Source organism: Salvelinus fontinalis, chromosome 5 (genome assembly GCF_029448725.1).
Source record: "Salvelinus fontinalis isolate EN_2023a chromosome 5, ASM2944872v1, whole genome shotgun sequence".
Classification (NCBI taxonomy): Eukaryota; Metazoa; Chordata; class Actinopteri; order Salmoniformes; family Salmonidae; genus Salvelinus; species Salvelinus fontinalis.
In genome coordinates this window covers 54,377,956-54,450,044 of record NC_074669.1, presented here as the reverse complement: position 1 = coordinate 54,450,044, position 72,089 = coordinate 54,377,956, and the positions used below count along the sequence as shown (strand labels likewise).

The 72,089-nt window shown below is 44.1% G+C and overlaps 5 protein-coding genes across 5 annotated transcripts; all 5 read left to right on the top strand.

Annotated features, from left to right (window-relative positions):
- Positions 1 to 31,869: 31,869 nt before the first annotated feature.
- On the top strand, positions 31,870 to 36,880 carry LOC129856126 (mucin-5AC-like; the record flags this gene model as incomplete). The annotated part of the gene is made up of 5 exons (XM_055924232.1): positions 31,870 to 31,880; positions 33,214 to 33,644; positions 35,325 to 35,572; positions 36,197 to 36,578; positions 36,735 to 36,880. Coding segments are annotated over exons 1-5 (1,218 nt in total), but the record flags the coding sequence as incomplete, so codon positions are not given.
- Positions 36,881 to 37,351: 471 nt separating this feature from the next.
- Positions 37,352 to 39,512, top strand: LOC129856125 (mucin-5AC-like; the record flags this gene model as incomplete). The annotated part of the gene is made up of 4 exons (XM_055924231.1): positions 37,352 to 37,915; positions 38,409 to 38,416; positions 38,461 to 39,235; positions 39,495 to 39,512. Coding segments are annotated over 4 exons (1,365 nt in total), but the record flags the coding sequence as incomplete, so codon positions are not given.
- A 1,056-nt stretch (positions 39,513 to 40,568) lies between these two features.
- Positions 40,569 to 47,697, top strand: LOC129856124 (mucin-5AC-like). Its single transcript, XM_055924230.1, has 3 exons — positions 40,569 to 41,914; positions 44,192 to 46,184; positions 47,693 to 47,697. Exons 1-3 carry the CDS (start codon positions 40,964 to 40,966, stop codon positions 47,695 to 47,697), a joined length of 2,949 nt encoding a protein of 982 aa, XP_055780205.1. The 5' UTR covers positions 40,569 to 40,963.
- Positions 47,019 to 49,885, top strand: LOC129854801 (mucin-5AC-like). Its single transcript, XM_055921946.1, has 6 exons — positions 47,019 to 47,791; positions 48,004 to 48,068; positions 48,262 to 48,416; positions 48,832 to 49,226; positions 49,416 to 49,480; positions 49,640 to 49,885. The coding sequence occupies exons 1-6, from the start codon at positions 47,699 to 47,701 to the stop codon at positions 49,848 to 49,850; spliced, it is 984 nt and encodes a 327-aa protein (XP_055777921.1). The 5' UTR covers positions 47,019 to 47,698; the 3' UTR covers positions 49,851 to 49,885.
- A 3,630-nt stretch (positions 49,886 to 53,515) lies between these two features.
- LOC129854799 (nuclear pore complex protein Nup214-like) lies at positions 53,516 to 56,687 on the top strand. Its single transcript, XM_055921945.1, has 4 exons — positions 53,516 to 53,803; positions 54,781 to 54,839; positions 54,933 to 55,066; positions 55,196 to 56,687. The coding sequence occupies exons 1-4, from the start codon at positions 53,519 to 53,521 to the stop codon at positions 55,297 to 55,299; spliced, it is 582 nt and encodes a 193-aa protein (XP_055777920.1). The 5' UTR covers positions 53,516 to 53,518; the 3' UTR covers positions 55,300 to 56,687.
- Positions 56,688 to 72,089: the final 15,402 nt, after the last annotated feature.

Below are 72,089 nucleotides of genomic sequence, written 5' to 3'. Positions count from 1 at the left end.
AAAAGATGTAGATGCACTATTGTAAAGTGGCTGTTCCACTGGATGTCATTAGGTGAATGCACCAATTTGTAAGTCGCTCTGGATAAGAGCGTCTGCTAAATGACTTAAATGTAAATGTAATGTAAATGTCAGCAAAAGAGGACGGAGCTTTCAACAGGTTGAAGGCGCTGTTCACGGATGCGCCTGTGTTGGCACATCCGGATCCCTCTCTAGCATTCATAGTGGAGGTGGACGCGTCCGAGGCTGGGGTAGGTGCCGTGCTATCACAGCGCTCGGGTACGCCACCAAAACTCCACCCCTGTGCTTTCTTCTCGAAGAAGCTCAGCCCAGCGGAGCGTAACTATGATGTGGGGGACTGGGAGTTGTTAGCAGTGGTCAGTGCCCTGAAGGTGTCGAGACACTGGCTTGAGGGGAATAAGCACCCTTTTCTCATCTGGACCAATCACCAGAATCTGGAGTATATTCTGGCAGCTAGGAGACTGAATCCACGTCAAGCAAGGTGGGCCATGTTCTTTACCCGATTCCAGTTTACATTAAGGTAAAGACCGGGCTCCCAGAACGTAAAAGCGGATGCACTGTCCCGTTTTTACGACTCGGACGATCGGCCCACGAACCCACTCCCATCCTTCCTGCCTCTAGGCTTATAGCACCAGTGGTGTGGGAAGTGGACTCGGACATCGAGCGGGCGTTACGGGCGGAACCCGCTCCTCCTCAGTGTCCGGTGGGGCGGAAGTACGTGCCGCTTGGTGTTCGGGACAAATTGATTCGGTGGGCTCACGTTCTACCCTCCTCGGGTCACCCTGGGGTGAAGAGGACAGTGGGGAGCCTGCGGGGAAGGTATTGGTGGCCTACCTTGGCGAGAGACGTTAGGGTTTATGTTTCCTCCTGTTCGGTATGCGCCCAGAGTAAGGCTCCTAGGCATCTTCCTAGAGGGAAGTTACAACCCCTCCCCGTTCCACAACGGCCTTGGTCGCACCTGTCCGTAGATTTTCTGACCGATCTTCCCCCGTCCCAGGGAAACACTACGGTACTGGTGATTGTGGATCGGTTCTCGAAGTCCTGTTGTCTCCTCCCGTTGCCCGGTATTCCTACAGCCCTACAGACTGCGGAGGCATTATTCACCCACGTCTTCCGGCACTACGGGGTGCCGGAGGACATCGTTTCTGATCGGGGCCCCCAGTTCACGTCCCGAGTATGGAGGGCGTTCATGGAGCGTTTGGGGGTCTCGGTCAGCCTGACCGCCGGTTACCACCCTGAGAGTAACGGGCAGGTGGAGAGAGTGAACCAGGAGGTGGGTAGGTTTCTGCGGTCGTATTGCCAGGACCGGCCAGGGGAGTGGGCGAGATACATTCCCTGGGCCGAAATGGCCCAGAACTCACTACGCCACTCCTCTACTAACGTGTCCCCCTTTCAGTGTGTATTGGGGTACCAGCCGGTCCTGGCACCATGGCATCCGAGCCAGACCGAGGCTCCTGCGGTGGAGGAATGGGTGCAGCGTTCCAAGGAGACATGGAGGGCCGTCCAGGAATCTCTCCAACAAGCACGCTGACCGCCACCGCAGTGAGGCCCCCGTGTTTGTACCGGGGGACAGGGTCTGGCTCTCGACCCGAAACCTGCCCCTCCGCTTGCCCTGCCGGAAGCTGGGTCCGCAGTGTGTAGTGCCCTTCAAAGTCCTGAGGAGAATAAACGAGGTGTGTTATCGATTACAACTCCATTCCTATTATCGTATTAACCCCTCGTTTCATGTGTCTCTCCTCAGGCCGGTGGTAGCTGGTCCCCTGCAGGACGGTGAGGTGCCGGAGGTCACCCCCTCCCCCCTCTGGATATTGAGGGGTCCCCGGCGTACAAGATACGGGCCATTCTGGACTCGAGACGCCGGGTGAGGGGCCTGCAGTACCTCGTGGACTGGGAGGGGTACGGTCCAGAGGAGAAGTGCTGGGTACCGGTGGGGGACATTTTGGATCCGTCTATGCTGAGGGATTTCCATTGCCTCTATCCGGATCGCCCTGCACCTCGTCCTCCAGGTGTCGGCGCGCTGCGGGAGCCGCGCGTCAGAGGGGGGGTACTGTCACGACTTCGACCGAGGCAGGCTCTCCTTCCCATTCGGGTGGCGTTCGGCGGTCGTCGTCACCGGCCTATTGGCTGCCACTGATCCTTTTCTCCCCCTCCCTATGTGTTTATTGGGTGCACCTGTTTTGTATGAGGATGTAATTAGTTGGGCTTATTTAGTCAGCCGGCCCGCACGTTTCTTTGTGCGGGATTGTTTGTATGTAAGTGTGGTGTTGGTTTCGTGCTTCACGTTATTCTGGACTGTGTTCATTTTCCCCCGTGTCTGGGGTAGTTTATAGTGGACTCCCAGTGTGTTAGTAGGGTGGCCTAGTTTGTTACGTGTTCATTAAAGAACATTTGTATTTGCACTTGCTGCTCCTGCGCTTTTTCTTCACACTCCGACACCCAGGCCTTACAAACACAACTTTGATGAATACTTGCTCAAGTATTCAGTCAATCACTGGTTACGTCATCTCACATTTCATTTCAGATGCTGAATATAGATATAGATGTATATTGATAATAATATATGATTGATTATTGAGTTTATTAATTAGAATGTAGATACTTATTGACAATGCTGGTGTGATCAGACAAACTCAGAAGTCCCATGACAATAATTTAGAAGTTCCATGACAATAATTTGGAAGTTCCATGACAATAATTTAGAAGTCCCATGACAGTTTTCTCAATAATGGAAGAAACAATGATTATTTGACTCTATATTCATTCATCCTTTTCAATTAAATTATGAGGTGCATGCTCTATTGTCATTAGCAATTGTCGAACCCAGTAAGCAATTTAGCGACAGTAAGAAATATTTTCACAACTGCTCCCCTCTTACCCCAATTCAACGAACGAGCATAAACTAATATCATACTGTGCCATCAATAACTGGCAATAACAGTGATATTATTTACTGCATACACATATTTGTGTATTTGTGTACACAGAAATTACCTCAACTAACCTGTACCCCCGCACATTGACTCGGCACCGGCACCCCCTGTATATAGCCTTGTCATTGTTATTTTCTTGTGTTATTTTGAAAAATATTTTTTTACTTTAGTTTATTTGATAATTTTTTTCTTAATTCTTTCTTGAACTGTGCTGTTAAGGGCTTGTAAGTAAGCATTTCACGGTAAGGTCTACACAAGTTGAATTCGGCGCATGTGACAAATAAAGATTAATTTGATTAAATATGTATGTAGTCTATTACAGTATAGTATATGATGTAGATAATATAGTTCAGACAGAACATCTATTTACAGTTCCTAGATTGGGCATTTTCACTGATGTACACATCCTACTCCACATTTTCAAAGTGAAAGACATTGTCCCGATCCAGACAATTTAGTCTATTTCCTTCTCGGCACAAATGGCATAAATTTCCTTCTCAGAAGACTTGGCATATGGTTTCAGGTTACAGAAATTCCCACCGGGAGACGTCATAGTTTTGTGCTGTTATGTAAATGCAGTATCACCACCAATGATAGCTCGACCAACAGCATCAGTAGTTCCATGACGTTTACACCTTTTGAATATTTGGAACGCACAAGACTCCACTTTGCCAACAAACTGGTGTAAACAGCCCTAGTAATCTGACCGCTCATCTCAGTACATGAGCTCTTTTGAATGACACCCATGTGTTGCCCTGAAGTCACAAGGTGCACATTCCCCAACAAACCTCCCAAAGAGTGACCAAAAGACCAGATTAGGTAGGGCTGTCTGAAAGGGACAGAGAGGACCCAAGAACAAAAGCAATACCACATTTATGCTTACCACATAAATACCACATTTATGCTTACTTTTTCATGTATACTGTACATAGAGATGTATTGGTCATGGAAATGTGGTTAAAAGTAATGGAGAAGTCATATAAAAGTAATGAAATTCCATCTCTCAAAATGTGTATGAAACCTGATCTATATCCTGTCTTTACTTATATGTTTTAGAGAAATTAATGCCTCTGCATCCAGAGGTGGAGACCCTGAGGGAGGCTTGCTGCCAGAGAAACTTTCAACCATGGCATTATTTCAATGACCCCACAATACATACAGTTTCCGTACACTGCTGCGCAACAGGCCAGAGTGAAAAGGGATTTCCACACCATAGCTGAATTTCCCAATGTCGTTGGAGTAATTGACTGCACCCACATCGCAATAAAAACACCATCATAGAAGGAATTCAACATCGTCAACAGAAAAGGTTTCCATTCTGTCAATGTACAGGTCATCTGTGATTCACATTTGGCTTTGTTGAATGTAGTGGCCAAATGTTCCAGGTGGGACACACGATTCATTCATTGTACAGAACAATTCAGTTAGCCTTAACCTCCATGAAGGAGTTGTTGAGGATAGATGGATTATTGGCAGGGGCGAAAATCTGAGATCAACCTTGGAGGGGACAATTACATTACATTTTCTTAAGAGCAATTCCTGAGGGGGACACCAAAAGTAGTGCTGTAACACATAGCCTACGTTGTAATATGTTAAATGTATATTGAGGAACCATAATTCCTACAACTGAATAATTGATAGGTACAGTAGTTAACTGAAGGGTTTAACCAACTTGTTCAAATGTTTAAATCATTATAACACTACTAATAATAATAGTTATAGCAGTGCTCCTTACCAGTCCAGTATGTATGCAGGTATTCGTACTTACAACTAGCAATATAAGGAAAGGCCAGTAGGTAGCAATGGTACTGTACACTGTATGGGTGTAGTTTTCATAAATACAATGAACGTGGTGTGATCTCATCTAAAATAATCTCCATTGAGAACCATCACAAAGTTAGTCTCCGTATTGAATTGACCTTTTAATTTGACTTTTTCTGATACATTTATATAGTCATTAAATGTGCCACTGGCCTGAGTCTAAAACAATATCTTTACAAGAACAAAAAGCTTAAAATAAGTACAGTTCTAAAAGCAAAATAACTACTTCAATGAAAAACCCAAATAAATCAAACAAAATATCCTTCAGTCAGTGTCTCAACTCTTCAAACAGCAGCTATGGACAAGTATGTCGCACAAAGTATGCAATTTTAAATAAAATAACATGAAATAAATAATTTGTAAGTGTACTGTCATGTACTAAAAACTACTCTCCTCTAGGCTGCTTAGTACCCGCTCATACTGCCCTAGCACAGCTCTAATAGCAGTATTCCGCACAGTCCACCCTGTTGGACATAGGGGTTTCCGGGTGGGCAGATGTGTTTCTTTGGACGTGGCAATTGATTCAAACATGCTCTTAAACTTTCCTGACTGGCCATAGAGGACACCTAACTGATGGACCCAAGAAAGGGGATCCCGGATCAGTGGGGAGGCTGAGCAGCCAGCCTGTGTAATCAGATTTACACAGTGTGCTCCACAATGGACATATAGGGCTAATGGCTGCTGCCTTCTCACAATTGCCTGTGCACCTGTGTATTTTCCTGCCATGTTTGAGGCACCATCGTAACTCTGCCCACGTAAGCCAGACATGGGCAAATTGAGCCTCAACAACACTTCAGTTGCCACCTTCGCAATGCCCTCGCCTGTTGTCTCCGACACCCTGTATAGCCCAATGCCCTCGCCTGTTGTCTCCGACACCCTGTACAGCCCAATGCCCTCGCCTGTTGTCTCCGACACCCTGTACAGCCCAATGCCCTCGCCTGTTGTCTCCGACACCCTGCACAGCCCAATAAACTCCTCGTGAGGGACAAGGTCATGGTCAACATAACGCAGACAGACACTCCTGTTCAGCACCAGAGACATCTTGAGTACCATCAACAATTAATGAAAATTGTACAATCGGAAGAGACCTAATCTCAGCTGCAATGCCTCGAATGATTGTATTGGCCATGATGTTCAGAATTTCATTCTGTGCTTTGGGGCCTCTTGAAACGTCAGCACTCTGTTGGCAAGAGTTTGCGGTTCAAAAATTGTGGGTGTGGCTGATATGGTTTTGTGCCGTCACTGAGGTAACTGGACAATGCTGTGCCACTGTCCCCTATACTGGTGCTGCTGGCAACAAGGGTGACACCTGGTCCTGCCGTGGCTGTGACATTGTTCTCTGAAGTCTCTCTCCCTGGCTCTTTCCCTTTCACCACCCTCACAGACTCAGTCTGTCTCCTAGAAAAGAAATAAGGTGTTTGCCGTACTCCTAACTACCGGTACCCAAAACTACACAATTAATCACAACAGCAATACCATTGCCATAAACAAATCTTAGTTTAGTCATCAGTTTAAGTTGAGAGCGGGGGTATCCATGGCATTTTCCAATTATGTCCCTATTTTACAAGTAAAAAAAATTGAGAACCTTTCATAATGTTGCCAAACAAAGACTCAACAAACTTACCTGAGACTCCCTGTCTCTGCCAGCCTGTCCCTGCCTATCTGTCCCCAGCTCTGCTGTCTGTGTGCCATCTGTTGCCTGCTCTGCCTAATGACATCATTGTGAAACATTCCATTAGCATTTCACTTCTTTCTTATGAACATTTTATCAACTCGTCTTTGAGATATTAGGCTACTAGAGTTCTTACTTTGCGTTTTGGTGTACTGAAAAATACTCTGATGTCCGTCTTTTTACTTTTTTCTGCCATTTTTCTACCTGGCTGGCTGGCCGGTCTAGCTGCACACACACACATTTACACAACATATGCTACAACCTTTTCTAATTTTAATATAGTTTGTTTCATATTGGCTGGCTTCCATCAATAGCTCAATTTGTAAAGCTAGCGAGCACCAACTCCGTTTCTGTGGTGTTTGCTATAATCTTAAAAAAAAAAAAGGTGAAATAAAATAAATGTAAAAAAGTTCACTAGCGACAATTTAGCTTTTGCAACGAGACCATTAAATATATTTAAGACAATGGTATAAGAGAGTGTAGTTCTGTTCAGTTTGGACTTCAGTTTATCGCTAACCTTATCACAGGGACTTTGAAGCACTACAGCTGCATGCTAATCTTGGAATAAACTGACGATAGCAAAGATTCCATCTTTGACGACGCCACATTAATGGAATAGGTACTAGCTAGCTTGCTAGTTAATGTTTGCTTTAGTTTGCGCGCTAGTTAATGTTTGCTTTAGTTTGCGCGCTAGCTCTGCAAATTCAGCTAGTGTGTGAACCCTGCCAACATAAAAATGTAAACATTGCTATGGCGCGATTGACTGGATAACCTCACGTCAGTTACGTACATTGAGTGCCTTTCGGACAGTAGATACGAACCCTCTATTACCTTGCAAGCTAAAGAACTGGCAGTGGATCAAACCATTGTGAGGCAAAAGGCGGGGGGGTCGCAATCTTGTGAAACTTAAAAACGCGCTATTAAGTGTCTATAATCAGCACAAGTGCTTTCATTGCGTATTATTAATATTGTTGAAATTACATAGTTATGTTTACAGTGATATATTGGGGGGGACAAGTCATATTTTTCCCAGGATGGGGGGGTCGTGTCCCCCCCGTCCCCCCTGGGATTTCCGCCTATGATTATTGGTAAGGGACTTATGTTTTATTTGCAAGGTTTTATTTGCCATGTTAGACCTGTACTGGGAAACAATATCTGAAAGTTGTGTTCATAATTGCAGGAGACCGGGGCTACCCATTAAAAACCTGGCTGATGACTCCCCTCACAAACCCCTCAAACCAGCAAGAGGCAAGGTACAACCAAGCCCACGCACACACAAGAACAACAGTGGAGTCTACCATAGGCCTGCTGAAAGGGCATTGGCTGTGCTTGTCTGGAACAGGAGGCACACTGCAATACCAGCCCAGCAAGGTTTGCCTCTGATATGACATTCCTGTTTAAGTCCAGGACTTAAGTTTCAGGACTGCGTCAGTCGAAACCTGCGGCGCAGCTGAAGCGCTCGCCAAAGAGGACACCCTTCTTGTAGGCCTGTGGATGGCTGAGGGATCAGGCAAATCATCCACATCTGTGAAGATTTCATGTGTTGTTATTTTTGTTATATTCATTTTGTTACATTGATTATGTTATATATATATTTGTTACATTTATTGTCAAGAAAAAAATATCTAGATGTGGTCCATGTCTGAAAATGGTTGCGAAAATAAAGCTTGACAAACCATCAGTTGGTGTGTCTGGCATTCCTTCAGGTTCTGGGAGAGGGTCCTCAGTGTCACCATCACAAATGATTCCAGACTCTCCAATTATGCTGCCAATGCGCTGGTCCATAGCAGACAGCGAGGAGTCACTCTGCCCTCCTACTGTTGTACTTATATCCCTTTTGTGGGTCATATTTTTATGATGTTGCATGTTTTCAAATCAAACCATTTATTTTTAATTTCATTAACTGTTCTGCACTCAGATGAGGTAGAATTTACCACAGCTGTAACGGTAGTCCTCCTCCTCTTCAACCGAAAAGGAGGAGTATTGAGGGAACCAAGGCGCAGCGAAGTTTGAACACATAATGATTTATTAAATAAACAAAATAGACAAAGACGAAAACGAACTATACTGGATATAACTAACAAAATAACAAAACGATGTAGACAATCCTGAACGACGAACTTACATACAACGTGACGAACGAAATGAACAGGAACAGACTACATGAAATGAACAAACCGTATACAGTCCCGTATGGTGCAAACATTGACACGGACACAGGAGACAACCACCCACAAACAAACACTGTGAACCGCCTACCTAAATATGACTCTCAATTAGAGGAACGCCAAACACCTGCCTCCAATTGAGAGCCATACCAGGCAACCCTAAACCAACATAGAAACAGACAACATAGAATGCCCACCCAACCTCACGTCCTGACCAACTAACACACAAAACTAACATAAATAGGTCAGGAACGTGACAGTACCCCCCCCACAAGGTGCGAACTCCGGACGCACCAGCACAAAGTCTAGGGGAGGGTCTGGGTGGGCATCTAACCACGGTGGTGGCTCAGGCTCCGGGCGCGGTTCCCATCCCACCATAATCCATCCTAGCCCCCTCCCTTCAAGAATGTCCACCCTCTTACTTCCCCCACAAAATCCTCCTAATAACAAATCTAATAGTGACAATACCGGGACAGAGAGATAAACCAAGACAGAGGGATAGATAAGACTATAGATGTAGATAAAGATAGAGAGGGAGATCAGGATAGAGGGGCAACTCCGGACTGAAAGGCAGCTCCGGACAGAGAGACAGCTCTGGACTGATGGGCAGTTCTGGGTATCTAGCCTTTTCAGGCTGAAGGGCAGCTCATGGCTGACTGATGACTCACGACGCTCATGGCAGGCTGACGGCTCTCGACGCTCATGGCAGGCTGACGGCTCTCGACGCTCATGGCAGGCTGACGGCTCTCGACGCTCATGGCAGGCTGACGGCTCTCGACGCTCATGGCTCTCTGACGGCTCTGGCTGCTCATGGCTCTCTGACGGCTCTGGCTGCTCATGGCTCTCTGACGGCTCTGGCTGCTCATGGCTCTCTGACGGCTCTGGCTGCTCATGGCTCTCTGGCGGCTCTGGCTGCTCATGGCTCTCTGGCGGCTCTGGCTGCTCATGGCTCTCTGGCGGCTCTGGCAGATCCTGTCTGGTTGGCGGCTCTGGCAGATCCTGTCTGGTTGGCGGCTCTGGCAGATCCTGTCTGGTTGGCGGCTCTGGCAGATCCTGTCTGGTTGGCGGCTCTGGCAGATCCTGTCTGGTTGGCGGCTCTGGCAGATCCTGTCTGGTTGGCGGCTCTGGCAGATCCTGTCTGGTTGGCGGCTCTGGCAGATCCTGTCTGGCTGACGGCTCTAGCGGCTCCTGTCTGGCTGATGGCTCTAGCGGCTCCTGTCTGGCTGACGGCTCTGTAGGCTCATGGCAGACGGGCGGCTTTGCAGGCTCATGGCAGACGGGCGGCTTTGCAGGCTCCTGGCAGACGGATGGCTCAGATGGCGCTGGGGAGACGGATGGCTCAGATGGCGCTGGGGAGACGGATGGCTCAGATGGCGCTGGGGAGACGGATGGCTCAGATGGCGCTGGGGAGACGGATGGCTCTGGCCGGATATGGCGCACTGTAGACCTGGTGCGTGGTGCCGGAACTGGAGGCACCGTGCTAATGATAAGCACCTTCCTACTAGTGCGGGGAGCAGGGACAGGGCACACTGTATCCTCAAAGCCTACTCTACCCCTGATGCGTGGTACCGGCACTGGTGACGCCGGGCTGAAGACAAGCACATCAGGATTAGTAGGGGGAGAATATATAGTGTGTACAGGGCTCTGGAGACGCACTGGTAGCTTAGTGCGTGGGGCCGGAACTGGAGGCACCGGGCTAGATGCACGCACTACAGGGAGAGTGCGTGGAGGAGGAACAGGGCTCTGGAAATGCACTGGTAGCCTAGTGCGTAATGTAGGCACTGTAGGTACTAGGCTGGGGCGGGGAGGTGGCGCTGGAAATACCGGACCGTGCAGGCGTACTGGCTCTCTTGAGCATTGAGCCTGCCCAACCTTACCTGGTTGAATGCTCCCGGTCGCCCTGCCAGTGCGGCGAGGTGGAATAGCCCGCACTGGGCTATGCAGGCGAACCGGGGAAACCATGCGTAAGGCAGGTGCCATGTATGCCGGCCCGAGGAGACGCACTGGAGACCAGACGCGTTGAGCCGGCCTCATGACACCTGGCTCAATGCCCAATCTAGCCCTACCAGTGCGGGGAGGTGGAATAACCCGCACTGGGCTATGCACACGTACAGGAGACACCGTGCGCTCTACTGCGTAACACGGTGTCTGCCCGTACTCCCGCTCTCCACGGTTAGCCTGGGAAGTGGGCGCAGGTCTCCTACCTGCCCTTGGCCCACAACCCCTTAGCCCCCCCCCAAGAAATTTTAGGGAATTACTCACGGGCTTTTCGGGCTTCCGTGCAAGACGCGTCCCCTCATAACTCCGGTTCTTTACTCCAGTAGCCTCTGCTCTCCTCAGTGCCTCCACCTGTTCCCATGGGAGGCGATCCCTTCCAGCCAGGATCTCCTCCCATGTGTAGCAACCTTTACCGTCCAATACATCGTCCCAAGTCCATTCCTCCTTCTTGCGCTGTCCCTTACTCCGTTTACCCCGCTGCTTGGCTCTGGATAGGTGGGTGGTTCTGTACACGGTAGTCCTCCTCCTCTTCAACCGAAAAGGAGGAGTATTGAGGGAACCAAGGCGCAGCGAAGTTTGAACACATAATGATTTATTAAATAAACAAAATAGACAAAGACGAAAACGAACTATACTGGATATAACTAACAAAATAACAAAACGATGTAGACAATCCTGAACGACGAACTTACATACAACGTGACGAACGAAATGAACAGGAACAGACTACATGAAATGAACAAACCGTATACAGTCCCGTATGGTGCAAACATTGACACGGACACAGGAGACAACCACCCACAAACAAACACTGTGAACCGCCTACCTAAATATGACTCTCAATTAGAGGAACGCCAAACACCTGCCTCCAATTGAGAGCCATACCAGGCAACCCTAAACCAACATAGAAACAGACAACATAGAATGCCCACCCAACCTCACGTCCTGACCAACTAACACACAAAACTAACATAAATAGGTCAGGAACGTGACAACAGCTCTAACCTGCTCCTAAGCAATATTTTTTCCCGTATTTGTCAAGGCATTACTGGGGGTTCCAAAAAGTATGGCTTGTTTTGCTTCCACTTCGGTGATCAAAAGTTACATTTCTGCGTCTGGAAAGTTTTTTTCTTTGTCATCTTTGATTTCCCCATGTTGACGGACAGAAATTTGTGACATTTCTTGCAGCTTCAAAGGGAAGGTTTGTGACCATATATGGTCATTTAGGGTGGATCCTTATGTAAATGAGACTTCACATGCACTAGCACAGTGTTTTAGAATGTGTCTGATTCATCTAGGCAAAATGCTTACAGGTGTGTGTAAATCAAGCCTTTCTGAGAAATTGATAAATACCAACCTTTTTGTACTTGTGAACATTCTAAATTTTCTTCGTACAAGTTAAATTTGAAGCTTTTCTATGCAACATTGATAAATGAGGGCCCTGGAAATAGCCCAGTTTCAGCTGCTACACTTGTTTTAGATGATGTGTTAAATTACCTGGATGATACAATTTATAGACCTTTCCAACGCCTTTAACACCGTTGACCGCATTCTTAATCAACGATTGACTGAAATCGGCCTGGATCAGGCTTCTTGCAAGTGGCTTGACAATTATCTGTCAGACAGGACTCAATGTGTGATCTCTGATGGTGTTAAATCTAGTTTCCTGGATATTACAAAAGGTGAACCTTAGGGGTCGGTACGAGGACCTGTTCTCTTTACTATTTATATAACTATATATCTGTTAAAATGTGTAATATTAATCTGAATGCAAATTTCCCCAACTGTTGACCAGGCTATGTTAGATCTGCAATCTGACCTTGTTTCCTTACAGAAAGCTCTGGTTGGTTTAAAACTTGTACTTAGCGCAGACAAGAACAAATATTTATTGTTCTTTAGTTCTCACAAAAATGTTTCAGATGGACTATATAGTTATTCATTTGATGGGTCTCCCATTGATCGGGTTCCTGTTTACAAATATCTGGGCATTGGATAACAAAGACTTAATGTTTAAAAAACATGGTTGAGCTAGTTAATTTAAGGCTAGGGGGCACTATTTTCACGTCCGGATGAAAAGTAAGCACAAATTAAACTGCCTGCTACTCAGGCCCAGAAACAATATTTTACATTCAGAAGGTTTTTGAAGGACCAAATATTTTTTTCTGCTTTGTGTTTTAATTTTTACCATGGCATCGTCACAGCCCTAAAATGTGCACTATTTCATACTAGTACAATTGCTCAGAGACAAACAACAAATAAAATAAAAGAAAAGATAGGGATCAAAAGCACAGATGAAGGATATCAAGGGTTTGGAAAAACTCTGTGGGAGGAATGGTCTAAGACCCCCCACCCCCCCCATTGTGTTCTCCAAACTCATAAAGCATTTATCGTTATCCTCCCTAAGGGAGGGTGCTGGAGTATTAAAAACAGGGGTCACCTGTTTAGTGGTAGTATTAGTATAAAAGTATACAATTTCACATTTCTTAGAGCATGCAATATAGCTCAGTATTTGTATTATTTATTTGAAATAGTCTTTTTGCTGATCTTTATCAGTGGTGCCAATAGTTTTTGACCTGACTGTATCTATCAAGATTTAAAGTCGATAGGTTGATAGCACAGAAAAGACAGGTAATAGCTGATGCATTGTTGAGTTGCTTAGATATCAAACGAACCACAAAGATATTTATTCTCCTGAGAGTGTCTTGTCACGAGCGAGAGAGAGCGGAAGAGATAGTTGGCATTATCACTCATCCTCTCCAAGACTGGTTCTGTGAGCTTTGTTCGATTGCCACACATTTCCGCCCCAACAGGTTTTAATGTGTAGCTATAAATGATTCTCATCTTTCAGCAGCACTTGGTGTTTGAAAGTGCAGATATAGATGACAGGTGCAGATTAACTAGAAATGTAAAGTAGGCCGATGTGGATCTGAGATAAAACAGTAAGGGCTGTGGTCCATCTCTCTCATCTGTTTTAGAGTCGATTAAATATAAGAGTTGTAACAGCCTTCGGAACACTCACTAAGATAAGATCGACAAAGATTACACAGTAACATAGAATGGGGTTTGGATGTTATGTTTTGAAGTTCTGATCTGGATCAACTCATCTACACCTTTACAGGTGGGGTCGGGGCAACTGTAACAAAGGGACCCCGGATTGCTTACTGTAAAAGCTGCTGTTGAAGATATTGTTTGAATTTGGCTGTGTTTACACAGGCAGCCCGATTCTGTTAGCTTTTTCACAAATCAGGCTTTTGAAGAATCTGATCAACTCCGAAAATGATCTGATGTGAAATGATCTGATGTGATTGGTCAAACTACTATTTAGTGGAAAGAATAGAACAATTGGGCTGCCTGTCTAAACACAGCCCTTGTGATCTAGATGGGGCCATCGTGGTTTTGGTCAAAATCACTACATTTTGTGTACATCCAGTCACAACTTTTATAGATTGACAATGTTGTCAAAAAAAAGCCACACACTTTGATTACTGCTAACCTTAGCCACAACTATTTTTTCTTATCGATTTTAGGACAATACACTAATATACACTGAAAGCAGTGGAGGCTGGTGACTTTGAGGAGGTTGGTAGACCCACAAAGTGTGTTTCGTTATTTTAACCTAAAGCATTTAATAAAGACATTTATAGCACAATGTTTTGGGGAAGGGGAATGAGAGGGCTACTTACACTGTGTTGGGAAGGGATCACAGCAGTCATTGAATGAGGGAATGTGACATGAGTTGAGGTGTTCAGAGGCGTGACCAATGCAGGACAGGATTTTACTGGGAAGACAAAAAAACGGAACACATACACTACACAGTTAGACAAAAGAGCTAAGAATGAGTTAGTCTAAGCAAGGAATAAAATCTTTGATGTGTAATAATGTGATTGTGTATGTGAATGACTCTACATACAGTAATGAGAGAAAATTGATAGAGCTACTCATGGTGCTTGGAATGGAACATTCAATGTGCCAGTGGATTAGCGGGCACCTTCAGTTCATGTCAGGAGAAAGCTCACAATGGTAGTGGAGTGGAGTAGTCATCACCTCTTACAACTTCTTAAGGCTAGGGGGCACTATTTTCAGATCCAGATGAAAAGTGTGCCTAAAGTAAACTGCCGGCTACTCAGGCCCAGAAGCTAGGATACGCAAATAATTGGTAGATTTGGATCGAAAACACTCTAAAGTTTCTAAAACTGTTCAAATTATGTCTGTGAGTATAACAGCACTTATTTGGCAGGCGGAACCTCGAGGGCAAACCATCCAGGAAAATAGTTTTTTGAGGTCACTCTCTTTTAAATGAGGTTTCTATGATCTAGATTTCTAAGGCACTTGCTTGCAGTTCCTATCGCTTCCACTAGATCGCTTCCATTTTTAGAAATTGGTTGATGTTTTTCCTTTGAGTAATGAAGAAGTATGGCTGTTCAGAACGAGCGTCGAGTCTAGTGTACTGTTGTGTTTGGGGCGCACGACCTGAAAGCTCCCTCCACTTTGTTTTCGTCCTGTATTGAACATAGTTTATTCCGTCTTAAATTTGATTGATTATTTACGTTTAAAAATACCTAAAGTTGGATTAGGAAAGTTGTTTGAAATGTTTGGATTAAGTTTACAGGTAACTATATGAGATAATTTGTAGTCATGTTGCTCGAGTTGGAACCGGTGTATTTTCTGAATCAAACCTGCCAAATAAATGTACATTTTGGAGATATAACGATGGAATTTATCGAACAAAATGACCATTTGTGATGTTTAATGGACATATTGGAGTGCCAACAGAAGAAGATCTTCAAAGGTAAGGCATGCATTATATCGTTATTTCTGACTTTTGTGTCGCGCCTGGTGGGTTGAAATGTGATTTTCATGTTTTGGTATGCTGGGCGCTGTCCTCAGATAAAAGCATGGTTTGCTTTTGCCGTAAAGCCTTTTTTGAAATCTGACACTGTGGCTGGATTAACCAGAAGTTCATCTTTAAACCGATGTATAACACTTGTATGATTCATGAATTATTATTATGAGTATTTCTATTTTTTTAATTTGGCGCACTGCTATTTCACTGGGTGTTGTCAAATCAATCCCGTTAATCGGGATTGGAGTGCGAATGGATCACTAAGAAGTTAAAAAGCTAAGACTTAAAGAGGCTTCTTTTTTAGAAATAGATCTTCTTGCCTCTCCCTAATAGCAGGAAGCAGATTGTACAGTCAACTTCCTGACAGTTCTTGATTATGGTGACACCATTTACCAGATTGCAGCAGTCACTACTTTTAAATCTTTGGATACAGTCTACCATAACGCCATTCGTTTTATAACTGGTGACAGTTTCAATACTTAATAACACTGCATCCTGTATCAAAAGGTTGGCTGATCCTCAGTCCGGTAGATCAATTAATTATTCCTTTTTTGTTTACAAAACCCTACTACACAAGCTTCCAATTTACCTAACTTTGTTGTTAAAGTATTAAAACATGAGATACTAATCCCGATCACCAAATTAGGTCCTAAATTTAATGTACCTCATTGCTGGAACTAAACGCAAAATGCAATTGGTTGCTCTGATGCCACTTGGGCAATTAAACATATTGACTCAGGGAACTATTTTCTGAGGAATGTGGATGTTTTTCTTAATTGTTTGTTGTGCTTTATTTCAGTAATCTGTTTTGATTTGTCTATGAATACCCTAAAATGTAATTAAACTATAATCTTTAATACGGAAAGAAGTATGTTCAATAGGAAAACGATATTAGCAGGTGTGTGTGCTCTTCATCGAGCGCACTTACACACATTTCCAAGTCTGTGTCCCTGTATTAAAACTCATTATTCTTCCTCATTTTGGAAGAAACAAGCCTGAAACCTTGAAAATTGAGTGCTGACACCCAGTGCAAGCCATAGGAATTGTATCCTGAGAGCTAGATTTCAGAATGACCTTATACCTTCCATTGTAAGAGCATGGGCTCTCAAAAAAAGAAACTATTCTGCTTGTTTTTTCTTTGGATTTTCTCCTACCATATCTATTGTGTTACAGTATTCTACGTTATTTTAACATTTCTAAGAACGTCAAAGTGTCTTCTTTCCAATGGTACTAATTATATGCATATCCTGGCTTCAGGGCCTGAGCAACAGGCAGTTTACTTTGGGCACATCAGTCAGGCGGAAATTGAGAAAAAAAGACCCTAGCCCTAATAAGAAAGGAACTTGTGTCTTTTTAAGCATGTGATTGACAGTGAGAAACATCAAGATAGCTAGATTCCCTTAGCTACAGGATACGGTAAAGTTAACTTCTTATGGCTGCAGGGGCAATATTGAGTAGCTTGGATGAAAGGTGCACAGAGGTGCCCAGAGTAAACAGCCTGCTCCTCAGTCATAGTTGCTAATATATGCATAGTATTATTAGTATTGGATAGAAAACACTCCGAAGTTTCTAAAACGGTTTGAATTATGTCTGTGAGTATAACAGAACTCATATGGCAGGCAAAAACCTGAGAAGATCCACTTCCTGTTTGGATTTTTTCTGAGGCTGGTAGATTTTCAACCAAGCTCCCATTGAAATTACAGCGAGTTATGGATGAGTTTCACTTCCTACGGCTTCCACTAGATGTCAACAGTCAATAGAACTTTGTCTGATGACTCTAATGTGAAGGTGGGCCGAAGGAGACAGGAATGATTCACCACTGCCATGAGGTGACCACGCATTGAACATGCTCGTTCACGTGAGAGGCAGCTCCGTTCCATCGCTCAACTGAAGTCAATGTAATTCTCCGGTTGGAACGTTATTCAAGATGTATGTTAACAACATTCTAAAGATTGATTCAATACATCGTTTGACATGTTTCTACTGACCGTTACGGTACTTTTGGACATTTCGTCACGTTATAGTAGACGCGCTTTGTGACTTTGGAATTGTTTACCAAACGCGCTAACCAAAGTAGCTAATTGGACATTATCGAACAAATCAAGCATTTATTGTGGACCTGGGATTCCTAGGACTGCATTCTGAGGAAGTTCATCAAAGGTAAGGAAACATTTATCATGTATTTTCTGGTTTCTGTTGACTCCAACATGGCGGCGAATTTTACTATTGTTCTGAGCTCCGTCTCAGATTATTGCATGGTTTGCTTTTTCCTTAAAGTTTTTTTTAAATCTGACACAGCGGTTGCATTAAGGAGAGGTATATCTATAATTCCCTGTGTATAACTTGTATTATAATCTACATTTATGATGAGTATTTCTGTTGAAACGATGTGGCTATGCACTATCACTGGATGTTTTTGGAACAAGTGAATGTAACGCGCCAATGTAAACTCAGATTTTTTTATATAAATATGAGCTTTATCAAACTAAACATGCATGTATTGTGTAACATGAAGTCCTATGAGTGTCATCTGATGAAGATCATCAAAGGTTAGTGATTAATTTTAGCTATATTTCTGCTTTTTGTGACTGCTATCTTTCTCTGGAAAAATGGCTGTGCTTATTGTGGTTTGGTGTGACCTAACATAATCGTTTGTAGTGCTTTCGCTGAAAAGCATATTTGAAATCGGACACCTTGGTGGGATTAACAACAAGATTACCTTTAAAATGGTATAAGACACATGTATGTCTGAGGAATTTTAATTATGAGATTTCTGTTTTTTGAATTTGGCGCCCTGCACTTTCACTGGCTGTTGTCATATCATCCCGTTAGCGGGATTGCAGCCATAAGAAGTTTTAACTAGCTAGCAGCTCATACACAGTGGCGTCAATGTATTCACTTACATTAATAAGTTATCCAAATGCCTCTGTTTTTTGGTCCTTAAAATACGAAATAGTCTGCAATCATCATTTTTTGGGGGCTCTCTATTTCAGCCAATGGAAAACCTAATTATTGTGAATAAAAGAGTGCAAGGGTGAGGAGAAGTGAAGCTTGACTAGAGCAAGGGTGATAACTGACCAAGGCAGGGGTGAGGGTTGAGGAGGCGGGGTGACATTTGACTAGTGCAGGGTTGATACTTGACTAGGGGAGGGTGAGGGTTGAGGATAAGGTGTGACACTTGAGTACTGCAGAATTGATACTTGACTAGGGGAGGGTTGACTTGTGCAGGAAAGAGCTGCAACGAGGGGTTCCCGAAAGTGGATTTTCAAGCATTGTGGTGATTTCAAATATTAGCGAAATTACTGTGCAGCATAGGCATTCTATTTTCTACCGAGATAGTAAAACAATTCATATATTATTGTAGTGTCCATCGGTAATAAATGTTTCACATCTATGTTGAGAAAGAGCACTAAAGCCTCCACTAACCATTATCCTCGTGGTCTGTATCGTCCAATCACACGTGATGTGCCATCACGTGTTCGCTAAAAGATCACTTGACTTGTATCTGCTCTGTGATTGGACGATACTGCTGCTATCGAGTGCCATCGTGATTGCTAACAGATCACTTGACTTGTATCTGCTCTCTAATTTGATGACACAGACTGCAATGTTGTATGGAATGAGTAGGTTGTTAGCCCCCTAACTCTGGTACGTACACAGCGTTGTACTCTTGGCTTTTTTTCTTCATAGATCAACGTTTTTTTTTAAGGGATTTCTAATCTTTTAAATAATGGTTCACCCCAGACATTTTTTGTTGTTGCTATTGAACATTTAAACCACGATAACCAGCATGTTGTTGAAATGTGTAAAAATGAGTGGCCGTGTCAGTTCCTGGAACCATAACTGAGCAAAGAGGGGCGCGGCCCATTACAGCCCTTTTGATACTTGACAGGAAGAGTTGAGGTCTGAGGAGGAGGAATGAGGAAGTTCCTCGTATCATCGTTGCCACTGCATCTTTGCCCCTACCTGGATTATAGTAGGCTACACAGTGGATACACTTTTTGACAGGCATGAATGATGCTCAACAATGTCAGCTGCCAAACAAGTCCCACAAGTCTGAACCACCTAGCCTTTAAATGGGTTAGAACCACACTGGTTGGCCAATTTTCAAGTCACATTCTTTTCCATCTTACAAAACACATCTGCCCAGAAGTTGTGCATCTTTAGTTCTCAGAAAGCGAGGAGGAGAAGGTATTCATCAGGTAGCCTGATGTCTGATTTCCATGTTAGTAGGATTATTAGGGAAATCATTTTACTTTCAAAGCATATAAACGTTTAAAAAAAACGTTTATATCAATCTGACCTTCCAAAATAATTGTATTATTGTGTGCATGCAACGGTGCTCACTTCAAGTAATGTCAGACTTGAGCAGCTTCTCAGAATGCATATCTCTACCTTAAATTCTTTGAATAATCTCCATAAGTATATGAATGACTCGATATGAATGATTGTCCTATCAACTAAATTGCTATATGGTAGCCATTGACGACGGGGCTGCCAAACATGCTACCCTACAAAGAAATATAATTTATCCCACTGCAAGACTAGAAGTTCTACTTTGATTGTCGTTGTCATTGATAAAGGGTTCTGTGTTTTATGGACTTTATGATGCATGTAAAATATTCTGCAGGCTTTGAAAATTGATAAAAATCTGATCTTCCACATTGATACCAATGACTTATATATAGACTAGATGACTGATAGGGAGTGCTGTGTTGGAGCCACTGTGTCTCCTTCTTGGCACTCCATCACCATTGTAGAAAATATTTTGGAAGCTTTAGAAATGCATTTATGAATTAGTTTTTTCCATGTTTACACATTAATGCATACTTTTAAATTACATTGTAGAACATTTTTCTTAAAGTATAATTTTTGGAGATGTCTAATGTTACTCACCCCACTACAAAAATAATAATACTTAAATACATGTAATTTTGTTCTTGAAACATTTCATTGAAATACTGAAGAATCCCATTCATTCCTATGGAGGACTGCTCCTATGGGGAGTGCAATATTATGGCCGAACGGTGGCTTCAAAGCCTCTCAATGGCCAATACATAGCAATCAGCAATCAAGGGTTTATATACATCATTGATTGATACCTGTTCTGAAAATTGCACTGTCTGGAAAATAAGTTATTGCATATTGCATTATGTGATAATGAAGAATCCAACACCAAATGTTTGCAGTTCTATTGTGACATTGAAAGCGATCTGAGGATAACGAGGGACACAATGATGAGTTCTATTGTGGTTAAATACACATTGTGTTCTGTGGAGGAGGTGGGTTTTAAAGTCTTTAAAGATTATACAACTTGGGCTGCATTTCCAAAGATGTCAGCTGAAACCGTAAAGGCACATTTTGTGAGCAGTAAATCTTATTATTCTGTAAGAATGTCAATTTACTTCCTGATTGACTGGGAGCATTAGAGACACCATTTATACAATAACATGTCATTCAGCAGCGCAACGTGTACTAACCCAGCAAGTTTGTCAATATGGGGGCTTATTCTAGTACAGAGAAGGATGACGCTCATCACCTTAGCAAGAAGTAGTTTCACAATTCACTTGTATAAAGCCTGCCTCAAATATCCTGCCCCCAGGTTTGTCACAACTAGTGACTTGACAGTTTGCTGCTCCAAAGTAAAGAAACAGACACCTTAAACAGACACCTACACTAATGAGGTCATTTTGTTGAGTAATGTGAGTCACTCAGGAAGTTCTCAACTTGTTCTTTAAGTTTTTACTTCAGTTGTACATTCCAGATTCAGGAATATCTCAAACGTCATGCAACGTGGAAACTTCATATTCAACAGAAGCTTAGAGATTTAAAGCTGAAGTCAAGTCCAAAATTATTCTCATCCTTGATACTGATTAGCAAAAAGACTGTATAAAATAAATAATTATAATACTGAGCTATATGGCATGCTCAATAATTGTTTTACAATTATTTTGGCCGGGACAATACCAGTATCTCGTTAGAAGCCTATCGTTGCAAGGAAACAAAACAGGAAGTGGATGTAACTTCTTTAGCAACCAGCCCTAATGTAGAAAACAAATCATTATGTTGTCATTCAGAGTCACATTTATTTATTTTCCAAACTATAGCACACAATATTTTACATTCAGAAGGTTTTTGAAGGACCAAATATTTTTTTCTGCTTTGTGTTTTAATTTTTACCATGGCATCGTCACAGCCCTAAAATGTGCACTATTTCATACTAGTACAATTGCTCAGAGACAAACAACAAATAAAATAAAAGATAGGGATCAAAAGCACAGATGAAGGATATCAAGGGTTTGGAAAAACTCTGTGGGAGGAATGGTCTAAGACCCCCCACCCCCCCATTGTGTTCTCCAAACTCATGAAGCATTTATCGTTATCCTCCCTAAGGGAGGGTGCTGGAGTATTAAAAACAGGGGTCACCTGTTTAGTGGTAGTATTAGTATAAAAGTATACAATTTCACATTTCTTAGAGCATGCAATATAGCTCAGTATTTGTATTATTTATTTGAAATAGTCTTTTTGCTGATCTTTATCAGTGGTGCCAATAGTTTTGGACCTGACTGTATCTATCAAGATTTAAAGTCGATAGGTTGATAGCACAGACAAGACAGGTAATAGCTGATGCATTGTTGAGTTGCTTAGATATCAAACGAACCACAAAGATATTTATTCTCCTGAGAGTGTCTTGTCACGAGCGAGAGAGAGCGGAAGAGATAGTTGGCATTATCACTCATCCTCTCCAAGACTGGTTCTGTGAGCTTTGTTCGATTGCCACACATTTCCGCCCCAACAGGTTTTAATGTGTAGCTATAAATGATTCTCATCTTTCAGCAGCACTTGGTGTTTGAAAGTGCAGATATAGATGACAGGTGCAGATTAACTAGAAATGTAAAGTAGGCCGATGTGGATCTGAGATAAAACAGTAAGGGCTGTGGTCCATCTCTCTCATCTGTTTTAGAGTCGATTAAATATAGGAGTTGTAACAGCCTTCGGAACACTCACTAAGATAAGATCGACAAAGATTACACAGTAACATAGAATGGGGTTTGGATGTTATGTTTTGAAGTTCTGATCTGGATCAACTCATCTACACCTTTACAGGTGGGGTCGGGGCAACTGTAACAAAGGGACCCCGGATTGCTTACTGTAAAAGCTGCTGTTGAAGATATTGTTTGAATTTGGCTGTGTTTACACAGGCAGCCCGATTCTGTTAGCTTTTTCACAAATCAGCCTTTTGAAGAATCTGATCAACTCCGAAAATGATCTGATGTGAAATGATCTGATGTGATTGGTCAAACTACTATTTAGTGGAAAGAATAGAACAATTGGGCTGCCTGTCTAAACACAGCCCTTGTGATCTAGATGGGGCCATCGTGGTTTTGGTCAAAATCACTACATTTTGTGTACATCCAGTCACAACTTTTATAGATTGACAATGTTGTCAAAAAAAAGCCACACACTTTGATTACTGCTAACCTTAGCCACAACTATTTTTTCTTATCGATTTTAGGACAATACACTAATATACACTGAAAGCAGTGGAGGCTGGTGACTTTGAGGAGGTTGGTAGACCCACAAAGTGTGTTTCGTTATTTTAACCTAAAGCATTTAATAAAGACATTTATAGCACAATGTTTTGGGGAAGGGGAATGAGAGGGCTACTTACACTGTGTTGGGAAGGGATCACAGCAGTCATTGAATGAGGGAATGTGACATGAGTTGAGGTGTTCAGAGGCGTGACCAATGCAGGACAGGATTTTACTGGGAAGACAAAAAAACGGAACACATACACTACACAGTTGGACAAAAGAGCTAAGAATGAGTTAGTCTAAGCAAGGAATAAAATCTTTGATGTGTAATAATGTGATTGTGTATGTGAATGACTCTACATACAGTAATGAGAGAAAATTGATAGAGCTACTCATGGTGCTTGGAATGGAACATTCAATGTGCCAGTGGATTAGCGGGCACCTTCAGTTCATGTCAGGAGAAAGCTCACAATGGTAGTGGAGTGGAGTAGTCATCACCTCTTACAACTTCTTAAGGCTAGGGGGCACTATTTTCAGATCCAGATGAAAAGTGTGCCTAAAGTAAACTGCCGGCTACTCAGGCCCAGAAGCTAGGATACGCAAATAATTGGTAGATTTGGATCGAAAACACTCTAAAGTTTCTAAAACTGTTCAAATTATGTCTGTGAGTATAACAGAACTTATTTGGCAGGCAAAACCCAGAGGACAAACCATCCAGGATTTTTTTCCTTGAGTTCACTCTCTTTTCAATGGGTTTTCTATGTGGATCTAGATTTCTAAGGCACTTGCTTGCAGTTCCTATCGCTTCCACTAGATCGCTTCCACTTTTAGAAACTGGTTGATGTTTTTCCTTTGAGTAATGAAGAAGTATGGCTGTTCAGAACGAGCGTCGAGTCTAGTGTACTGTTGTGTTTGGGGCGCACGACCTGAAAGCTCGCTCCACTTTGTTTTCGTCCTGTATTGAACACATTTTATTCCGTCTTAAATTTGATTGATTATTTACGTTTAAAAATACCTAAAGTTGGATTAGGAAAGTTGTTTAAAATGTTTGGATCAAGTTTAAAGGTAACTATATGAGATAATTTGTAGTCATGTTGCGCGAGTTGGAACCGGTGTATTTTCTGAATCAAACGTGCCAAATAACACATTTTGGACATTTTGGAGATATAACGACAGAATTTATCGAACAAAAGGACCGTGTGTGATGTTTAATGGACATATTGGAGTGCCAACAGAAGAAGATCTTCAAAGGTAAGGCATGAATTATATAGTTATTTCTGACTTTAGTGTCACGCCTGGCGGGTTGAAATCTGATTTTCATGTTTTGGTACACTGGGTGCTGTCCTCAGATAAAGCATGGTTTGCTTTCGCCGTAAAGCCTTTTTTGAAATCTGACACTGTGGCTGGATTAACCAGAAGTTCATCTTTAAACCGATGTATAACACTTGTATGATTCATGAATTATTATTATGAGTATTTCTGTTTTTGAATTTGGCGCGCTGCTATTTCACTGGGTGTTGTCAAATCAATCCCGTTAATAGGATTGGCACGCGAAGGGATCACTAAGAAGTTAATCAGGGAGCATGAGGAGATTTAGCTGTAAATACAAATAGCAGATACATTCCATTACAGCTGCTCCATCGTACGAGTTTCTCTATGAAGTTAAACTCAGACATCTCAAAATTCATAAAGTCAAACACAGACTTGACACATCATTAGTAGCCCAAGAAACATTCCTGAATAAAGCCCTGATCATCCAAATACCTGACTATAACTGACAACTGCAAGCAGACTGGTGCCACCATAGGTCCCAGAGCGTTGGGGCAAGTTTTACCCCTTAGCACCTGGATTGTTTTTCCTTATATGTTAACCTAACTCGGAAAACTCTGGACCCTATAAGGTATGACAGTGATTAATCAGTTGTAAAGGGCTTTTATATGGCCTATGATGGGACTAGTTTTTCCCTGATCAAGTCACATGGTTTTAAAAAACTCCTGAAAAAAACTCCTGGCCCTGGGGGGGATGAAAATTCCAGTTAATAATTTTGGATTAAAAACGTATAGGCAGCCTAGCCAGCCCAATTTTGAATATAATCTAAATTTGATCACATTCACATTTTCTCCTGACACACATAAATACATAATGTTACCAATTAGTTTACCGTGACCATAGGCTGTATGCAGCTGCTCTTATTAGTAGCCTACAGTTGATCGGACAGAGAAATTGTCTCGTTTTCATCACATACATCATGTCAGATTTCTTAAGTTCAGGTGTAGCCTAGGCTGCAGCAACATTTGTGTCATGGGTTTTTGCTTGAGTCTGTCCGTTGTGATTGTGTGATTCTGCGTCAACCTCTCTTTAATCTAACTTTTAATGGATGACGCGGTGGAAGCTATCAAATCATTCGGAATTGTTTTCGACATCCCAGAAAATGCTCAGAATGTAAAGCATCGTAACCTGCAATTACAGGCGGCCTGATAATAGGCTCCCTGTTGGTATTGAACGCTTTCACCTTTTCATCCTTCTTCATGAAACTGATCTCAGGCAGAGGTCGACCATCGCTTTTATTTCACAACTTTTCCGTGTACCCCAGAGAATGAAAGGGGTTCTTCAACAAAAAGTTCACATCATTTTTGGCAGCGTTGGCCAATCTACCATTCTGGCGAGAAAACTGCACACTCGCGCTGGTAGCTAAAGTTAGAAAGCTACTGAAGTTAGCAAGGGAATTTTAAATAAATTGCTCTAACTGGACACAAAAATGTAGTTCTAAACTCCCAAAAACTATTTATAATATACCTCCTCCATCTCCTGTAATTTGAAAAAACTAATATGAATTGAATAATGTCCCCAAAATGATCAACTATCACTCTTAATCTCTATCCAACAATGTCACCAAGCTTCTCAACACATAGAACCCTCATAATGCTCTGTGGCACAATCCCAATACAGCACACTAGGTTCGTTCGCTGATCCTACATCTATGATTGGATGGACAACAATCAGTTCACAATGCAAAAGCTTTGATTGGTTGGAGGACGTCCTCCAGACGTGGTCATAGTTACCATGTATGTCTATGGAAGGCGGTGAGGCCTACCAGCCTTCTAGGTTTTGTACTGAAGTCAATGTAGCCAGAGGAGGACAGAAGCTAGCTGTCCTTCGGCTATACCATGGTGCTAGCCCAGACAGTGCTGTTGAAGTTACTGTTGACCTTCATTGCAAAACAGTATATTTGAACCAATTATTTCGTGACATATGAATATATTTAGTATAGTATTATCTAAAAATGATATATTTTTTTAATGTTTCACTGAGGAGGATGGTCCTTCCCCTTCCTCCTCTGAGGAGCCTCCACTGACTGAAAGTAGAGAACAGGGTTGAATGAATTTATCAAGCTTATACAGGGATACTGTTAACAACTGTAAGTAGCAAGGGGATAGTTTTTTGCATATCAATTTACATTATATCATTTTGGGATATTGACTGATCTCACATATTATGGACTAATTAATGTTAGTCTTTATGATATGATAATTTCTTCAACATTGGTTAATGTAAGATCTAATTGGGTTCATTGATTATTGACATAAATTAACATGTTATGGACTAATTAATATTAGTCTATATCATGGATCATCAACTAGATTCAGCTGCCGGACAATTTTCTCTTGAGCGGATGGTCAGGGGGCCAGAAACATAATGACAAATAATTAGTTGACTGCAAAATGACCGCAATAAATTGACCGCAAATTACATTTACATTTACATTTAGGTCATTTAGCAGACGCTCTTATCCAGAGCGACTTACATTTAAATTGACACCAAACAGATATAATATTTGAATTAAACAATAATTTAAGCCTTGTTTACATTTGTATATGATCACAATTAGCTCTATATTATGTTAGGGAATACTTTGAAACAGATTTCCAAAATAAAAATCCACTTGAGCTGATTCTCTGGTGTTTTTACAGTCTTTTATGTCCAACAATAGTTACATTATTTTTTTTTTATCAGAACATTTAGGGGGCCCAACAAATCACTTGGCCCTCGGGCCACCAGTTGGGGAACCCTGGTCTATATCATAAGTATTTCAGTGTGGGTTAATGTGAGCTGTAATGGGCTTAATTTAAGGTTTGATGTGCATGGATTGATGTTGTATACCTCTACAGGGACATGGCAGATATGGAGCCTCTGTTGATTCTCCTTCTGCTAGCAGGTAAAACACTTGGTGTGTGTGTTTTGTGTGTATGTGTGGGTAGTTATGTTTGTGTGTGTGTGTGTTTTGTGTGTGGGGGGGGGGGGGGGTTGTGTGTGGGTGTGTTCCTCGGGTTAACCTGACAGGTTCCTCAGGGGTTGCACAGACAACCTTTACCACTATAGTTGGAAATAATATTGATGACTTTATTAGCCTACTTGGTGTTTCTTGTACAGTGTATAAGGGGGATGGATATATTGGACTGGAATGTATAGGCTTGTCTTACATTTGTATAAATTGTTTTCTAACAGGACTAGTAGGGAAGACATCAGCGACAAACACAACAGCAACGGGTAATGTACCTTCATATGAATCAACATTACAACTACTTCAACACAACCCATTGAATCAAACCCCAATTGGGAAACAGATTCAATGTTCATTGAGACCACACTAGATGCAGTCAAAATCACTGCCTCATAACATTTAGAATGACAATGTGCAGTTATCAACACAGCTACTGAACAATGCCACAAACAGATGCTACCAAGTGGTTAGGGTTAAACGTTGATAACCAAACCTCAGAAAAAACATGCCTTTATTCAATTCATCGTCACTTGCCGGTAGTGTGGTTTCAGTCTGAATATGACTATTCTGCCACCAGATACCAGCAGGACTTAAACACTTTGAGAAGATACTTGTCTTATCTTTGCATGCAAAATCCCTGGTTTACATTACAATAAATGTCCCTAATACCTTTACATTGACATGGTAGTTACATAGGCAGTATAATGTAGTTACATTATAGGTATTTGTAACTGGTAAACATGTTCATAAGCAGTAACTAGTGCTGCAAAGGGAGAGAATATTCCCAGTTTGTTTTGTAATTTACCAGTAATTTACCGGTAATTTTGGAAAGTTTCAGGAATTTTTTGAATTTTAATAAGCTGTCAGATATACAATAAATAATCCAATAAAATGTTTTTAATTTAGCAAAAAACACATGAATAAAGCTCTAAGTGCTGTTATTAACTATTAAGGTTTCAGAATGGAATGTTATTTATACAGTATTTGACAAAAGCTTACTGCTACTTTAGCATAAACAAATAACTCCAACACAACTTCAAACATATCAACCCTATGAGCAGATACCGACAGCTTCAAACGTGACAACGCCCAAACCAGGTACCAACACCAAACATCACATCACCAAAAGCAGACAACTTCAGTGTCTTTTCATTTGAAAACACAACCAGACACTAATGCTACTTCAGTGCCTCCAAAATGACAACGCCATAGCAAGATACCAATGCATTGGTTTCCAACGCAACCACATCAGCAGCGCTTAATTTATACATAGGGAGGTGCCGGAACAAGAAAGTGAGCTGAGAGGGGGGTGAACTGGAGGGCTCTGAATTACCGGAATGCATAAAAAAACAAACATCTAAAATCCAAATACGTTACAATAAAGCATTGCATGCATTATCATTGCTTTTGTGTGCTGGCATAGAGCAAGCAGTAGAGTAGAGGCTCTTGCAGAAGTTGCAATGGGAAAAAGGTTTAAGCTTAGGAACCAGCCTTTTATAAGCCTTGGCCTTTTGTAAACACAATTCTTCATCATTTTAGATGACTGGAGACTTTAGAATCATCTTTTTGAATACCTCACAAATGATTGAAATGACAGGCAACTTTGACACTGACAAACTGAGAATTTGAGATCAATAAAAATAAACCATGTTTTAAATCCGTCAATGGCCTAGGTGTGGGAAAACACATATTGTCCAACATTAAGATCAAATTATAGTCCTCAAAAAGCTTTCCAGTTTCACTGACTCACCAAATGATGTGCAGCTCACTCACTTGCGATGACCAATGCGCTGGTGAAACAAAAGCTTATCTCTCTTGTTTTACTTTTCTAGAACAATGTTCTTCTCGCTCAATAGACCATTCGGAAGTCTGATTACATATTTGGTAGCCTATCGACAGATTAGTCTTCTCTTTTCAGCAGGAGCCATTTGCTTTCCAACCTGCATTTTCCCGCTATTGTTTTTGAAATACTATGAAAGGCCTGTTTTGGCTTCATGCTGTTCACTGACAGATTTACCACGTGTTCCCAACTTCAGCTAAATAAGCTAAATTATAGGTCTACTCCTTGTGTAGTATTCTGAGTAATTCATTTTCTTTCTGGACAGCAGTAATTCTATAACTATGGCAAATACATTTTTATTCATCAGGGGTGTTCAGCACTTTCAGCACCCTTCCAGCAGCTATGATTCTATGTGTAAATAAATGAAGTGCAATGCTGGACAGAGGAGAGTTGCAGGCTCATGTCTATCAGAGCAAGGAGAGAGAGGTCATAGAAAGAGAGATCATTCTGGTTCTGTGAAAGATACACTTCTCTCTCACCACAGCAATGGCCACGCATTGGTATAGGCTAGAATGTTGCACAAACCATAAACCAGGGCCGGACCAAAACAAAGAAATTCTTAGAAGATCAGGAACATTTAAAAATTACTTTTCTTTTTAGAGGGTGGGATAATTACAGAGGAGGCAACTTGAATTAACTCTGAATGCTTTCATTATCATTTTTACACTGCAAAGTGAAATTATTTTTCATGCCACAAGAGGTACTGGATCGTGGCAAACGGGTTCCGGAACGAAACAAAACAAAAGTGAGAGGTGCCGGATCCTGTTCCAGCAGGCTCAAATGAAGCACTGCACACCACCACACCCAGATGCCAACACAGCTTCAGTGTCTTTAAATGTGACAACACAACAACCAATTAGCAACATCACTTTGGATCCATCATATGACTACACTGACAACAGATATGAATACTACAGTACCACCGAATGTTACTGTTTCCCCACAACTACACACCAATACAACTCCACAACCTACTAATATGACAACTACTTTGCAATCAGTCTTAAATACAACTTCAATTTCTCAAATGTGATAACAATTCCAACTCGAGGGCTGCATTCCCGAACGGTACCTGCGATTCCTGACAGAGATCATTGCATTGTGGTCAAACAGATTACTTTGGGATTAAAATATATTTTTTGGTCCAGCAGATTGTTTGCTTTGTATATGTTAACACTCTCCTAGTTGGGCGTGCAAGTTAAAGTGAGCCTAGCATGTGTGTTCTCTTTGAAATAGAGTAGGCTGCCTACATGGATGGAGAATCACAGGGCAGTTATCTTTCCAAGGAAATTAACTCACATATGATTAGAGTGTAGTATCCTGCTGTGTCTGCAGATACATAATCGATAATGAAAACAAGTCGAGGGCACTCAAACCAACTTGAGTCAAGGTTCAATCTTTTTTTTCATCATTGAAAAGGAGGATACTATGGCGAGCGAGCGTTGCACCTTTTCGTTTTCAAATATCGTATCGGTTACCCATTTGTCTCTGCCTGTAAAATGTACTCCTAAAATGTAGGCTGTGTCCTACAGTATATGCAAAACGTAACAAGTGTCGCTTTCATCGTTCTTGCTGCGTCAAGTTCAGTAGCCATACGTGCACGTGTGGTCTCAGTTAAACAGAGTAGGCTGTAGCATGGGCGGAGAAGCACAGGGCAGATATTTTTCCAAAGAAATGTACTTCCTAAATATGATTAGGCTATAGTCTACTACATTGCCTAGAATTAGTTCTAAATATTGATGACCCGTATTTCTCAGTCTGAAAATCTATCTCAAGAGAATATGCAAGTCTCTCCAACTCTGCTCTCTTCAAACTACATCTAGCATATTGGCTGATATAGCCCATTAATACCGATAGCCTAATATAATGGACCACGTGAGAATCTTTGGTAATTTAACCCATTTCTTAAGTTATTTTTGCACATTTGATATTGCCAATAGGCAGGGGCACAACTTGGGTTTTTAGTGATGATGAGTGAGAAAGTTATGGAGGCACTAATATTACCCCCCCCCCCCCCAAACAAATGCTAACCTCTCCTGTTATTCAAATGGTGAGAGGTTAGATTGTCCTGGGGGTATGATATTTGTGCGTTTGTATTTTTATCACTTTATCACTTCATCACTTTATCACTTTATCATAACTTTATCATTATTCAAGATTCATTCAGGATTATTTGTAATCATGGTAGCACCCACATTAACGTAGAAGTGTTTAGAAACATATTATATTCTTATTTACAGTAAAAGTGACTCCAAAATGACACAATACATTATTTTCCATTAATTTCTATTGGGTCCAGAATGATCTGAAACACAACCATAACCCCCCACTTCGAATCTACTGTATTAATAATATATTCCACTTTTTTCCTTTTTTCCTTGTCCGCCATCTTCTTCCTCATCAGCTACAAAACCTAGAGAAGCTAGGACTATTTGCAAGCTGCACTGCCGTCTCCCAGCAGTTCCCTCTCTTCATCTCTCCCATGAAGCTTTTCTTTCACACAGTCTGTCGGCACGCTTTGTGGGGTCCACATGGTCCTAAATCTAGTCGGCAGACACCGCTAAACAGCCTACCCGACCGCTTGGAGGCATTCGCATAGTCCTAAAGCACACAGGGCATGTTGTTGTATTACAGTGCAATGATAAAACTGGGGGGTACAAAAATGCTATTTCGGAATGTGTGTGTGTGGGAGGGGGTCATGTCCCCCCCTGTCCCCAGTGAAAGATGCGCCCCTGCCTATAGGGCGCAACATTTCTGGGACCATGGCTGGCAAGTGAGCTGCATCACATATGCCTAAAATAATATTGCGGGACTGCAGTTTGGTTTGGGACCAGATCTTGTGATAGCGGGTGGGAGTCGGGCTGAAAGAAAGCAGGTGCTGGTGGAGTGTGGTATGAAAACCTACCTGTGTGGGTGGTAGTGGGATGAATAAATCAGTCCCGCACAGACGTCTACCTTCAACAACACATATCATTGCAATGACATCATATACCAATGCTACATTGACAATAAAAGCAACGCTTTCTCCACAACCAGGCAACAACTCTACTTCTACAACACCCGCCCCTCCACCACCAGAGGTTAAGCTGGAGTACAAATTGGAGCAAAACTTCACTGCAGACTTGACTAATGCATCATCACCACATTTTCAAGCATTAGCAGCAAGTGTTGCTACAGTGGTAAGTTCTGTTTAATATTACATCCTTTTCAAGTCTTTACTTATCCTCACCAACAGGTTTAAAGGAGCAGTTTTTACATCAATCTTTTTTTTTTTTTTTTTTTTTTTACTTATAAATTAATTATAATATATTTGTACCTATTGTAAAAAAAATAAATGTAAACAATCGTGTAAAGCCTGAAAACATGGTTAAAACTATTATTTTGATATATTGGATGGTCAGTCCTTGCATCTACAGCTTTGGTCTATGAACTTGAGCATGACAACATTTCTCCAGCCCCATCCCTCAGCTTGAAACAGTGGCGGGAAGTCGCTTTGTTATTGTTTCAACTGCTGATTGGTCCTTTATGTCACTTTCAGTTAATTAAATTAAGTGAAATATTTCAAATTGTATTAATTCAAAGAATAAAAGGCGACTCTTTATTTGAAGGTACTACTTTCTGTGAACAAATATGTGAACATATTCTATTTGATTTAGAAATAGTTTGAGGAAACTATTTAATATTTTATCATGATAAGCAGTTAATAAGCAGACCTTCAAATAAAGTCAATGATTTGAACTATGATTAATTATGCCTTTTTTAATGTTATACTATTTATCTTCAGCTGTACCTTCTGATAGATGTTCAATGTTTTAGGATGTATTCATGACTAAATATGATATATAACACTTATATTTACAGCTGGACAGTGATTACAAACACAAATATGGATCCAGTTTCAATCACACAGTGGTTCTTGGTTTCAGGTAGGTAGTTATTGACATTGGGACATTCTTGGGTTTCTTTTGTAGATTCACATTATATTCATCAATTAATTTAGAGGTTAATAAGTCATGTATTTAATTGTATATAATTCCAAAAATAATAACAATATGAACATGATTTGCTGATGGACTAATAAAAAAAGGTTTTGTTTTGTTTTCCAGTGAAGGTTCGGTTGTGGTATATACTGTGCTACAATTCAACAATAACACAGCTGCTCCCACAACAACCACTTCTGCTCCCACAACAACCACAGCTGCTCCCACAACAACCACTTCTGCTCCCACAACAACCACTTCTGCACCCACAACAACCACTTCTGCTCCCACAACAACCACTTCTGCTCCCACAACAACCACAGCTGCTCCCACAACAACCACTTCTGCTCCCACAACAACCACTTCTGCTCCCACAACAACCACAGCTGCTCCCACAACAACCACTTCTGCTCCCACAACAACCACTTCTGCACCCACAACAACCACTTCTGCTCCCACAACAACCACTTCTGCTCCCACAACAACCACTTCTGCTCCCACAACAACCACAGCTACTCCAACAACAACCACAGCTGCTTTGACCACAGTTACAACTGGTTCTTCAACCACTACCACAACACCAGCCCCTCCACCACCAGAGGTTAAGTTGGAGTTCAAATTGGAGCAAAACTTCACAGCAGATTTGAGTAATGTTTCTTCACCAGCGTTCAAAGAATTAGCAAATACTGTGGCTTCAGCGGTAAATACTGTTTTACTTTCATTTTCAACCTTTCTAATATCATACTTTTAGATTCCCTAATAAAAAAGGCTTAGTCTAGTCAATTCAGTAATCAAAATATCATGTTATTAAATCAGGGAATAAAATCTAAAGGTTTTCTGCTCAATGATTGCTTCGACAGAATTGAAATGATTGATTGATATATTGATTTAGAAGTAGTTTACAAGTAATGAAGAAAACATTTCAGAATGATAAGCAAACCTTGACATTAGGGTTAGTGTGTGTTGTAAAGTATATATCAATGTAAAACCATCGCAATGTCTCAGGACATTCATGTATAAAACATGATATATTCATATTCTTTTTACAGCTGGAAAATGTGTACAAAAGTCAATATGGATCCAGTTTCCTTCGCATAGAAGTTATAGGTTTCAGGTAAGAAGTCATTCTAAGCATTTTTGTCTGACATCGTGTTTGGGGTTCTAAAGAAGTAATTTGTTAAATTGTTCATAATTATCGTAGAATTTAAACATGAATCTGATCTGTTGATGAAATCATAATTTAATCGAATAATTGTGGTTGTTTTCCAGTCAAGGTTCAGTTGTGGTAATCACTAAGCTGGTATTTGCCAATATCAGCGTAGTCCCTGCGACCAGTGACGTGGCTGCCACGATGACAGAGGCAGTTTCAAGCAACAGCTCTAATTTCTCTCTCCCAGTGAACACAGCCTCTATTGTGGCAACAAGTAAGACTCACATATTATTTGCACTAGTTGTTCATCACAGATTTACTGTTACTAATTTGTTATAACATATCAGTTAATTATAACTTGCATATGCAAGGAATGGTCAATTCAAGACTGTGCAATTCTATTTAAATAAATCACAACGTAGGGGGTGTGATACGGTCCCAAACAGGTGAAGAAGGTCATTTCCATTTAACTATGCATGCCAGAGTTGATTATCTGTCTTTTATGTGTGCTACGTCACATAGAAAACAAAGTAACAAATGTGGTTGTAAAAAAAATGTGTTCTGAAGAGAAAACACATTACCTTCTTATCTTATGCTAAACTGAGTAACCCTACGTCCTCAACATTGTTGATGAAACGTCTGTAACTTTCTTGACTGGATTTTATGTCAGAATTTGTTTAGAGATGTACACAATATTTAGCCACTGTACAGTTAATAAACATTAGGTATAATTAAATCCTATAGAACACCCTTTGATCAATCAGAATAGAATACCTAGAAATCCATTTTATAATTACAGAGGTCATCGTACCAACACAACCCCCAGCAACCACAACTCCAACCACAGCTGCTCTAACAACAACAACAGCTGCTTCCTCAACAACCACAGTTGCTCTAACAACAACCACAGCTGCTTCCTCAACAACCACAGTTGCTCCAACAACAACCACAGCTGCTCCAACAACAACCACAGCAACTTCCACAACAACCACAGCTGTCCCCACAACAACAACAACAGCTGCACCCACAACAACCACAGTTGCTCCCACAACAACAACAGCCACACCCATAACAACCACAGTTGCAGCCACAACAACCACAGCTGCTCCCACAACAACCACCACTGCTCTAACAACAACCACAGTTGCTCCCACAACAACCACAGCTGCTCCAACAACAACGACAGCTACTTCCACAACAACTACAGCTACTTCCACAACAACCACAGCTGCTCCCACAACAACCACAGCTGCTCCCACAACAACCACAGCTGCTCCCATAACAACCACAGCTGCTCCCACAACAACCACAGCTGCTCCCACAACAACCACCACTGCTCTAACAACAACCACAGTTGCTCCAACAACAACCACAGCTGCTCCAACAACAACGACAGCTACTTCCACAACAACCACAGCTGCTCCCACAACAACCACAGAGCTTCCCACAACAACCACCACTGCTCTAACAACAACCACCACTGCTCTAACAACAACCACCACTGCTCTAACAGCAACCACAGCTGCTCTAACAACAACCACAGTTGCTCCCACAACAACCACAGCTGCTCTAACAACAACCACAGTTGCACCCACAACAACCACAGCTGTCCCCACAACAACAACAGCTGCACCCACAACAACCACAGTTGCTCCCACAACAACCACAGTTGCTCCCACGACAACCACCACTGCTCCCACAACAGCCACAGCTGCTCCCACAACAACCACAGCTGCTCCAACAACAACGACAGCTACTTCCACAACAACCACAGGTGCTCCCACAACAACCACAGGTGCTCCCACAACAACCACAGCTGCTCCCACAACAACCACAGCTGCTCCCACAACAACCACCACTGCTCTAACAACAACCACAGCTGCTCCAACAACAACGACAGCTACTTCCACAACAACCACAGGTGCTCCCACAACAACCACAGGTGCTCCCACAACAACCACAGCTGCTCCCACAACAACCACAGCTGCTCCCACAACAACCACCACTGCTCTAACAACAACCACAGCTGCTCCAACAACAACGACAGCTACTTCCACAACAACCACAGCTGTTCCCACAACAACCACCACTGCTCTAACAACAACCACAGCTGCTCCAACAACAACCACAGCTGCTCCCACAACAACCACAATTGCTCCCACAACAACGACAGCTACTTCCACAACAACAGCTGTCCCCACAACAACAACAGTTATTCCCACAACAACCACTGTTGCTCCCACAACAACCACAGCTGCTCCCACAACAACCACAGCTGCTCCCACAACAACCACAGCTGCTCCCACAACAACCACAGTTGCTCCAACAACAACCACAGTTGCTCCAACAACAACGACAGCTACTTCCACAACAACCACAGCTGTTCCCACAACAACCACAGCTGTTCCCACAACAACCACAGCTGCTCCAACAACAACCACAACTGCTCCCACAACAACCACAGCTGCTCACACAACAACCACAGCTGCTCACACAACAACAACCACAGTTGCTCCAACAACAACCACAGCTGCTCCAACAACAACGACAGCTACTTCCACAACAACAACAGCGGTCCCCACAACAACCACAGTTGCTCCCACAACAACCACAGTTGCTCCCACAACAACCACAGTTGCTCCCACAACAACCACAGCTGCTCCCACAACAACCACAGCTGCTCCCACAACAACCACCACTGCTCTAACAACAACCACAGCTGCTCCAACAACAACGACAGCTACTTCCACAACAACCACAGCTGTTCCCACAACAACCACCACTGCTCTAACAACAACCACAGCTGCTCCAACAACAACCACAGCTGCTCCCACAACAACCACAATTGCTCCCACAACAACGACAGCTACTTCCACAACAACAGCTGTCCCCACAACAACAACAGTTATTCCCACAACAACCACTGTTGCTCCCACAACAACCACAGCTGCTCCCACAACAACCACAGCTGCTCCCACAACAACCACAGCTGCTCCCACAACAACCACAGTTGCTCCAACAACAACCACAGTTGCTCCAACAACAACGACAGCTACTTCCACAACAACCACAGCTGTTCCCACAACAACCACAGCTGTTCCCACAACAACCACAGCTGCTCCAACAACAACCACAACTGCTCCCACAACAACCACAGCTGCTCACACAACAACCACAGCTGCTCACACAACAACAACCACAGTTGCTCCAACAACAACCACAGCTGCTCCAACAACAACGACAGCTACTTCCACAACAACAACAGCGGTCCCCACAACAACCACAGTTGCTCCCACAACAACCACAGTTGCTCCCACAACAACCACAGTTGCTCCCACAACAACCACAGCTGCTCCCACAACAACCACAGCTGCTCCCACAACAACCACCACTGTTCTAACAACAACCACAGTTGCTCCAACAACAACCACAGCTGCTCCAACAACAACGACAGCTACTTCCACAACAACCACAGGTGCTCCCACAACAACCACCACTGCTCTAACAACAACCACCACTGCTCTAACAACAACCACCACTGCTCCCACAACAACCACAGCTGCTCCCACAACAACCACAGCTGCTCCCACAACAACCACAGTTGCTCCAACAACAACCACAGTTGCTCCAACAACAACGACAACTACTTCCACAACAACCACAGCTGTTCCCACAACAACCACAGCTGTTCCCACAACAACCACAGCTGCTCCAACAACAACCAAAGCTGCTCCCACAACAACCACAGCTGCTCACACAACAACCACAGCTGCTCACACAACAACAACCACAGTTGCTCCAACAACAACCACAGCTGCTCCAACAACAACGACAGCTACTTCCACAACAACAACAGCGGTCCCCACAACAACCACAGTTGCTCCCACAACAACCACAGTTGCTCCCACAACAACCACAGTTGCTCCCACAACAACCACAGCTGCTCCCACAACAACCACAGCTGCTCCCACAACAACCACAGCTGCTCCCACAACAACCACCACTGCTCTAACAACAACCACAGTTGCTCCAACAACAACCACAGCTGCTCCAACAACAACGACAGCTACTTCCACAACAACCACAGGTGCTCCCACAACAACCACCACTGCTCTAACAACAACCACCACTGCTCTAACAACAACCACAGCTGCTTTAACAACAACCACAGCTGCTCCCACAAAAACCACCACTGCTCCCACAACAACCACAGCTGCTCCCACAACAACAACAGCTGTCCCCACAACAACAACAGCTGCACCCACAACAACCACAGTTTCTCCCACAACAACCACAGCTGCTCCCACAACAACCACAGCTGCTCCCACGACAACCACAGTTGCTCCATCAACAACCACAGCTGCTCTCACAACAACCATAGCTGCTCCCACAACAACCACAGCTACTTCCACAACAACCACTGCTGCTCCCACAACAGCCACAGCTGCTCCCACAACAACCACAGCTGCTCTCACAACAACCATAGCTGCTCCCACAACAACCACAGCTGCTCCAACAACAGCCAAAGCTGCTCCCACAACAACCATTGCTGCACCCACAACAACCACAGTTCCTCCCACAACAACCACAGCTGCTCCCACAACAACCACCACTGCTCCCACAACAACCAAAGCTGTTCCCACAACGACAACAGCTGTCCCCACAACAACAACGGCTGCACCCACAACAACCACAGTTGCTCCAACAACAACGACCGCAACTTCCACAACAACCACAGCTGCTCCCACAACAACCACACCTGCTCCCACAACAACCACAGCTGCTCCCACAACAACCACAGCTGCTCCCTCAACAACCACAGCCACTGCTCTAACAACGACCACAGTTGCTCCAACAACAACCACTACTGCTCCAACAACAACAACAGCTACTTCCACAACAACAACAGCTGTCCCCACAACAACCCCAGCTGCTCCCACAACAACCAAAGCTGCTCCCACAACAATCACAGCTGCTGCCACAACAACCACAGCTGCTGCCACAACAACCACAGCTGCTCCAACAACAACCACAGCTGCTTCCACAACAACCACAGCTGTTCCCACAACAACCACAGCTGCTCCCACAACAACTAAAGCTGTTCCCACAACAACCACAGCTGCTCCAACAACAACGACAGCGACTTCCACAACAACCACAGGTGCTCCCACAACAACCACAGCTGCTCCCACAACAACCACCATTGCTCCCACAATAACCACCACTGCTCCCACAACAACCACTGCTACTCCCACAGCAACCACAGCTGCTCTAACAACAACCACAGTTGCTCCAACAACAATGACAGCTACTTCCACAACAACCACAGCTTCTCCCACAACAACCACAGCTTCTCCCACAACAACCACAGCTGCTCCCACAACAACCACAGTTGCTCCCACAACAACCACATCTGCTCCCACAACAACCACAGCTGCATCCACAACAACCACAGCTGCATCCACAACAACCACAGCTGCATCCACAACAACCACAGTTGCTCCTACAACAACCACAGCTGCTCCCACAACAACAACAACAGTTGCTCCCACAACAACCACAGCTGCTCCCACAACAACCACCACTGCTCTAACTACAACCACAGTTGCTCCAACAACAACCACAGCTGCTCCAACAACAACGACAGCTGCTCCCACAACAACCACAGCTGCTCCCACAACAACCACAGCTGCATCCACAACAACCACAGCTTCTCCCACAACAACCACAGCTGCTCTCACAACAACCACAGCTGCTCCCACAACAACCACCACTGCTCTAACAACAATCACAGCTGCTCTACCAACAACCACAGCTGCTTCCTCAACAACCAAAGTTGCTCCAACAACAACCACAGCTGCTCCAACAACAACGACAGCTACTTCCACAACAACAACAGCTGTCCCCACAACAACCACAGCTGCTCCTACAACAACCACAGCTGCTCCCACAACAACAACAACCACAGCTGCTTCCTCAACAACCACAGCTGCTCCCACAACAACCACAGCTGCTCCCACAACAACCACAGCTGCATCCAAAACAACCACAGCTGCTCCCACAACAACAACAACCACAGCTGCTTCCTCAACAACCACAGCTGCTCCCACAACAACCACAGCTGCTCCCACAACAACCACAGCTGCATCCAAAACAACCACAGCTGCTCCCACAACAACAACAGCTGTCCCCACAACAACAGCTGCACCCACAACAACTACATCCACAGCTGCTGCCACAACATCCACAGCTGCTGCCACAACAACCACAGTTGTTCCTACAACAACCACAGCTGCTCCCAGAATAACCACAGTTGCTCCCACAACAACCACAGCTGCTCCCACAACAACCACAGCTGTTCACACAGCAACCACCACTGCTCTAACAACCACCTCCGTTGTTCCAACAACAACGACATCTACTTCCACAACAACCACAGCTGCTCCCACAACAAACACAGCTTCTCCCACAACAACCACCACTGCTCTAACAACAACCACAGCTGCTCCCACAACAACCACAGCTGCTCCCACAACAACCACAGCTGCTCCCACAACAACGGCAGCTGCTCCAACAACAACCACAGCTGCTCTAACAACAACCACAGCTGCTCCCACAACAACCACAGCTTCTCCCACAACAACCACAGCTGCTCCCACAACAACGGCAGCTGCTCCAACAACAACCACAGCTGCTCTAACAACAACCACAGTTGCTCCAACAACAATGACAGCTACTTCCACAACAACCACAGCTTCTCCCACAACAACCACAGCTTCTCCCACAACAACCACAGCTGCTCCCAAAACAACCACCACTGCTCTAACAACCACAGCTGCTCCCACAACAACCACAGTTGCTCCCACAACAACCACAGCTGCTCCCACAACAACCACAGCTGCATCCACAACAACCACAGCTGCATCCACAACAACCACAGCTGCATCCACAACAACCACAGCTGCTCCTACAACAACCACAGCTGCTCCCACAACAACAACAGTTGCTCCCACAACAACCACAACTGCTCCCACAACAACCACAGCTGCTCCCACAACAACCACAGTTGCTCCAACAACAACCACAGCTGCTCCAACAACAACCACAGCTGCTCCCACAACAACCACAGCTGCTCCCACAACAACCACAGCTTCCCCCACAACAACCACAGCTTCTCCCACAACAACCACAGCTGCTCCCACAACAACCACAACTGCTCCCACAACAACCACAGATGCTCCCACAACAACCACCACTGCTCTAACAACAATCACAGCTGCTCTACCAACAACCACAGCTGCTTCCTCAACAACCAAAGTTGCTCCAACAACAACCACAGCTGCTCCAACAACAACGACAGCTACTTCCACAACAACAGCTGTCCCCACAACAACCACAGTTGCTCCCACAACAACCACAGCTGCTCCTACAACACCCACAGCTGCTCCCACAACAACAACAACCACAGCTGCTTCCTCAACAACCACAGCTGCTCCCACAACAACCACAGCTGCTCCCACAACAACCACAGCTGCATCCACAACAACCACAGCTTCTCCCACTACAACCACAGCTGCTCCCACAACAACCAAAGCTGCTCCCACAACAACCACCACTGCTCTAACAACAATCACAGCTGCTCTACCAACAACCACAGCTGCTTCCTCAACAACCAAAGTTGCTCCAACAACAACCACAGCTGCTCCAACAACAACCACAGCTGCTCCTACAACAACCACAGCTGCTCCCACAACAACAACAACCACAGCTGCTTCCTCAACAACCACAGCTGCTCCCACAACAACCACAGCTGCTCCCACAACAACCAAAGCTGCATCTTCAACAACCACAGCTGCTCCCACAACAACATCAGCTGTCCCCACAACAACAGCTGCACCCACAACAACTACAGTTGCTCCCACAACAACCACAGCTGCTGCCACAACAACAACATCCACAGCTGCTGCCACAACAACCACAGCTGCTGCCACAACCACCACAGTTGCTCCTACAACAACCACAGCTGCTCCTACAATAACCACAGTTGCTCCCACAACAACCACAGCTGCTCCCACAACAACCACAGCTGCTCACACAGCAACCACCACTGCTCTAACAACCACCACCGTTGCTCCAACAACAACGGCATCTACTTCCACAACAACCACAGCTGCTCCCACAACAACCACAGCTTCTCCCACAACAACCACCACTGCTCTAACAACAACCACAGCTGCTCCCACAACAACCACAGCTGCTCCCACAACAACCGCAGCTGCTCCCACAACAACGGCAGCTGCTCCAACAACAACCACAGCTGCTCTAACAACAACTACAGCTGCTCCCACAACAACCACAGTTTCTCCCACAACAACCACAGCTGCTCCCACAACAACCACAGCTGCTCCCACAACAACCACAGCTGCTCCCACAACAACCACAGCTGCTCCAACAACAACCACAGCTGCTCTAAAAACAACCACAGCTGCTCCCACAACAACCACAGTTGCTCCTACAACAACCACAGCTGCTCCCACAACAACCACAGCTGCTCCCACAACAACCACAGCTGCTCCCACAACAACCACAGCTGCTCCCACAACAACCACAGCTGCTCCCACAAATTACACAGCTGCACACACAACAACAACAGCTGTTCCAACAACAACCACAGCTGCTCCCACAACAACCACAGCTGCTACCACAGCAACCACCACTGCTCTAACAACCACCACCGTTGCTCCAACAGCAACCACCACTGCTCTAACAACCACCACCGTTACTCCAACAACAACGACAGCTACTTCCACAACAACCACAGCTGCTCCCACAACAACCACAGCTGCTCCCACAACAACGACATCTGCTCCCACAACAACCACAGCTGCTCCCACAACAACCACAGCTGCTCCCACAACAACGACAGCTGCTCCAACAACCACAGCTGCTCTAACAACAACCACAGCTGCTCCCACAACAACCACAGTTGCTCCCACAACAACCACAGTTGCTCCCACAACAACCACAGCTGCTCCCACAACAACCACAGCTGCTCCCACAACAACCACAGCTGCTCCCACAACAACCACAGCTGCTCCCACAACAACCACAGCTGCTCCAACAACAACCACAGCTGCTCTAACAACAACCACAGCTGCTCCCAAAACAACCACAGCTGCTTCCACAACAACCACAGTTGCTCCTACAACAACCACAGCTGCTCCCACAACAACCACAGCTGCTCCCACAACAACCACTGCTGCTCCCACAACAACCACAGCTGCTCCCACAACAACCACAGCTGCTCCCACAACAACCACAGCTGCACCCACAACAACCACAGCTGCTCCCACAACAACCACAGCTGCTCCAACAACAACCACAGCTGCTCCAACAACAACCACATTTGCTCCAACAACAACCACAGCTGTTCCAACAACAACCACAGCTGTTCCAACAACAACCACAGCTGCTCCCACAACAACCACAGCTGCTCCCACAACAACCACAGTTGCTCCTACAACAACCACAGCTGCTCCCACAACAACCACAGCTGCTCCCACAACAACCACTGCTGCTCCCACAACAACCACAGCTGCTCCCACAACAGCAACCACCACTGCTCTAACAACAACAGCCACTGCTCTAACAACAACCACAGTTGCTCCAACAACAACCACAGCTGCTACAACAACAACGACAGCTACTTCCACAACAACCACAGCTGCTCCCACAACAACCACAGTTGCTCCCACAACAACCTCCGCTGCTTCCACAACGACCACAGCTGCTTCCTTAATAACCACAGCTGCTCCAACAACAACCACAACTGCTCCAACAACAACGACAGCTACTTCCACAACAACAACAGCTGTCCCCACAACAACCACAGTTGCTCCCACAACAACCACAGTTGATCCCACAACAACCACAGCTGCTCCCACATCAACCACAGCTGCTCCAACAACAACAACAGCCACAGCTGCTCCCACAACAACCACAGATGCTCCAACAACAACCACAGCTGCTCCAGCAACCACCACAGCTACTTCCACAACAACCACAGCTGTTCCCACAACAACCACAGCTGCTCCCACAACAACCACAGCTGCTCCCACAACAACCACCACTGCTCTAACAACAACCACAGTTGCTCCAACAACAACCACAGCTGCTCCAACAACAACGACAGCTACTTCCACAACAACCACAGATTCTCCCACAACAACCACAGCTGCTCCCACAACAACCACAGCTGCTCCCACAACAATCACCACTGCTCTAACAACAACCACAGCTGCTCCAACAACAACGACAGCTACTTCCACAACAACAACAGCAGTCCCCACAACAACAACAGCTGCACCCACAACAACCACAGCTGCTCCAACAACAACGACATCTACTTCCACAACAACAACAGCTGTCCCCACAACAACAACAGCTGCACCCACAACAACCACAGTTACTCCAACAACAACCACAGCTGCTCCAACAACAACCACAGCTACTTCCACAACAACCACAGCTGTTCCAACAACAACCACAGCTGCTCCTACAACAACCACAGCTTCTCCCACAACAACAACAACCACAGCTGCTGCCACAACAACAACAACCACAGCTGCTCCCACAACAATCACAGCTGCTCCCACAACAACCACAGCTGCTCCCACAGCAACCATCACTGCTCTAACAACCACCACCTTTGCTCCAACAACAACGACAGCTACTTCCACAACAACCACAGCTGCTCCCACAACAACCACAGCTTCTCCCACAACAACCACCACTGCTCTACCAACAACCACAGCTGCTCCCACAACAACCACAGCTTCTCCCACAACAACCACAGCTGCTCCAACAACAACCACAGCTGCTCCCACAACAACCACAGCTGCACCCACAACAACCACAGCTGCACCCACAACAACCACAGCTGCTCCCACAACAACCACAGCTGCTCCAACAACAACCACAGCTGCTCTAACAACAACCACAGCTGCTCCCACAACATCCACAGCTGCTCCCACAACAGTCACAGCTGCTCCAACAACAACCACAGCTGCTCAAACAACAACCACAGCTGCTCCAACAACAACCACAGCTGCTCCCACAACAACCACAGCTGCTCCCACAACATCCACAGCTGCTCCCACAACAGCCACAGCTGCTCCAACAACAACCACAGTTGCTCCAACAACAACCACAGCTGCTCCCACAACAACCATAGCTGCTCCCACAACAACCGCAGCTGCTCCCACAACAACCACAGCTGCTCCCACAACAACCACAGCTGCTCCCACAACAACCACTGTTGCTCCCACAACAACCACAGCTGCTCCCACAACAACCACAGCTGCTCCCACAACAACCACAGCTGCACCCACAACAACCACAGCTGCTCCCACAACAACCACAGTTGCTCCAACAACAACCACAGCTGCTCCAACAACAACCACAGCTACTTCCACAACAACCACAGCTGTTCCAACAACAACCACAGCTGTTCCAACAACAACCACAGCTGCTCCAACAACAACCACAGCTACTCCAACAACAACCACCACTGCTCTAACAACAACCACCACTGCTCTAACAACAACCACAGTTGCTCCAACAACAACCACAGCTGCTACAACAACAACGACACCTACTTCCACAACAACCAGAGCTGCTCCCACAACAACCACAGCTGCTTCCACAACAACCACAGCTGCTTCCTCAATATCCAAAGTTGCTCCAACAACAACCACAGCTGCTCCAACAACAACGACAGCTACTTCCACAACAACCACCACTGCTCTCCCCACAACAACCACAGTTGCTCCCACAACAACCACAGTTGCTCCCACAACAACCACCATTGCTCTCCCCACAACAACCACAGCTGCTCCCACAACAACCACAGTTGCTCCAACAACAACCACAGCTGCTCCCACAACAACCACAGATGCTCCCACAACAACCACAGATGCTCCCACAACAACCACAGATGCTCCCACAACAACCACAGCTGCTCCCACAACAACCACAGCTTCCCCCACAACAACCACAGCTGCTCCCACAACAACGACAGCTGCTCCCACAACAACCACCACTGCTCTAACAACAACCACAGTTGCTCCAACAACAACCACAGCTGCTCCAACAACAACCATAGATTCTCCCACAACAACCAGAGCTGCTCCCACAACAACCACAGCTGCTCCCACAACAACCACAGCTGCTCCAACAACAACCACAGATTCTCCCACAACAACCACAGCTGCTCCCACATCAACCACAGCTGCTCCCACAACAACCACAGCTGCTCCCACAACAATCACCACTGCTCTAACAACAACCACAGCTGCTCCAACAACAACGACAGCTACTTCCACAACAACAACAGCTGTCCCCACAACAACAACAGCTGCACCCACAACAACCACAGTTGCTCCCACAACAACCACAGCTGCTCCAACAACAACGACATCTACTTCCACAACAACAACAGCTGTCCCCACAACAACAACAGCTGCACCCACAACAACCACAGTTGCTCCAACAACAACCACAGCTGCTCCAACAACAACCACACATACTTCCACAACAACCACAGCTGTTCCAACAACAACCACAGCTGCTCCCACAACAACCACCACTGCTCTAACAACAACCACAGCTGCTCTAACAACAACCACGGCTGCTCTAACAACAACCACAGCTGCTTCCTCAACAACCACATCTTCTCTCACAAACACCACAGCTTCTCCAACAACAACCACTCTTTCTACCACAACAACCACACCTTTTCTAACAACAGTCACAGCTTCTCCCACAACCAACACAGCTGTTCAACAAACAACCACAACTGCTCCCACACCAACAACAGTTGCTCACACAACAACCACAGCAATTCCAACTACAATTGGGGCTACAACAACCACAGATACTCCAACAACAACCACAGCTGCTTCCAAAACAACCACAGCTGCTCCCAGAACAACCATAGGTTCCCTCATAACAACCACAGCTGCTGCAACGACAACAACAGCCGCTCTCACAACAACCACAACTTCTCCAACAACAACCACTCCCACAACAACCACAGTTGCACCCACAACAACCAGAGATGCTCCCACAACAAGCACATCTGCTCCCTCAACAACCACAGTTGCTCCAACAACAACCACAGCTGCTCCAACAACGACAGCTTCTTCCACAACAACCACAGCTGTTCCACAAACAACCACAACTGCTCCTACAACAACCACAGCTGCTCACACAACAACCACAGCAGTTCCAAAGACAACTACAATTGGGGCTACAACAACCACAGATACTCCAACAACAACCATAGCTGCTCCCACAACAACCACAGCTACTCCAACAACAACCACAGCTGCTCTGATCACAGTTACAACTGGTTCTTCAACCACTACCACAACACCTGCCCTTCCACCACCAAAGGTTAAGATGGACTTCAAATTGGATCAAAACTTCAAAGAAGATTTGAAAAATGTTTCTTCACCAGCATTCAAAGAATTAGCAAGTACTGTGGCTACAGCGGTAAATACTGTTTTACTTTCCCGTCTTTTAATACTGTTCATCTTCAGTTGTACAGTTGTCAGGTTCTTGTTACTGAGAGGTTAAACGGGCATTTCATCCCCCAAATAGGTTTTCATATTTGTCATTATGTCGGACACATTCCCTCTAATTGTTTATGTCAATGTTTCAGTTCCCAAGATAAATTGCTAAATTTGCTTAAATTACTTTTACAGCTGGACACAGTTTATCGAAACAAATATGGATCCAGTTTTAATCGCACAGAGGTTCTAGGTTTCAGGTACGTAGTTATTCTTGAGTTTTTATTTTTATTTTGGGCCATTATTGGAATTAATTTAAAGATAATTGTATTCATCAATTATTTTAAAGGGAACTCACTATTTTGTGTAAGTATTCATAATTGTCATAGCATTTAAATATGATTCTGCTTTACTGATATCAAATTAATTGTTTTTCATTTTGTTGTTTTCCAGGAAAGGTTCGATTGAGGTAAACGCTGTCCTGATATTTAACAATGCCAGCTCAGTCCCTGAGTCTAGTGCAGTGGTTGCAACCTTGATAGAGAATGTCTCAAGCAACAGCTCTAATTTCTCTCTCCCAGTGAACACAACTTCTATCGTGGCAACAAGTACGACACCTTAATATTGTACATTCTAAATTACTTAGTATTTCCCTACACTCTCTCTACCTCATGTGTTTTAAAGACCAAGTATTCATACAGCTGCACTTCTTTATATGTCTGCATTTTACTTTCCTAAGTTTGAGTATATTAAATTAATTATGGTTATCTGGTCTCTATATTACTTAACTGTTTAACATCATAAGAATATTTTAACAACTGAAACAAATTCCTAGAAAATATTATTGATTGGACATTAAGTAATCTATTCTATCTTGTCATGTCACAACACAATTCTGATAGTTAACAGTGATCAGATGTTGTCGAAGCTGTGTGCAATGCTTAATGTTCATTTTTTCTTTAAGATCAATACATCTTTTTGTTATACACACATAATGATATCTGATGATTTACTGTCTTGCAGGAGTTGTTTCAGCCTCAGCTCCAACTCCAACACCATATACGGTCATGAACGCAACTTCGGCCCCCTCAAACAGGTCAACTACAACCATGGTTGTCAATGCAACATCGGATCATGTAACACAAAGCAATACAACTGCAACCCCATCATTGTCAACTTCCCCAGTAGTCAATGCAACAGTTCCTCCAACTAGTGTAGTAGTAAATACATCTTTATCTCCAACTGCCCGATTACCAACTATCCAAGTGCCAACTACAATGGCATCCCCTGCAACAGAGGCGCCACTGACCAGCCCAAAACTGTCACTGCGGTTCAGCCTGACATCTACCTTCAATAGCTCTCTGAGCAACAGCAGTTCACCAGAGTTCCTGGCATTGGCAAATCATGTGACTACACAGGTAACTTTAATTCAATTTAATACAGTGTCGTTAGCTGTTTGAAAGGAGTTTCACAAAATCATAATCATGATCATGATCATCGTCAGGGTCATCTTCATCAGAATTCATCATATGGCATCTTGATACCAGCCTTACATTGTTGAATTGTTAATAGAATATAACTTATTATTCGGTGTCCATTTTTTACAGCTAGATAAATTTTTCAAGACTCAATTTGGAGCCAGATTCAATCGAACTGTGGTCAATAGTTTCCGGTAGGTACATAATTATCATCTGAATGACTTTGAAACAGTGTGGATGATGGAGAAAAATAAAATTTATTCGAGTATTGTTATTTAGTATGCCTTGGGAGTGGGATGTTACTGAAGTAACGCTTGCAAAAGATCTTAACGTTTTTCTCATATTATTTTCAGGTCAGGGTCAATTGTGGTGGAGTCTACGTTGATATTCAACAACATCAGCTCAGTGCCTAACAATAGTCTGGTAGCACAAACTTTACAAACTGCCATTACTTCCAACACGTCTGGCCTGACCTTACCTATCAATTCATCCTCCATTGTGGTCACACGTAAGACAACTCACCAACACATCACTTTACTTATTCTCACACACTCAACACACTAGATGGCACCGAAGAGAGGGCTGCCTCGCTTCTAGTTCTTTTGCTAATGTTCAGTCCCTGGATAACAAAGTTGACGAGATCAGGGCAAGGGTTTCTTTCCAAAGAGACGTCAGGGATTGTAACATACTCTGTTTTACGGAAGCATGGCTCTCTCGGGATATACTGTCAGAGTCGGTCCAGCCATCTGCATTATCAGTTCATAGCGCCGACAGGAATAAACATCTCTCCGGGAAGAAGAAGGATGGGGATGTATATTTCATGATTAACGCCAAATTATGCAATTGTGATAACATATAGGAACTCAAGTCCTTTTGTTCACCCGACCTAGAATACCTCACAATCAAATCCCCCCTCAAGCCGATAGCACGACGGTCCTCAAGGAACTTCACTGGACTTTATGCAAACTGGAAACCATATATCCTGAGGCTGCATTTGTTTTAGCTGGAGATTTGAACAAAGCAAATTTGAGAAAAAGGCTGCCTAAATTCTATCAGCATATCGACTGTAGTACTCATGCTCCTAAAACACTAGACCACTGTTACTCCAACTTCCGGGATGCATACACGGCCCTACCCCTCAGCTCCATTTTTCTGCTCCCTTCCTATGGGCAGAAACTCAATCTGTTAGTACCCGTGCTAAGGACTATTCAACGCTGGTTCTGACCAATCGGAATCCACGTTTCAAGACGGTTTTGTTCACGTGCACTGGGATATGTTCCGGGTAGCTTCCGAGAATAATATGGACGAATTCACTGAAACGGTAACTGTGTTTATCAGGAAGTGTATAGGAATGTTGTACCCACTGTGACGATTAAAACCTACCCTAACCAGAGACGGCAGCATGCGCACAAAACAGAAAGCACGAACCACCGCATTTAAACATAGCAAGGTGACTGGGAATATGGAAGAATACAAACAGAGTAGTCATTCCCTCCACAAGGCAATCAAACAGACAAAACGTCAGTATAGAGACAAAGTGGATTCGCAATTCAACGGCTCAGACATGAGACATATGTGGCAGGGTCTAGAGACAATCACAAGGACAACAAAAGGAAAACCAGCCACGTTGCGGCCACCGACGTCTGGATTATTGGTTATTAAAACAATGAAATGAAGGGTCCCTAGTGGACTAAACCGATATGATGGCTTGGTAGACAATGGAAAGGGGTGGGGACAGATAAAAAGTGGAAAAGTCATAATGGGACCCACTACACACAGTTTATAACTACGCTCATTGAAATTATAATACTTTTCGTAAGACCAGCCACTCATTTGAAAAGAATTACAATATATATACAGTGGGGAGAACAAGTATTTGACACACTGCCGATTTTGCAGGTTTTCCTACTTACAAAGCATGTAGAGGTCTGTAATTGTTATCATAGGTACACTTCAACTGTGAGAGATGGAATCTAAAACAAAAATCCAGAAAATCACATTGTATGATTTTTAAGTAATTAATTTGCATTTTATTGCATGACATAAGTATTTGATACATCAGAAAACCAGAACTTAATATTTGGTACAGAAACCTTTGTTTGCAATTACAGAGATCATACGTTTCCTGTAGTTCTTGACCAGGTTTGCACACACTGCAGCAGGGATTTTGGGCCACTCCTCCATACAGACCTTATCCAGATCCTTCAGGTTTCGGGGATGTCGCTGGGCAATACGGACTTTCAGCTCCCTCCAAAGATGTTCTATTGGGTTCAGGTCTGGAGACTGGCTAGGCCACTCCAGGACTTTGAGATGCTTCTTACGGAGACACTCCTTAGTTGCCATGGTTGTCTGTGTCGGGTCGTTGTCATGCTGGAAGACCCAGCCACAACCCATCTTCAATGCTCTTCCTGAGGGAAGAAGGTTGTTGGCCAAGATCTCGCGATACATGGCCCCATCCATCTTCCCCTCAATACGGTGCAGTCGTCCTGTCCCCTTTGCAGAAAAGCATCCCCAAAGAATGGACATGCGCTGGCTTGAGCAGGGGGACCTTGCGTGCGCTGCAGGATTTTAATCCATGACGGCATAGTGTGCTACTAATGGTTTTCTTTGAGACTGTGGTCACAGCTCTCTTCAGGTCATTGACCAGGTCCTGCCGTGTAGTTCTGGGCTGATCCCTCACTTTCCTCATGATCATTGATGCCCCACAAGGTGAGATCTTGCATGGAGCCCCAGACCAAGGGTGATTGACCGTCATCTTGAACTTCTTCCATTTTCTAATAATTGCGCCAACAGTTGTTGTCTTCTCACCAAGCTGCTTGCCTATTGTCCTGTAACCCATCCCAGCCTTGTGCAGGTCTACAATTTCATCCCTGATGTCGTTACACAGCTCTCTAGTCTTGGCCATTGTGGAGAGGTTGGAGTCTGTTTGATTGAGTGTGTGGACAGGTGTCTTTTATACAGGTAACGAGTTCAAACAGGTGCAGTTAATACAGGTAATGAGTGGAGAACAGGAGGGCTTCTTAAAGAAAACCTAACATGTATGTGACAGACGGAATTCTTACTGGTTGGTTTTAGATTCCGTCTCTCACAGTTGAAGTGTACCTATGATAAAAATTACAGACAGAATCTACATGCTTTGTAAGTAGGAAAACCTGCAAAATCGTCAGTGTATCGAATACTTCTTCTCCCCACTGTATTTACTTCTGTATGTCTTGTTATCTCTTTGTTTAAATCTACGGTCCATCTGCTGGAGAGTGAGTGGCTGTGTCCACCAGAGATCAAAGTCTTTTGTAGTTGTAAATATGTTATAATGGATACGTCAGACGTACCAATGGTTGCTCGATAGGGAAATGTTCTCCAGGATGGATCTTTCAGAGTACCCCTCGGTTTTTTGATTGTGAACTGTTCTCCTCTCGTCTTCGGTCGAGTTTCCTAGACTATTTCACATATGCAGCTGCAGACTGTGAATGTGTAGTCTTTAGTTTTGTAGATTTCCTAACCATTAGCGACGTCCGGTTCAACACCATCAGCCTGCTTGTTCTATAGGGTAGTTGCCATTTCAACGTGGGGACTCCCGTCCCTGCGTTTTCTTGACTAATTGTACATTTTGTCACGAGTGGGTTTCATGCACTCGAGGAAAAAGGGGTGTTCCCTCCTTTTGTCGTAATGTCTTTGCTTACATGGGCGTGGCCACTGACTTGGTTAAGACTTCATATGAAAAACAATTCTCTAATTTTGAAGGCTAACATCACATTACATCTTCTCACAAATAGTTTCATATTTAATCATATCAGTTACCCAAAATGTGGGTGTGACCCTGACAACTGGGAAATATATGCGTTGAAAGAAACAGTTATGTTGTTATTCTGTCCTTCATGAGATCCCAAAACACAGCTGATCTGACACATCATCTCATATGTTTATAAAGGTATTCTATAATATTCTACTGTATCTTAGTCTATGCCACTCTGACATTGCTCACCCATATATTTATATATTCTTAATTCCATTCGTTACTTAGATTTGTGTGTTTTCGGAATATGTTGTGAAATTGTTAGATATTACTTGTTAGATATTGCTGCACTGTCGGAACCAGAAGCACAAGCATTTCTCTACACACACAGTAACATCTGCTAAACATGTGTATGTGACCAATAAAATTGTATTTGATTTGATTTCTTGCAATATGTAAACATTGCATTGAATGTTGCAATTTTGCAGGTGCTACTACAATGACTAATGCAACCACCTCCACTGCAACAACTGCTGCTCCAACTGCAGCTGTGACCACCACCACTCTGGCAGATGTCACCACGACCCCTCCAGCAGTGGCCAAAACCACCACCACCGCTGTTCCGGCAGTAACCACCACCACCGCTGTCGCATCAACTGACCCTCCATCTTCTAGTGAAGGAACCCTGCTTCTCCAGTTCAGTCTCGATCAATTATTCACCTTGGATCTTGCCAACCCGTCCTCTTCAGCATTCAAGACTCTGGCTGGCAAAGTGGTCTTGGAGGTAAGTATCCAGATCCCTTTTCATCAATACACACCACACCAAAGAGACGGGATATGAGTGGGCATCTTATTGTTAGATAGAACCCGAAGATTATTCAGTACGAAGATGTCGTACTCTGGGACCTCCACATTGAGAACAATGTCCAGACTTTTTTTACGGTCTTCTTAGTGGAAATGAACCCTTGTACCTGCCTATCAGCTATTATGGGCAACAGAGAGTACAATGTGCACAACATGGGAAACATTCACAGTTTTGCATGTCAGTAATCAAGTCATTAAGATATACAACTTTTAAATGCAGAAATACAGCCGGTGTGATGCTTTTTGAGGAGTAACATTTTGGGGAGTATATCAACAATGGATTAACGAAACAAATACCAAAAGACAGTTAGAGTGGCATTTTCCTAACTTTGAAATTTGGAGCAACTTCGAAATTTTACATTGTATAGCAAGTCAGCATTCATGTATAGCATGACGCATTTTCCATGAATGGTTAAGGTTTTGGATAGGGTTAAAACAGTAAGTTTAGGCATTCATTCCGAAAGGTTAAGTTAACGGTTAATGTTTGGAATAGAGTTGAAACAAAAACATAAAAAACTAGTGTCTACAACTGATATTGAACATGCGACCTTTGAATCCGTTGTTATGGGATCATGGGATTTCCCGATGTCTTTACGACATGGACAGGTATCCAATTTCAAGGTCAATCTTGAGCAATCTGTCTGGGCTTTGTTCTATGACATCAAAGCGTTATTCATTATAATGCTCAACATCTCATATTTCAGAACACATCAAGTCCTCTTGATTTACACCATTCCCCCCTCTCAGACAAAAAAAGCAAAAGCATCCCAATTAGCAGGAGGGTCTGGGGCACCTTCTTGTAACGCTTGGTGATTTGACTCCGAGTTCTGGCCCTGTTTAAGTTTTTATGCAAATTATGTTAAGCTTTGGTAAACATATTTTAATCTTTCAATGCAGGTGAACAAGATTTTTGCTAGAACCCCAAGCTTCCTTCGTTCCATTGTCAACTCATTCAAGTAAGTATGAATTCTCATTACCGACTGACTTAAACACTTTGATGATGACAGTGATGATAGTGATTTCTGTGTGTTGTCCATTTTCTTTCCTAGGAATGGATCTGTAGTTACCAACGTGACTCTCGTGTTCAAAACCAAATCTTCGGTTCCAAGCGCATGCAGCGCACAGGCAACTTTCACCATCAGTCCCACCTCCCTGAACATCCTACCGGGCAGCGTCAATGTTGGTATGTATTAATCGTCACCATACAACTACACATCTGTAAGAGCAAAGTCAACATTTGAACAGAAACATGAAAAGACAATCCACTTTCATCTTTCACTGAACCATATCTCTATTTTTCCTACTTTTTCAGAGTCATCAGTCAATTCAGGAAGTGCTCCCCGACCCACTGCCTTCTGTCTGGCTTTCCTGCCTCTCACATTGGCTCTGCTAATGGTACAGTTGCTGGCTAACTAATAGCCTGTGTCATAGCTCCTGTGGCATTGGTTTGACCAATGAATAGTTTTCCAGCTCTCATAGATTAAGGACCTGCTTTAGTAGAAGAATGCACAATGGATTGTGCCTGTGTCAATTGGCAAAATACATTGTATTTCATGTACAAGTCCATACACAAACAATAACACACCTAATTGTACTTTTTGATGTCAAGTATGATATTTGTGACATTCCTTAAGAATTCATGTAGTTTTTTTCTGCTTATGAATATTACATGCATATATCTTTTCTTTCAAGTAACTGTATTTATACTGAACCATATAGGCTCTCAAAGACATTACTTATTTATTTTGCATATTGCACACAGCAGCTTGCACATGTTTTATCTGTTTGATTAATAAGGAAAATAACTGAAAGATTAGAAAACCTTTCCTACATCATGTGACATCCAAATCCTATTGTATACTTTTTTTTGGTGTGTTATTTGATCATAGTTGCATTTTTAATTTTTAACTGATTGTAACTACTTTATATCTCTATTTAAATTCACCAAGACCAAATACCTTTTTGATATTTACTTTTTAGTTATTTTGGGCATAACACTGAAGTGTGTCAAAGGGGCTGAGGAACTATTGCTGACCACTGCACTGTTTTAAAAACATTGTAACTTCTTATCTTGTTAATATTCAATCCAATATGTAAAACTCGTAGAAGTACATTTTCTTCATTACTGTTTTAATATAATTATATTTTGGGTCATGTAATTGGGTTAAAAAATGTATTAATAATACATTTACAGTATGAGTTACCATGTGAGTAACAATTTACAAACCTACACCCCAGATTATGTTGATAAACAGTAATCGTATATGTATACTGAACAAAAATATAAACACAACATGTAAAGTGTTAGTCCCATGTTTCATGAGCTGAAATTTTAAGATCCCAGAAATGTGCCATAAGCAAAAAAGCTTATTTTCTCAAATGTTGTGCACAAATGTTTTTAATCTCTGTTAGTGAGAATTTATCCTTTGCCAAGATAATCCACCCCCCATAACAGGTGTGGCATATGAACACTTTATATGTTGCATTTATACGTTTGTTCAGTATACCTATCCATCTATCTATCATTAAATACACTTTTTGAATGAAACAATTAATAAATAAAAAATCTTTGAGAAAGTAGTGTTCCAATTTATGAACGCAGCAGAAAATGGTGACTTGCACTCAACATTAAAAAATACCAGTTCATATTCTGAGTGATAACATCAATATGAATAATACCAAGTTAGTTTAAAAAATGTGTGAGGTGTTATTGCAATATGGTCATTCAAATTATACAATACGTAATGCAACATATGGAGTACAAAACTATATGGGGATATCAACGACAGCAGGGGAAAGTGTGTAGATAGATCCATTTGTCCTAGATGGTAAAATGCAAAGGAAGAAATGAGAAGCACACCGCTCACACACTGCATGAGCACTATACAGCTTATGAGCACTAAAGATATAGATCTCTCTTATTCAAAACCAAAAACTCAATATATATATATACATATATATATATATATATATATATATTGAAAACCTCCATCAAGCTCCTTAATTAATGGCATGAAATTGTCTGTTAAGTTTCATACTGTCCTTTAGTAGTATAAATCACTCCACAAAATAAATTTTCTTCAAATGAAAATAAAGTTTAGTTTAGAAATCTCCTACAACGTTGTATGCTTGTTTTTCTAGAATGAAAAGTATATTTCTATATTATTACTAAGTAGCATAATATGGGGTGTAAGGGATTATGATGAACATATATCCAAACTGTTGGGCAAATTGACGTTCAATGATGAGACCAACAATTCTCACCATCAGTAAACCTCTTGATTATTGCCTCTTCCTCCCACCCAAGAAAAATATATGGACAGAAAGGAGCAGAAGCTCCGAGCTGTCACATCAGGCCCATGTGTACAACTTCTAATGAGGCAATTGTAGCATCCTGTAGTGGAGCGGGTCGATAGCTTCAAGTTCCTCGAAGTCCACATCACTAAGGACCTTTCATGGTCCAAACTCATCAACACAGTTGTGAAGAGGGCATGAAAATGCTTCTTACCCCTCAGGAGGCTGATAAGATTTGGCACGGGCCCTCAGATCCTCAAAAAGTTAGAAAGCTGCACCACTGAGAGTATCTTGACTGGCTGCATCACCGTTTGGTATGGTAACTGCTTGGCATCCGACAGTAAAGGCACTAAAGAGGGTAATGCATTAGGCCCAGTAGATCACTGGGGCCGAGCTTTCTTGACCTCTATAACAGGCGGTGTCAGAAGAAAGTTCTAACTGCCTGTAGCTCAGGACCTGAAGCAAGGATACAATATGCATGTCCATTTGAAAGGAAACACTTGGACGTTTGTTTAAATGTGAAATTTATGTAGGAGAATATAACACATTAGAGCTGGTAAAAGACAGTGCAAACAAAAAAATATGCGTTTTCTATATTTTTTGAATTCCATCATCTTTGAGAAGCAAGAGAAAGGCCATACATTAAGACAGGAGCCTAGGTGTAATTTAGATGTTGTCCACAAGATGGCTGCAGTGTTTGTGTGCAACGTTTCAGACTGATCCAGTGAAGTATTACCTCACTACACAATATTTTGCATCAAGTCTGCCAGGAGATTGCTCAAATGTGCCGAATTGGTCAACTTATACATTTTCAAGTACATAACTATAGAGAACATATAAAAGTCCTATGGTAATAAAGGTTTTAAATTGACACACTCCCAGGAATGTCATACATGATGAATTATTAGCTTTACTACAGAAAAGACACTAACCTTCACACATCTAGATGGCCGGGCAGGAAGGGTATGGAGCCAGAGACAGCAGGGGGGTTTAACTGTACAGCCTAGTTCCTACATTTTGATATAAACAGGAATTTTTTCAAACAAAACTACCCTATATTTTATCTCTGGGACCCTCGGGATGACAAATCAGAGCAAGATCACTGTATGGAAGTACGTTATTTACCTTCAGATGTGAATGTATCAAACCAGTTGCCTTGATAAAAGTGTTTTTTTGTTTTGCCCTATCCTCAAACAATAGTATGGTCTTTTTTTCTGTAATAGCTACTGTAAATTGGACACTGCAGTTAGATTAAAAAGAATGTAAGCTTTCTGCCCATATAAGACATGTCCATGTTTTGGAAAGTTGGCTGTTGTACACAACGTTTTCTAGTCACATTATCGAATATTGAGCAACAATATAGGAACACCGATGCCGCAGAGGTTAAAATCCCCATTGGCCTCATGGTGAAATCCCTGAGCAGTTTCCTTCATCTACGGTAACTAGGTAAGAAAGGACGCCTGTGTCTTTGTAGTGACTGGGTTTATCGATACCCAATCCAAAGCCTAATTAATAACTTCATAATGCTCAAAGGGATATTTTTTATATTCACACATCTACCAATCGTTGCCCTTCTTAAAAAAAATACCTATTTTTCTTGATATCCAATTGGCCTCATGGTGAAATCCCTGAGCAGTTTCCTTCATCTACGGCAGCTAGGTAAGAAAGGACGCCTGTGTCTTTGTAGTTACTGGGTTTATGGATACCCAATCCAAAGCCTAATTAATAACTTCATAACATCTAACATAACATCTTGCCCTTCTTAAAATAAAAAATATCCCTTTGAGCATGATATTAATTAGGCTTTGGATTGGGTATCCAGCCCTTCGAAACACAATCCTGCAAGGCCGCACTGCTTCTTGTCACACCACTCGCTTAACCCGGAAGCCAGCTGCACCAATGTGTTAGAGGAAATACTGTCCAACAAGTTAGCTCGAAGGCACCTGGTCCACCACTAGCAGCCATAGAGCACGATGACACAACTAAATCCTAGCCGGCCAAACCCTCCCCTAACCCACACGATGCTGAGCCAATTGTGCATCACCCAATGGATCTCCAGGTCACGGCCGGCTGTGACACCGTCTGGGATCAAACCCTTGGCTCTAGTGGTACTAGTGGATTTAGTGCCTTAGACCACTGCACCACTCGGGAGGCCAATTGGTGCCCTTCTTTGCGAGGTGTTGAAAAACCAATTGTTGAATCTGTGCTTGAACTTCTCTACTTGATTGAAAGACCTTACAGATAATTGTATGTGTGGGGTACAGAGATGGCGTAGTCATTAAATAATCTTGTTAACCACTAGTATCACAGTCCATTAGATTTATAATGCACATTTTTACTCCTGAACTTATGTAGTTTTTCCATATAAAAATGGGTTAATAAATACTTGTTGACTCCAAACATTTCAGCTTTAAATGTTTATTAATGTAGGATGTTTTCTACAAACAAAATTCCACTTTGACATGACTGGCTATTGTGTGTAGATCAGTGACAAATTGTATCAATTTTAAGCTGTAACAGTGACTGCCCAATGCCACAAAGCAAAAGATACAGACTTTTAGAAGACATGAGTTGGCTGCAAGGCCCTTTGAAGTACAATTACTTTTAAAATGGAGCTTGGTAAATACAAAGATGTAGATCTGGGCTGCATTGTGTATGTCTGTTAACCTAATCCCATACTGTGTGACATAAATACATGACTGAGAATTGAAGAGAGATTTAGAACGACATCAGTTCACGGGTCATTTGTGTCACATGTATGTATCTCTCTCTCTCATGTAATTTGACTACAACGATTCAAAACATCAATGTTGATCTCTTAGGCTTCTTGGCAACGCAGGTGGCACTGCAGACAATACAAGTGTAACCACTCGAGATAAGAAAACAAAAAAAATGTTCTTTCATTCTCAGGTCACATGCTACGTCATGTTTGCAGAGCCTTACTTTGATTTTTTGAGAGACCTTTCAGAGGTCTTTTTCATTTTCTGGAAAGTTGCATAACTAACATTACTGGTTGATCATTGTAACAATAACCACAGTAACCAGAATAACATCCACTTGCTACAAAGGAAGCTACTACTGTCTTGAATTCTTTGAATAGACAAATATTTTACCCGCAGAAGCTGTGTGGCTGCATAGGCCACTCCTTGAGCCCCACAACGCGCTGAACAACCAACAGCTGACCTTTAAAAGCACAAAGCAATCTCTGGAGTCACGCATGCTTCAGAAACGAATCAGAATCCTTGACTCTTTCCACATTTTGTTGTGTTACAGCCTGAATTGAAAATTGATTAAATTGAGATTTGTTGTCACTGGCGTACACACAATACCCCATAATGTTTTTAGTTTTTTACAAATTAATAAAAAATTAAAAGCTGAAATGTCTTGAGTCAAGTATTCAAACCCTTCCTTCTGGCAAAGCCAAATTAGTTCAAAAGTACACATATGCATAACAAGTCACATAATAAGTTGCATGGACTCACACTGTGAGCAACAATAGTGTCTAACATGATTTTTGAATGACTACCTCATCTCTGTACTTCACACATATTCACACATCTGTAAGGTCCCTCAGTCGAGCAGTGAATTTCAGACTCAACCACAAAGACCAGGGAAGTTTTCCAATGCCTCACAAAGGGACCTATTCGTAGTAAAAATTCATTTGAGGATGGTGAAGTTATTGATTACACTTTGGATGGTGTATCAATACACCCAGTCACTACAAAGATACAGGCGTCCCTCCTAACTCATTTGTCGGAGAGGAAGGAAACCGCTCAGGGATTTGGGGAGGCCAATAGTTACATTAAAAAAGTTAAGGTGTTTAATGGCTGTGATAGGAGAAAAACTGGGTGGATCAACAACATTGTAGTTACTCCACAATACTAAACTAATTGACAGAGTGAAAAGAAGGAAGTCTGTACACAATAATTGTTTTCCAAAACATGCATCCTGTTAACAACAAGGCACTAAATTAATTCTGCAGAAAATGTGGCAAAGCAATTCACTTTTTGTCCTGAATACAAAGTGTTATGTTTAGGGCAAATCCAATGCAACACATTATCGAGTATCACTCTCCATATTTTGAAGCATAGTGGTGGCTGCATCATGTTATGGGTATTTGTTGTTTAACTAGGCAAGTCTGTTAAGAACAAGCTCTTAAGTTGCCTTGATACAAGTGTTTTGTTGTTTTGCACTATCCTCAAACAATAGCATAGTCTTTTTTTCTGTAATAGCTACTGTAAATTGGACACTGCAGTTAGATTAAAAAGAATGTAAGCTTTCTGCCCATATCCACATATCCACATGTCCATGTTTCGGAAAGTTGGCTGTTGTACACAACGTTTTCTAGTCACATTATCGAATATCAAACAACAATATAGGGACACCGATGCCGTAGAGGTTTCGTGCCATGAATCATCACTGGAGGCTTCGTGCCATGGATCATCACTGGAATAGAGAGACACACAGGAGGCCTGGCTCTGGGAGCAGGCACCGGACTCACCAGGCTGGGGAGACATGCAGGAGGGTTAGATCTTAGCACAGGCACAGGACTCACCAGACTGGGGAGACATGCAGGAGGCCTTGTCCTTGGCCGAGGCACCGGATACACTGGGACGTGGAGGCGCCCCCGGAGGTCTGGAGCGTGGAGCTAGCACAGCTTGTCCTGGCTGGATAACCCCTGCAGCCCGGCAAGTGCAAGAAGCTGGAACAGGCCTCACTGGGCTGTGCTGGCAAACCGGGGACACCGTGCGTGGCGCTGGCGCAGGATAATCCGGGCCGAGGAGACGCACTGGAGGCCAGATGCGCTGAGCCGGCATCATCCCTCCTGGCTCGATGCCCACTCTAGCCCGGCCGATGCGAGGAGCTGCGGTGTAGCGCACCGGGTTATGAGTGCGCACTGGGGACACCGTGTGCGTCACCGCATAACACGGTGCCTGCCCGATCACACAATGCAAATAGTCCGGATAGCCATTTGATTACCTGTTCAGGAGTCTTATGGCTTGGGGGTAAAAACTGTTGAGAAGCCTTTTTGTCCTAGACTTGGCACTCCGGTACTGCTTGTCATGCGGTAGAAGAGAGAACAGTCTATGACTGGGCTGGCTGGAGTCTTTGACAATTTTTGACACCGCCTGGTGTAGAGGTCCTGGATAGCAGGCAGCTTATCCCCAGTGATGTACTGGGCCGTACGCACTACCCCCTGTAGTGCCTTGCGGTCAGAGGGTAAGCAATTGCCAGACCAGGCAGTGATGCAACTAGTCAGGATGCACTCAATGTTGCAGCTGTAGAACCTTTTGTGGATCTCAGGACCCATGCCAAATCTTTTTAGTTTCCTGAGAGGGAATAGGCTTTGTCGTGCCCTCTTCACGACTGTCTTGCTGAGCTTGGATCATTCTAGTTTGTTGTTGATGTGGACACCAAGGAACTTGAAGCTCTCAACCTGCTCCACTACAGCCCTGTCGATGAGAATGGGGGCGTGCTCGGTCCTCCTTTCTTGTAGTACACAATCATCTCCTTATTCTTGGTTACGTTGAGGGATAGGCTGTTATTCTGGCACCACCTGGCCAGGTCTCTAACCTCCTCCCTATAGGCTGTCTCGTCGTTGTCGGTGATCAGGCCTACCACTGTTGTGTCGTCTGCAAACATATTAATGGTGTTGGTGTTGTGCCTGGCCACGCAGTCGTGGGTGAACAGGGAGTACAGGAGGGGACTGTCAGGAAGTCCAGGATCCAGTTGCAGAAGGAGGTGTTTAGTCCCAGGATCCTTAGCTTGGTGATGAGCTTTTTGGGTACTATGGTGTTGAACGCTGAGCTGTAGTCAATGAATAGCATTCTCACATAAGTGTTCCTCTTGTCCAGGTGGGAAAGGGCAGTGTGGAGTGCAATAGAGATTGCATAATCTGTGGATCTGTTTGGGCAGAATACCAATTGGAGTGGGTCTAGGGTTTCTGGGATAGTGGTCTTGATGTGAGCCATTACCAACCTTTCAAAGCACTTCATGGCTATGGACGTGAGTGCTAAGGGTATGTAGTCATTTAGGAAAGTTGCCTTTGTGTTCTTGGGCACAGGGACTGTTCACCCACGACTGCGTGGCCATGCACGCCTCCAACTCTATCATCAAGTTTGCAGACGACACTACCGTGGTAGGCTTGATTACCAACAACAACGAGACGGCCTACAGGGAGGAGGTGAGGGCCCTCGGAGTGTGGTGTCAGGAAAATAACCTCACACTCAATGTCAACAAAACAAAGGAGATGATCGTAGACTTCAGGAAACATTAGAGGGAGCACCCCCCTATCCACATCGACAGGACAGTAGTGGAGAGGGTAGTAAGTTTTAAGTTCCTCGGCGTATACATCACTGACAAATTTAATTGGTCCACCCACACAGACAGCGTGGTGAAGAAGGCGCAGCAGCGCCTCTTCAACTCAGGAAGCTGAAGAAATTTGTCTTGTCACCAAAAACACTCACAAACTTTTACAGATGCACAATCGAGAGCATCCTGTCGGGCTGTATCACCGCCTGGTACGACAACTGCTCCGCCCACAACCGTAAGGCTCTCCAGAGGGTAGTGAGGTCTGCACAACGCATCACCGGGGGCAAACTACCTGCCCTCCAGGACACCTACACCACCCGATGTCACAGGAAGGCCATAAAGATCATCAAGGACAACAACCACCCGAGCCACTGCCTGTTCACCCCGCTATCATCCAGAAGGCGAGGTCAGTACAGGTGCATCAAAGCAGGGGCCGAGAGACTGAAAAGCAGCTTCTATCTCAAGACCATCAGACTGTTAAACAGCCACCACTAACATTGAGTGGCCGCTGCCAACATACTGACTCATCTCCAGCCACTTTAATAATGGGAATTGATGGAAATTATGTAAAAATGTATCACTAGCCACTTTAAACAATGCCACTTAATATAATGTTTACATACCCTACATTACTCATCTCATATGTATATGTATATACTGTACTCTATATCATCTACTGCATCTTGCCATCTTTATGTAACACATGTATCACTAGCCACTTTAAACTATGCCACTTTATGTTTACATACCCTACATTACTCATCTCATATGTATAGACTGTACACTATACCATCTACTGCATCTTGCCTATGCCGTTCCGTACCATCACTCATTCATATATCTTTATGTACATATTCTTTATCCCTTTACAATTGTGTGTATAAGGTAGTAGTTGTGGAATTGTTAGGTTAGATTACTTGTTGGTTATTACTGCATTGTCGGAACTAGAAGCACAAGCATTTCGCTACACTCGCATTAACATCTGCTAACCATGTGTATGTGACAAATAACATTTGATTTGATTTGATTTGAATGCCTAGCGTCACGTCTGGAGGAGACCTGGCACCATCCCTTCGGTGATGGTGGTGGCAGCATCATGCTGTGGGGATGTTTTTCTGCGGAATGGACTGGGAGACAAGTCAGGATTGAGGGAAAGATGAACAGAGAAAAGTACAGAGAGATCCTTGATGAAAATCTTCCCCGTGACCTCAGACTGGGGCGAAGGTTCACCTTCCAACAGGGAAAAGACTCTAAGCACACAGCCAAGACAACGCATGAGTGGCTTTGGGACAAGTCTCTGAATGTCCTTGAGTGGCCCAGCCAGAGCCCAGACTTGAACCCAATCAAACGACTTGCTCCCCATCCAACCTGACAGAGCTTGAGAGGATCTGCTGAGAATGGGAGATACTCCCCAAATACAAGTGTGCCAAGCTTGTAGCTTCAAACCCAAGAAGACTCGAGGCTGTAATCGCTGCCAAAGGTACTTCATCAACGTACCTAGTAAAGGGTCTGAATACTTATGTACAGTTGAAGTCAGAAGTTTACATACACAATTTTGTGGATATATTGAAGCAACATTAAGACATCAGTAAGGAATTTAGAGCTTGGTCGCAAATGGGTCTTCCAAATGGATAATGACCCCAAGCATTGTGGCAAAATGGCTTAATGACAACAAAGTCAAGGTATTTGAGTGGCCATCACAAAGCCCTGACCTCAATCCTATTGAAAATTTGTGGGCAGAACTGACAAAGCATGTGCGAGCAAGGAGGCCTAAAAACTGACTCAGTTACACCAGCTCTGTCAGGAGGAATGGGCCAAAATTCACCCAACTTATTGTGAAACGTTTGACCCAAGTTAAACAATTTAAAGGCAATTCTACCAAATACTAATTGAGTGTATGTAAACTTCTGACCCACTGGGAATGTGATGAAAGAAATACAAGCTGAAATAAATCATTCTCTATACTATTATTCGGACATTTCACATTCTTAAAATAAACTGGTGATCCTAACTGACCTAAGACAGGTATTTTTTTACAAAGGAAAACAGAAACAACAAAAAGGACAATAATTGTGGTACCAAGTCAGTACAGAACACTGATTTACAAGTACTTACACACTGAAATGGCCCATCTAGGAACAGAAAGAGTGTTGAATTTAGCGCTAGAACACTTTTTTGGGCAGCGCATGCAGCATGACATTGAACACTTAATGAACACTCATTGAACACTCATCCCTAAAGTGTGTAAGTGAATCAAACAAATAAAATCCAGTGTAATGACTAGGTCCCCAATGCAACATGTACAGTCTACAGCTCCTTTCCAGATGATTTCAATTGACAATGTGCATTTGGAGGAAAGCAGAGGGGGCTACGAGTACATTTGAGTTTTTTTAGATAACTTTACAAAATGTGCACAAGCCTACCTCAACAGAAATGTCAGGGAAAACTGCAGCCAAATTTTTTTTGTATGACTTTTTTTTTTTTTTTACCAAAGATCAAAAATCCATTACGATCAGGGAAGAAAGTTTGAAAATCTGTTATTTAGAATCCTGGAAAACTTCACAGGAATAGCCAATTCCAGAAGCTCTCCAAGTCATACACATTTATACTCTGATGTGCCTTGCAAGTAATAGGCTACAACAGCTGTCCTATTACCAGTGTAATCATATAAATAGCTTGAGACTCATGTTTCTAAATATAACAGTCTCTACGCTACAGTTCAAGTCGGAAGTTCACATACACCAGGAGTCATCGATTTGATTCTCTCGGCTCTCTTAGTGTTAAATAGTTACATTTGTGGCCTTCTAGCCTGGCCTACCATTTCTTGATCGCTACGCCTAGCTTAATATCTCCTGGTCGCCGATCCTAGCCTCGCCTACTATCTCCTGGTCGCTGAGCCTAGCCAACTATCTCCAGGACACTGATCCTAGCCTAGCCAACTAGCTCCTTGTCGCTGAGCCAGTTAGATGTCGCCAAGCCTATTGTGATAATTACTGTTACATAAGGGCATTATGTTCTAGTCTCATAGCCTATTAATTGTAGGCCTATGATTTATTATGTGCGGGTCTATTTGAGTCAAATGTTAAATGCAAGAGTCATGGATTTACGTAGGCCTAAAAGGCTATTTGGTCTGTAATGCGAAATCACGTTACATGGTTTGTTGTGTGTGATCGATTACAGGGTATTGGGTAAGCTATGATTTTATGATAATTTTATGAGGATTTGAGTGCCCATCAAGGGATTTCTGCCTACGCCATTGGCCCCAAGTGTAATGATCTGAGAGGATTGAGGAAGTAAAATCAGGTTCGGGCAGATGCCAAAGGCAGAACAGGGACACTGCCAGCCAGCAATTATTGGAACCACAACTATGTGCCTACCAGCATAGCTTACCTTGAGAGGAATGCAGACAGAAATACCAGATCACTGTTAAATAATTCAGGTCTTCAAACATTCAGGTTGGACTATAACGTTTTATTATACCTATAAACTGAACAGTTGAAAGTGTTTTTTATATTATTGTGTATGGGTTTTCTGTTTGACTGTCATCATTTCCAACATGTTATGATTAGAAACCGTCAAAATGCTGACATCTTGGTATTTTATCTTTATGTAACCTATAAACTGGCATATGGGTCTGTAGTTCTATTTCATAGACAGAACTATGAAGGCAAGAACCGACCATCCATGAGTTCAGAATTATGCTATAAAGCTATACAGTGTTTGTTTTCAAACTTAAACAAGCCTATTTGGGCTTTGTTGGGGTAAGACAGTTGAACTGCGCTCATGAGGCATTTATAAGTAATATTCATCAGAACTCGATGACTATATTAATAGAATACTCTGATACTATATAGATAAATAGAAAATCGATGTGCTAATCACTTTAAGGAAGGATGCATACGATCAAAGTGAAACGTGATGACATGGACATGTATAAAACAGGATTTTTCACTCTCGGTTCATTGAGTGGATCTTAAAGGGATAGTTCTGGAAGTTTCTGAGAAGTCATATGACTAATGAGAAATGATTAAGTTGTCAGATTGCACAATGTGTGTTCCAAATGATCCAAGACGATAAAGCTAAGTCATGAAAAAACCCTAACACTGTCACGACTTCGACCGAGGCAGGCTCTCCTTCCCGTTCGGGTGGCGTTCGGCGGTCGTCGTCACCGGCCTATTAGCTGCCACTGATCCTTTTCACCCCCTCCCTATGTGTTTATTGGGTGCACCTGTTTTGTATGAGGATGTAATTAGTTGGGCTTATTTAGTCAGCCGGCCCGCACGTTTCTTTTTGCGGGATTGTTTGTATGTAAGTGTGGTGTTGGTTTCGTGCTTCACGTTATTCTGGACTTTGTTCATTTTCCCCCGTGTCTGGGGTAGTTTATAGTGGACTCCCAGTGTGTTAGTAGGGTGGCCTATTTTGTTACGTGTCATTAAAGAACATTTCTATTTGCACTTGCTGCTCCTGCGCTTTTTCTTCACACTCCGACACCCAGGCCTTACAGAATCCCGCACCAGCAAATGGAGTCAGCAGGAGCAGCGGCCAACCCTCTCCCATCAATGGAGGAACGGGTACTCCATCATACCACCGTTCTCCACCGTATTGGATCGGCAATGGATTCGATGATGGAGCGAATGGACCGATGGGAGATGAGTGGTCTCCTCTCTCCATGTTCGGCTCCTCCAGCCCAGGACTCTCCATCCCTCGGCTCCAGCGCTCTCCGTCTGACACTCCCGAGGGATTATGATGGATCGGCGGCTGGGTGCCAGGGGTTCCTACTCCAACTGGAACTGTACCTTGCCACCGTAAGACCCACTCCCTCGGGAGCGGAGAGGGTGAGTGTCCTCGTCTCCTGCCTCACGGGTCGTGCTCTGGAGTGGGCGAACGCAGTATGGAATGGCCCAGACTCAGCGAAGGAGCATTACCCAGAGTTCACCCGCCGTTTTCGGGCCGTATTTGACCATCCTCCAGAGGGCTGAGCGGCGGGAGAACGACTGTTCCACCTTAGGCAGGAGAAGAGGAGCGCCCAGGATTACGCGCTGGAGTTCCGGACCCTGGCTGCAGGATCTGGGTGGAACGACAGGGCCCTTATTGATCACTACCGGTGTAGTCTCCGGGAGGACGTCCGCAGGGAGCTAGCATGTCGGGACATCGTTCTTTCCCTGGATGAGCTGATTGACATGTCCATCCGTCTGGACAATCTGCTGGCTGCCCGCGGGCGTTCTGAGAGGGTCCTGTACGTTCCACCACCCAGCCCCTCCGCTCCTATTCCGATGGAGTTGGGAGGGGCTGTGCCGAGGGATACCGGAGGAGGAGGCTCTCCCTGCACCAGCTGTGGTCGGAGAGGACACACGGCCGATCGGTGCTCGGGGGGTCCTTCTGGGAGTCGAGATGGCAGGCGGAACGCTTCTCGATCACCCCAGGTGAGTCAGCACCAAACTCACCCAGAACCCCCTGTTAGTCACATGTTTGTCTTGATTTTTTTTCTTACATTTTTCCCCTCTTCCCAGCATAGGGCGCTAGTCGATTCAGGCGCAGCTGGGAACTTTATGGATCGCGGACTCGCTCTTAGGTTAAGGGTTCCTCTTGTGCCGATAGATTCTCCCTTTCCCGTGCACTCCCTAGATAGCCGGCCATTAGGGTCAGGGGTGGTCAGGGAGACCACGGTCCCCCTGGACATGGTGACGCAGGGGAATCATAAGGAGCGTATCAGCTTTTATATTATTGATTCGCCAGCGTTTCCAGTGGTGCTAGGGATTCCCTGGCTGGCCCGGCACAATCCTAAACTTTCATGGAGACAGGGGGTTCTCCAGGGGTGGTCAAAGGAGTGTTCTGGAAGGTGATTGGGAGTTTCCATCGGTGGAAAGTCCAGACCAGGGTTCCACAGTGTGCATTCCCCCCGAGTATGCCGATTTGGCAATCGCTTTCAGTAAAAAGGAAGCGACTAAATTACCACCTTATCGACCGGGAAGGGATTGTGCGATAGATCTCCAGGTGGACGCTGCGCTTCCCAAGAGTCACGTGTACCCATTGTCCCAAGAGGAGACGGTGGCTATGGAGACATATGTCACTGAGTCTCTGGGACAGGGGTACATTCGGTCCTCCAACTCACCCGCCTCCTCGAGTTTCTTTTTTGTGAAGAAAAAGGAGGGAGGTTTGCGTCCGTGTATTGATTATAGAGGTCTAAATGCCATCACAGTGGGGTTTAGTTACCCACTACCTCTCATTGCTAAGGCAATGGAATCATTTCACAGAGCGCAGTTCTTCACAAAATTGGATCTCAGGAGCGCGTATAGTCTGGTGCGTATTCGGAAAGGAGACGAGTGGAAAACCGCATTTAGTACCACATCGGGCCATTATGAGTACTGCGTCATGCCGTATGGGTTAAAGAATGCTCCAGCCGTTTTCCAATCCTTTGTAGACGATATTCTCAGGGACCTGCACGGGCAGGGAGTGGTTGTTTATATCGATGACATTCTGATCTACTCAGCCACTCACGCCGCGCATGTGTCTCTGGTACGCAAGGTGCTTGGTAGACTGCTGGAGCATGACTTATATGTCAAGGCTGAGAAGTGTGTGTTCTCCAAACGAGCCGTCTCTTTTCTGGGTTATCGCATTTCCACCTCGGGCGTGGTGGTAGGGATTGACCGCATTAAGGCCGTGCGTAATTTGCCGACTCCGACCACGGTAAAAGAGGTGCAGCGGTTTTTGGGTTTTGCCAACTACTACCGGAGGTTTATTCGGGGTTTTGGTCAGGTAGCAGCTCCCATTACCTCACTGCTGAAGGGGGTTTCGGTGCGTTTGCAGTGGTCAGCAAAAGAGGACGGAGCTTTCAACAGGTTGAAGGCGCTGTTCACGGATGCGCCCGTGTTGGCACATCCGGATCCCTCTCTAGCATTCATAGTGGAGGTGGACGCGTCCGAGGCTAGGGTAGGTGCCGTGCTATCACAGCGCTCGGGTACGCCACCAAAACTCCACCCCTGTGCTTTCTTCTCGAAGAAGCTCAGCCCAGCGGAGCGTAACTATGATGTGGGGGACCGGGAGTTGTTAGCAGTGGTCAGTGCCCTGAAGGTGTCGAGACACTGGCTTGAGGGGAATAAGCACCCTTTTCTCATTTGGACCGATCACCAGAATCTGGAGTATATTCTGGCTGCTAGGAGACTGAATCCACGTCAAGCAAGGTGGGCCATGTTCTTTACCCGATTCCAGTTTACATTAAGGTATAGACCGGGCTCCCAGAACGTAAAAGCGGATGCACTGTCCCGTTTTTACGACTCGGACGATCGGCCCACCGAACCCACTCCCATCCTTCCTGCCTCTAGGCTTATAGCACCAGTGGTGTGGGAAGTGGACTCGGACATCGAGCGGGCGTTACGGGCGGAACCTGCTCCTCCTCAGTGTCCGGTGGGGCGGAAGTACGTGCCGCTTGGTGTTCGGGACAAATTGATTCGGTGGGCTCACGTTCTACCCTCCTCGGGTCACCCCGGGGTGAAGAGGACAGTGGGGAGCCTGCGGGGAAGGTATTGGTGGCCTACCTTGGCGAGAGACGTTAGGGTTTATGTTTCCTCCTGTTCGGTATGCGCCCAGAGTATGGCTCCTAGGCATCTTCCTAGAGGGAAGTTACAACCCCTCCCCGTTCCACAACGGCCTTGGTCGCACCTGTCCGTAGATTTTCTGACCGATCTTCCCCCGTCCCAGGGAAACACTACGGTACTGGTGATTGTGGATCGGTTCTCGAAGTCCTGTCGTCTCCTCCCGTTGCCCGGTATTCCTACAGCCCTACAGACTGCGGAGGCATTATTCACCCACGTCTTCCGGCACTACGGGGTGCCGGAGGACATCGTTTCTGATCGGGGCCCCCAATTCACGTCCCGAGTATGGAGGGCGTTCATGGAGCGTTTGGGGGTCTCGGTCAGCCTGACCGCCGGTTATCACCCTGAGAGTAATGGGCAGGTGGAGAGAGTGAACCAGGAAGTGGGTAGGTTTCTGCGGTCATATTGCCAGGACCGGCCAGGGGAGTGGGCGAGATACATTCCCTGGTCCGAAATGGCCCAGAACTCACTACGCCACTCCTCTACTAACGTGTCCCCCTTTCAGTGTGTATTGGGGTACCAGCCGGTCCTGGCACCATGGCATCCGAGCCAGACCGAGGCTCCTGCGGTGGAGGAATGGGTGCAGCGTTCCAAGGAGACATGGAGGGCCGTCCAGGAATCTCTCCAACAAGCTAGTGAACGGCAGAAGAGGAATGCTGACCGCCACCGCAGTGAGGCCCCCGTGTTTGTACCGGGGGACAGGGTCTGGCTCTCGACCCGAAACCTGCCCCTCCGCTTGCCCTGCCGGAAGCTGGGTCCGCAGTGTGTAGGGCCCTTCAAAGTCCTGAGGAGAATAAACGAGGTGTGTTATCGATTACAACTCCCTTCCTATTATCGTATTAACCCCTCGTTTCATGTGTCTCTCCTCAGGCCGGTGGTAGCTGGTCCCCTGCAGGACGGTGAGGTGCCGGAGATATTGAGGGGTCCCCGATACGGCGTTCAAGATACGGGCCATTCTGGACTCGAGACGCCGGGTGAGGGGCCTGCAGTACCTCGTGGACTGGGAGG

What these genes read in the sequence shown, in the direction of transcription:
- LOC129856124 (XM_055924230.1), top strand. Translation starts at nt 40,964, where the DNA reads ATGACAGCTACTTCCACAACAACCACAGCTTCTCCCACAACAACCACA. An exon ending in CTGCTTCCTCAACAACCAAA is followed by an intron (nt 41,915 to 44,191) that starts GTTGCTCCAACA and finishes ACATCAACCACA; the next exon opens with GCTGCTCCAACAACAACAAC.
- LOC129854799 (XM_055921945.1), top strand. Translation starts at nt 53,519, where the DNA reads ATGACTAATGCAACCACCTCCACTGCAACAACTGCTGCTCCAACTGCA. An exon ending in CTGGCAAAGTGGTCTTGGAG is followed by an intron (nt 53,804 to 54,780) that starts GTAAGTATCCAG and finishes CTTTCAATGCAG; the next exon opens with GTGAACAAGATTTTTGCTAG. An exon ending in ACCGGGCAGCGTCAATGTTG is followed by an intron (nt 55,067 to 55,195) that starts GTATGTATTAAT and finishes CTACTTTTTCAG; the next exon opens with AGTCATCAGTCAATTCAGGA.
- LOC129854801 (XM_055921946.1), top strand. Translation starts at nt 47,699, where the DNA reads ATGGACTTCAAATTGGATCAAAACTTCAAAGAAGATTTGAAAAATGTT. An exon ending in AACTTCTATCGTGGCAACAA is followed by an intron (nt 48,417 to 48,831) that starts GTACGACACCTT and finishes ACTGTCTTGCAG; the next exon opens with GAGTTGTTTCAGCCTCAGCT. An exon ending in CAAATCATGTGACTACACAG is followed by an intron (nt 49,227 to 49,415) that starts GTAACTTTAATT and finishes CATTTTTTACAG; the next exon opens with CTAGATAAATTTTTCAAGAC.